The sequence below is a fragment of the Hyperoodon ampullatus genome (assembly GCF_949752795.1).
Source record: "Hyperoodon ampullatus genome assembly, chromosome: 3".
In the NCBI taxonomy this organism is placed as follows: Eukaryota; Metazoa; Chordata; class Mammalia; order Artiodactyla; family Ziphiidae; genus Hyperoodon; species Hyperoodon ampullatus.
The window spans coordinates 169,739,896-169,810,325 of record NC_136916.1 but is presented as its reverse complement, the minus strand read 5'-3'; the positions used below and the strand labels follow the sequence as shown (position 1 = coordinate 169,810,325).

The window sequence follows — 70,430 nt, the reverse complement described above, 5'->3', positions numbered from 1 at the left end:
TGGCTGACGTTTGTCTGCATGCTTGTAAGCACTTTTCATGCGGGGGTTGATTTGATACGACACGTCCATGAGGTCAAACCTGTTAGTGTTTCACAGATGGGGAAACTGAGGGCTAGAGAGTTTGAGTAACTTGCCCAAGGTCTCACCGTTGGGAAATTGCTGAGCTATGAATCCAGGAAGTCGGGACTGTAGAAACATCTGGGAGGTTGAGGTGCTGGGACAACACTTTGGGGGTCCTACAAGCCAAGACACAGAGTGAAGGAGGCGGCCCTTTGGGAGATTCCATCAGCTCCTCTAGGCATCAGGCCTTCATTTATGAAGGTCACGTGACTGACCCTCTCCCGGCTGAAAGCAGGTGCTGGAGCAGCTTCACCAGACCCTCATCTCTCCCCAGGCTCAAACGTCACAGCACCTGATCTCCCAGGAACTTAGGGCCCTAAACCACTTGACCCAGTATAGCCATAGGCAGGGGTTGCTGTGGGCATGGTGGCACCATTCGCTTCCCAGTGAGGATTTTATTTTTGGCCTGAAATGTACCCCCCGCCCATGGACAAGGCTGGGAGACAGACTGCGGCTCCGGAGATATTTCTCCCTGTCAGGCCCTACAGAGACCTACAGAAAGATGGCCACAATACAATTACCAGGGCTTGACACCGGTTATGGACTTACTGCTGCCTGGCTCTTTACCGGGCATCTCTCTTTGAATTCTCAACAATGCTCCCAGGGGGTGTAAGCATCGCTCCGTTTTGCAGATAAGAAAACTCAGGATCGATGAGGTGAAATCACTTGCCAAGGGCACACGGCTCCTACGCGGTAGCAGGGCTGGCTGTGCAATCTGTGGGACCCAGCGTAACAGGAAAATGCTGGACTCCTTAGTCAGAAAGTTAAGAATTTCAAGACAGCAATGACAGAACGTAAAACCAAGTAGGGAATCTTTTGAGCCTGGGCCTTGTACCACTGCATAGGTCCTGCCCTGGGACTTGGACCCAGGTCTAGGGATTCCAGAACCTGTTCTTAAACTCCCACTCCCTTCCAAACCCACTAAGCTGCCCCAGAGCCCTCCTCTCTGCTCTGGTTCGTCCTCTTCCTCCCCCTCCTCTCTCCAGCAAGCTGCAGTGACTAGGGGTGGAGTCATGGGCTTACCTTGGGGCTGAAAGGGACTTTGAAGAGAGGAGACCAAGGCGAGAGAGGCAGGAACTGCCGAGGTTCCACAGCTGGTGAGTGGCCTAGGTCGCAGACCTCCCAGGGCAGCCTCTATCCCCTGGGCTTCGGGAGAGAGAAATCCAAGGCCAAGCTGTCTGTTACAGACAGCTGGGAGTCTGCTTCAAGGGCAGAGCCACAATTAAATGGCAATAGAATCCCCTTTTAAAAAGCATTAACAAGGACTCAGTGGGGCTGGAATTTGACCCCAGGGCTTGAGTCTCACAGTACAGCAGAAGGGAAGGCCGGATCAGGCCTCTGCCCAGAATTCCAGTCCCACCTGCTCTGCAGCCCCAAATGCCCCCCAACAGGAACAAGGCTGGCCTTCTGCACCCATAGGTGATGCCCAGGATGCAGAGAGTGAGGCTGTGGGGCCAGGCAGTTCTACCAGCTGTGTGACCTTAGGAAAAGTACATAACCTCTCTGGGCGTCAGTTTCCTGAAATGCAAAGTAGAGATAATAACAACCTAGGATTAAATGAAATAATCCACATAGAGCACGTAACATTATCTCATTTTAAAAAAATAGCCTGTGTGTGTGTGTACAAAGAAGAAAGTCTAGAAGGATAAGAATAAACTTTTTAGAGCCTTATTTTAGGGGCAGAGTATGAGGGGAAACCTTTCTGTAATTTTAACTCTTTGAGGAAAGCAAGCAGCTCTGCCTGGCACCTGGTCGGTATTTGATTCGTTTTGTTTCCTGTTCCTCCCTCTCGCTTCCTGCAGAAGGTCACAGTGACAGTCATCCCCCAGCACAGGACCCTTTTCTGAGAGTGAGTTCTGACACAGGGAGTGGCTGGAGCAGATGAACCCTGTTGCTGGGATTGGTGCCAACGGCGGCTTCAGGGAAGGGACTGGGAGTGTGTGAAGCCTGTGGGGGGCGAGCAGGTGCAGGCAGACAAGCAGGGCCCAGTGATTCTGCCGGCATCTCGCTAAGACCTGGCGCTGCTTAGATCCCCCGCTCCCACTGAGCTAGACTCTCTATCCCTATCCTCTCCCTCCCACCCCAGCAAAAACCAGAGCAGCCCCAGCCCGGGAAGCTGTGCTGTGGCAGCTCCTGCTCTGAGGTCCTAGACTGGTTCCAGCCCTGGTCCTTGCCCTGCCCCAGAGGAGGTCCCGCATCCCAGAGCTGGGAATCGCCCAAGCAGGTCGTGGGGCCCTCCGAGGCCAGCTCTGGGGCAGCCCTCCTGGGGCCCTCCTGGGAGGGAGGACAGACGCCATGGCCCCAGCGTCCACCAGTGGGAGCCAGGCCTCGCAGTGTCTATGACGGTGATATCTTGGCTCCCTCCACGCCCCACCCCCAACCGCAGCTCAGAGGACCCGCCCTCCTGGGAAGAGGTGTGGGAAACGGGTGCTCTGACCACGGGCAGCCAGGGACATCATTAATTATTTCCTCTTCATCCTAGACCATAACCTTCCCCAGGAAGAATCTTCATGGCAACTTAGGGAAACACTGAAGTATAGGGAACAGAAAGGGTTTAGGGGCCTGGCGGGCCTGGGCTCAGTCATACCTCTTCCATATTCCAGCCGTGTAACGTTGGGCAGGTCACCTCCCTGCTCTGAGCTTCAGTAATGGGGTCGTCTCAGCAAGGCCCACTGGTTCTGCCTTCAAAATCACTCAGATCGGGCTTCCCTGGTGGCGCAGTGGTTGACAGTCCACCTGCCGATGCAGGGGACACGGGTTCGTGCCCCGGTCTGGGAAGATCCCGCATGCCGCGGAGCGGCTGGGCCCGTGAGCCATGGCCGCTGAGCCTGCGTGTCCGGAGCCTGTGCTCCGCAACGGGAGAGACCACAACAGTGAGAGGCCAGCGTACCGCCAAAAAAAAAAAAAAAATCACTCTAATCCATCCACTGGCCCATCCTGGTCCAAACCCCCATCTCTCCAACATGGACCAAGGCAATGGCGTTCCCTGCGGGGCATCCTGCTTCTCTGTCCCCTGCAGGCCATTCTCCCCACTGCGGCCAGAGGGCGCTCCTTCAGGCGCAGATCCACTCTCCCCACTTCCCTGTCTAAAACCAGTGTGAGGCAGATAAATGTTTACCCACCTGCTGCCCATTTCCATGGTGTAAATACTCCCACCATGGCTGATTTCAAGCTACTAACAGTTTAACAACGCGCAAAAATCCGGAAGATTTAACAGATGGTTCTCGTGTGCGGGCGTGAGTTGGCTGCAGCACACCACTGCTTAAAAACCCTCTAATAACTACAAATGAAGCTTAAACCCTGGCTGACCAGGGCCCCAGCGATCTGGCCCCCACCTTGGCCATGCTTCCCACATGTTCTTCCCCTGTGCCACTCAGAGCCTTTGCACCCATGGTTGCCTCTGCCTAGAGCACTTTCTCCCAGTTCTTCACAATACTTTTTCTTCTTTCCTTTCCTATCTCAGCTCAGATGCACCACTCAGAGTGGCCTCCCCTGACCATCCTGAGTCCCCTTGACTCCTGCTTACCTTTGGTCTCCCCTCATTCTCGTTGAGGTCTATTTTGGTTTCATTACTCTGGGTTGTCTCTCTCCCTACTGGAATCTGATCTCCATCAGGGCAAAGACTGGGACTAAATTGTCCCTGCTGGGTCTTAGTGTCTAGAAGAATAGTACCAGACACACAGCAGGCGTTCGATAGTTGTATGGGTACAAGCACAGCTTTGGAGATACACAGCTTTGGGTTTGAGTCGCGGCTCCCCCACCAACCATCTACATAACCATCACTGAGTCACTTAATCTCGTTGGGCTTCAGTTTCCTCATCTGTAAATCGGGGACAGCAGTGCCTACGTGATGGAGCAGTGAGAACCTAAAGATGACATGTGTAGGATGTTCAGTACAGTATCTGTTGTTACCAGGGCCCCAGAAAATGGAAACAGCCTCTTCACTTGCATATATCCAGCCACAGGGACCTCATTCCCTCTCAAGGTAGCCGTGTCCACCTCTGGACCACTCTGACCGCCAGAACGTCTGCCCTTCCTTATACTGAGGCCAAATATGTTTCCTCATCGTGTCCCTCGTTAAGTCCTAGTTCAACTGCTTCCCCACAGGAAGTCTTGTGCCATTATAACCCCGTAGTGAATGTTGAGGACAGATTTATGTCACATTTCAGCATGGCGGTGAAGGCACATGTGACATCCCTCGGCAGCTCTTCTCTAGTCCTGAGCTGTCCGGTCTCGGCAAGTCTCCTGACCTTCCTGAGCCTCAGTTTCTTTCTCTGGGAAATGGGGTTAACATAGTACCTACCTCATACGTAGCTGTGGGGGTTGAATTAGCTGATATACACATACGCTTAGCAGCTGGCACATCGTAAGTGCCCCCCGACACAAAAAAAGCAGCTATTATTGCTATTACTCTGTCTGGTGTTAGTCCACACCCAGATCCAGCATTTGTGCCATTTTCGGGTCCACAGCCATTTCTGGCTAAGGCCAGACCCTCTCTTGAAGCTCAGCAGCCAAGCTGGAAAAAGAGCCAGTTCTGTCTGGGTCACCCACCCCACGTGCACCCCCAGCTGCCAGAGCTGCCCCCTCACAGTGGACCCTTCACAGTGGACTCTCAGCACTTCCCAAACTCTCCTGGGGGATTACCTGACCGTGGGAGGTCACTCCACCACTGAGCTTGGAGGCAAGGCCCCCAAACCCCAGGCCACGAGCTTCCCCAAGCAGGGGCTGAATCCCCAGCCGGGGTGGCTACTGCCAGCTCCCTAGATGCTCCGGGCATCCCGATGTTCCTAAAACTGCTGGTGCTGGTGGGTGAACGGGGCAAAGGAGACCAAGCAGGAGCCGCAGTGAGGAAGGAGCACCAGGGCGGTGTGGAGTTCTGAAGGCCAGGAGGAAGGGGGCAGAGGTGACCCAAGTTCTAACCTGGCTCCAGGGTTCCCCAGGCCCCGGGACTGTGAATACGAGGAGCCATCACACTCGTGATTACATCACCTGTGCAGGTGTAATTAAGGTTCTGCATCAGTGGACTGAGAAGTGGGAGATCGCCAGGTGGGTCTGATGTAATCACAGGAGCCCTGAAAAGGCAGCGCGTCTTCTCCCGCTGGTGGCAGAGGAGCGAGTCTAAGAGACTCCAAGTCCACCTGACACCCTGCCCTCTCTCTCCAAACGTCCTTGTCCTGGATGCCAACCCCCTCGGGGTTCTGCTGTGAGCTCAAAGCTGAGGCTGAGCATTCAGCCACGTCTCTGCCGATGGCCAGGACCTGCTCATGGGAACAGGGACTGGGACTGTTTCTGCCCATGGCCCTGGGGGCATTTTAGGAGCTGATGCCGTGCAACTGGGGAGATATCTGGGCCAGTCTCCTCATCTTTAGACTATGTTCCTGCCCCCAGGGAAGCCTCCCACTGCCCCAGTAGGAGAAAGAAGCAGCCTGTATGAAGCTCCGTCTCGGCAGGGCAGAGTGTACGAGCTTCAAACCCACCTATTCCTCTAGTCAGGGGTGGCTGGAAATGCCCATGACCCGAGGGATGTGTTAGTGTATCAGTCAGGGACCCTGCAGGTGGGATCGCCAGGTTTAGAAAGAAAAACACAGGACACCCAGTTAAATTCGAATTTCAGATAAACCGCAAGGAATTGTTTAGCATAAGTATATCCCACACAATTTGGGGGACATACTTAGACTGAAGGATGATGTATTATGTGTCTGAAAGTCAAGTTTAACTGGATATCTTATATTTTATCTAATACAAGACACAGCAGGCACATGCAAAAGGTTAAATGAAGAGAAGTTGTTGATGCGGGGACAGAGAGGTGGGCAGGGTCAAGGGCACCAAGGCAGACTGAGGTACCCGGAGTCCAGGAGCCATGGGAAGCTGTTACCATCCCAGGGAGGAAGTGACGCTCTGGAGCCTGGTGAGAAGCCGCCTGAAGAGCTGCAGCCATGGAGGATGGAGTCCCTGGGAACCTAGGCCCAAAGCAGAGGAGGAGCTGGAGAAATAAACACCCGCGACGTCTCTCTTGTCCCATCCACCATTGGCTGGACCCAGTCAAAAGCCAGAGGGCAGGGACCTTGGTGATGCTCTGGTCAGCCTGCCGGGCACAGAAGGGCAGAGGAGGGATCTGACAGCCAAGGGGCAGCCAGCACCGTGTGGAAAAGGAAACCAGGGCTTCTTAATGCCCCCTGGGCTCCGTCCCCTTGACGAGACTTACAGAGGACTTTCCAGGAGGCTGGGCGGGAATTGGGCAGAGTCACAGATGCTACACATGGGCCCCCAGTCCTCCAGGAAGAGGCTCCGAGTGCAGGCCAAGCAGATGTGGCCAGATGTCCACAGGGGGCTTTCACCCCTCACAGTGTGGCTCCAACTGGCTCCAAGCTCATTAGGGTCTCTGGCCCTTTGAGTCCAAAACCTCTCCCAAGACTTCTACCAGTTCCAGGGCTTCTGTTCTCCTGCCCCGCAAGGCCCCTGCTCCAGGCTGGCTATCTCCACCCAGACCGGACCCCTCCCCACGTAGGCTCCCTGTCTACAGCACCCACCCTTCAGGAGCCTGACTGACCTTCCTGGGAAATTCAGGCAGGTGGGAGGGCGCCACCCCTCCCCGCTCCGTCACCGCCCCTGGGTGCAGGGCTGGTCCTCCACATCGCCCTCCCCCACTGCCTCCTTCCCGGGTCCGCAATCTTCTCTCTCTGCTGTGCGGAGCTTCTCCCCCTCCTCTGAAGGCCCAGAATGAGGTGGGAGTCACATCCACCCCAAACTTATATCCGAGTATTTCCCAGCAAAGACCCTCTCTCCCTCTGTCTCTCTCCCTCCCTCACTCCCTCCATCCCTCCCCCCACCCGTGTACCTTGCACCAGCCTGTAGAAATGAAAGGACCCTCCCCAGGCTGCTCTTTGCCATGCGAGGATACAACGAAAAGACAGCTAGCTACCTACAAGCCAGGGTCTGCCAGCACATTGATCTTGGTCTTCCCAGCCTCCAGAATTCTGGAACCAGTGGCAACCCTGCCTCAAACATACAGATGACACCAGGCCTTAAGGGATGTCAGTGCAACATAAGAATTTGGGCCACCGACTGAGAAGCAAGCTACCCACCCACCTGGAACGCTGACCTTGGACGGATCCGCGAGAGGAGTAAAGGTCTGTCTTTGGTAGCCCCAAAGGAAACCCGAGCACCTCTCCATCATCTCCCCCACAGGCCAGGCCCTCAGTGTGGCCTGCAGAGCTCTCCCGGTCCAGCGCCTGCCGACTCCTCCAGCCCACGTCTTCCCTTCCCCACACGCTGCACTCTGGCCAGGCCCACCTCCTCTGGCTGCCCAGCTGGCCGCGGGCTCCAAGGCCACGGGCCTTGGCTCATGCTGTGCCCTCTGCCTGCGATGCCCGGCACCCACCTGTGCACCGAGACAACCTTCACCTGCTGGACTCAGGGCGTCCTGCTCCTCCTTTGTTGGAAGGTCTCCCCCCCCACCCCGCTAACCCTCCCCGTCCTCCCTTCCCCTCCCCCTTCCCTCCCCCTCCCCCTCTTCCTGGCCCCTGCTCCCTGACCCCCAGGCTGTGCCTCCCTGGGGCTGGGATGTAGGGTCTCTACATCCCAGCCGCCGACACTGCTTCTGGCTCTTAGCAGGGCTCATGGCATTTCGTTTGTGCCTCGAGGATACAAATAGTGATGGTTACAGTTACTGAGCTTCAAGCAGCCAGTGCCCCAGACCTTCTCATTTAAACCCTGTATCGGCCCCATGAGGAAGGTGCTAGTTATGGCTCCTGACTTACAGGGGAGAACCTGGGGCCCCGAGAAGGCTGAGTAAGCCGTCCAGCAGAGGGAGAGGGGACATTCAGCAGACCACCCAAGCCGCATCTACTCTAATCCTGCACCAGCCACTGTGCAGAACCTGCCCAAAGGGTGGAGGGAAAGGGCATTGCCAATCCAAGAGGGTCCAGTGCAGCCACGTGCAGACGGATGGAGCAAGGCTGGGGGCACTGCGGGAATGAGGCTGCGGAAGGCGGGGATGACCTCTAGGGGGAATGACCGCAGAGGCCTCGGAGATCCCACCAAGACCGCCTGGGCAGCATGCGTCAGACGCAGCCTGTTTTGATTCTCTCCGCATCCATGTGCCCCCTGGGGACGCAGCAGCCCTCACCCCGACGGACACCAGACTGTGTGGGTCAGAAACCAGGCCACTGGGCACCGCAGCCTGGAGCTTATCTTCAGGCCCCAATGGTCCTTATCCCAGGACATGTGGCCCAGCCGACACCTGATCCCATTTGGTCAGGCTAAATAGAGACCTAGAGGCCTGGAGAGAAGGACAAGACTGAGGGGCCAGCTGGCCATCTGGGGCCACCCACAGGCCCTGCATCAACAGGAAGAGGAGCCCAGGGGCTGGCAGTCGTCCCCCACAGCACAGCCCTGACTGCTGGCAGCACCGGTGTGCACCCAGGTCACACGCTTCTCGGCGGCCAGGCCAGGAGCGATGACAGTGCAGTTTGGAGGGGACGCTGGTTGGCGTCAGTGGCACCAGGAAGATCGGGAAGTAAGAGAGGAAGGGAAAGAACAGAGAGAGAGAGAATTTTAAATCCAGCCCCTGTATTAACCGCGTGAACTTGGAAATGTATCTTAAAGCCTCCATCTCCTTATCTGTGAAATGGTGACTGCCACATCCGCCCCTCAGGACAGTGCGAGACTGACCACAAGTGCCCATGCTTTTCAAGCTCTCGGCCACCGCATTCCAGTGTCCGCTCACCCCAGGGCCTCCTGGAGGGTCAGCCTCACTGGGGCGTGTACAAGCCCGTGTGTGCATGGGTGTGGGAGAGAGTGACCTGTGCAAACCCACGTATTGACTGAATTCTGCCCAACAGCTAGTTACTTTGCAATTATGTGTAATGGGAGGTTGAATCCCAGGATTCAGAGACTTGTCCAAAACCACTGTGGTCCCATTTTTAATTTCTGGTTTTGAAATATTTACATAGGCTTGATTTGAATTCCAGCTGACTTACAATTAGAATTTTTATTCTCAAGAGAGCAAAGAGATGTGGGTACCCCAACTTACAGCTGCTCATTCTGGTTTCAGAGGCGCTCAGAGTCGGAGGAGCCTGTGTTCTTAACGGCTCTCAGGGCCGTGCCTTCCTTCTTTTCTCAGGGCTCCAGAGAGGGCAAAGACTTGCACAGGGTCACACAGAACTTTCCAGAAGGGCCAAGACCAGCACCCGAGAGGCCAGGCCTGAGCTCTCCCCAAGGTGCCAGGTGCCTCTCACCACACACATGCACCAAGAGAGACAGATCTATATTTTTAGGAAACAAGAGACATCAACAGTTACTTCATATATTTATAAGACTAGTTCATTTGCTAACTGCCCTGCCAACTGGTAGATTAAATTCACCTCTTTTCTTCACTGAAAGAAGGTAAGCTGTGTGTGTACTGTGTGTCTGATCTAAGTATCAACACCACGCGTGTGTGTGTGTGTGTGTGTGTGTGTGCCTGTGTCTGTTCTGTGTGTCTGTCTGTCTGAATGCACCAGCTACCAGCAGGGACGCCTGGCACTAGCAGGGCTGAGTCCCCCCTTTTCGTGCTTAATGGAGAACCCCAAGCTTCATGGTGATCCCTGAAACTCTTGCTTCTGATTTGCTTGAACTACGGCTTCATTTCCCTCTGCTGGTGACCTTCAGGGCTGTTTATGAGCCCCTTTCAGTGAGCCATCCCTATACCAATCACAAGGTATTTGAAATCCAAACACCTGGCCCTCCTGACGGCAACTATTCCTGAAATCCAAAGCCATCCTTGGGGAGCCTCTCTCACCCCTAGCAGACCTCTTCCTCCCTTTGCACGCCCTCTTCCCACTGCACCACTTCACCGTGCACATTTTGACCATTAATTCTATGTTGGGGAAACTGTCCTGTGCACTGTAGGATGTTTAGCAGCGTCCCTGACCTCTACCCACTAGATGCAGTAGCATCTAGTAGGAAACCCACCTCCCTCTGTTGTGGCTACCAAAATGTTTCCAGGAATTGTCAAATGTCCCCTGGGGGGAAACTGTCCCCAGCTAAGAACCACTGTTTGCAACCAACCACCATCCCCTCTGTCGCTATTAGGAAGTTTAAACTAATAACAACATCTAACATTTATTGACGTAAGTTTTTATTCTAAGGAATGTATACATACAGTAGTTCTCCCTAATCCATGGAGGATACGTTCCAAGGCCCTCAGTGGATGCCTAAAATGATGGATAGCACCAAACCCTCTATATACTGTTTTTTCCTATACATACATACCTATGATAAAGTTTAATTTATAAAGTAGGAACAGTAAGAGATCACCAACAATAACTAATAATAAAATTGAACAATTATAAAAGATTTGTGAGTGTGGTCCCTCTCTCTTTCTCTCTCCAAATACCTATTGTACAAATTCAATGCCTTTTCCATCTTAACTAAGTGCTCATCACACGCTGTGCCTGTAACTTTTGCAGTTTGAAGTTCAACAGCAAAACTAACACAAATTTCTTTATCCTTCTTCACAATTTCACAGATAGAAGATTTATTCTCACCCTAGATCTTATCAACCTCAGCATACGATTATTTTCTTTTCTTATTAATTTGTGAGCTCTCACCTTTTCACTTAAAAGAAGCACTTCGCGGCTTCCCTTTGGCACATCTGAATTGCTGGCATCAGTGTTCTTGCACTTTAGACCCGTTATTAAGTAAAATGGTTACTTGAGCACAAGCACTGTGGTACCGCAACAGTCGATCTGATAATTGAGAGGGTCACTAAGTGACTAATGCCGGGATACGCTGGACAAAGGGATGATTCATGTCCCAGGCAGGATGGAGCAGGATGGTGTGAGATCTCGTCATGCTACTCAGAACCGCTTGCAATTTAAAACATATGAATTGTTTATTTCTGGAATTTTCCATTTAATATTTTCAGACTGCGGTTGACCGAGGGTAACTGAAACCATGGAAAGTGAAACCGAGGGTAAGGTGGGGGCGACTACTATATATAAAATTTAATGCTTGCAACCTTCCTATGAGGCATAGGTACTATCATTTTTTCCCCACTTTATAGATCAGAAAGCCAAAGCTCAGAGAGGTTAAGTAAGTTGTCCAAGGTCACACAGCTAGCAAGTAGTGGAGCTGGCAGATGACTCGAGTCTTAGCCACTTGGCTCTGCAAGGGAGATCTGGGGCAGTCAACTTACAAGCAATTCTGTGCTGGGAGTGGCCCCTGCCTGACCCCCTGGAGTGGGAACAAGGAAGCACAATGACATTGACACCCAAATTGCCTGTGCTTAAGCCTCCAGCTGGTCACTAGGGCCTGTAGTCTATTGCAAACCACCACCTCCCTGCCTTGAAGCATTTCTGGGAGTCTCCAGGGGGTAACAGGCATCGTAAATGTGCCCATGAGGATGTCTGGCCTACTTTCTGGGCCCATCCCCCTCTGATGTGGTGGGATTCCTGCCAATTTGCCCAGCAACTGGGGTTTTAGGGTCCAGGGCAAGATGTGACTATCAACCACTATGGTCACACCGTAAACTTGGAAGGGAGCTGCAGAAAAGCAGAATGGATTTCTGGAAGCTCTGGTTTCTGCCTTGGTGAGCCCCTCTCACTCTCCAGCCTCAAATTCCCTTTTCTCAGAAAAAGGACAATGGAGCAGATGAACCCCAGGACCTTTCTGACATTTCTTTTTTTTTTTTTTTTTTTTTTTTTTGCGGGCCTCTCACTGTTGTGGCCACTCCCGTTGCGGAGCACAGGCTCCGGACGCGCAGGCTCAGCGGCCATGGCTCACGAGCCAAGCTGCTCCATGGCATGTGAGATATTCCCGGACCGGGGCACGAACCCGTGTCCCCTGCATCGGCAGGCGGACTCTCAACCACTGCGCCACCAGGGAAGCCCCATCTGACATTTCTTGATCTTCTGATCTTTCAGTTCTCTGTGGGACAGAGGTTACGTGGGCGGAGGTGTCACCATCACCAAGTGCAGGTGAATTTCCAGGAGGGCCTTGGTTCCTCCATCAGGATGGTAACACGTCCCTCCCGGGACGGCCATGCAGGTGCCCGGACCCCTGCAGGGGCTGCTCAACGGGGGCATCTGCATCCCTTCCCACCCCCAGGATGTCGGGGCGCCTGGTCCACTGCCTGCCTCCTCCTCAGCCCCGCCTCCCACCCAGAACACAGACCCTCCTCGTCGCAGCAAGCCCAGGCCCTTCCTCGGAGTGCCGGATCTGGCTGACATCTCTGCAGTGTCACATGGCCACTTTGGATTCCCCGAGGAGCAAGGCCAAGGTGAAGCAGTTGGCCGCCTTTCAGCTGGCTGCCCTGCAGAGATGCCAAAGGGGTGAGAGCTGCATTTCTGGAGCTGTCTCTTTGCTCCCCGCAAGCTCTGCCTCCAGAGCGGCTGGCCAGGGGCTGAATACAAAAGGCTCCTGCCCTCACCGCTCCACTGCAGTTATGGAGGGATGGCACTGGGCCGGCAAGGAGCTGCTGGATCCAGCAGGAAATGCAGCATCTGACACAGCCTGGCTCACCCCGGGGCAGGAGGGAGGGCCTGCTGCATGCTAGTCTTGGTTGAGAGATGAGATGCCTTTCCCTCTTGCCAAAGGGCAATAGAGAGCTCCCAGACCTGCTTGGAACTTGTTTATGTTCATGGATAATCTGTTCCCAGCAGCTAACAGAGCTAACTCGAGTTCCCAGCAGTGACTCAGGCATGGTGACTCAGGTTGGCCCACAGGGTCAGCAGCCTCCAGGATGGCTCAGTCCAAGGCCCACTCACTGGTCACCTGAGCCTGCCTGACCCATGGGAGATGCCCTCCCCTCCTGCACACACCTTCCCCCTGCAGGTGGCAGGTGGGAAGGAAGAAGTACCATGGATGAGCCTCTCCTGAGTGCTGGGCCCTGGGTGGGCTGTTTGAGCCCTGGGACCTCATTTAACCCCTTAACAGCCATGGGAGAGAAGACTCATCACTCTGCTATTCTCAGACGATGAAACTGAGATTCAGAGAGGTGCAGGGCTGTAGCCAGGTCCCACAGCAAGCGAGGGTTGGGCTGGGATGAGCCGGCGCCAATGCCCATGCTGGAAACAGGACAGGGCGGTGCTAACTGGGATTGCATGTGGGTGGTGTCTCCACGAGGAAGATGATGTCTGCACAGGGCTGACCACACGTGTCCCCACCAGGCCCAGGACCACCCCCTACTGGGACCGCCTCCAAGGGCAAGACACTCCTCGGAGAAAGAGCTTACAGACAGTCGGTCCTGGGGCTACAATGCTTCTGCTGCAGATGCTTCCCTATCCGAGGGCTGAAGCCCAGGAGCCGAGGTCGACGGCCTTACTCTGCGTCTCTGGGCAGGGATAACTCGGCGCTGCCAGCCGAGGATGGCTGGTGATTTGTATGACGGGGGATGAGGTATAGAGCAGGGAAGTGTGAGCCTGGCTGAGGCCGTGACTCTGCCATTTCTTTCTGTCCTGCTGGTCTGTCCTGGCCGCTCTTGTCTGAAGGGTCAGTCATGGATGGTCATGGCTCAGGAAGGCCCCAGCCGGCTGCAAAGAGCTCGTGTCCCACAATGGATCTGTGCCTCAAACCTGCTAACCGTGATGCCAACCCTTACAAGACCCCATTGTTCCTCCCTTGACATGCACGGGGGCTGCTGGAGGGCGCAGGGCCAGGGTCAGGCCAGTCCCCAGGGGCCCCCACACCCTTGGGGTGTCACCTCCTCATCTAGGGTGTCGCTGGGGTGTGGGGCTGACCTGCTCTTCTCTCCCATCTGAGGGGCGGGGTTACACCCTCCCTCTGCTTTCTATGAACAGGCAGACTGCCTTCTCTCCCAGGAGTTCTCCTTGGCCCCAGAGCTGGGAGGTTGACGGGGGTCCAGACTGCTCCAGAGGAAACATACCGTCCGTTGGCCGCACCCCAGAGGGCACAGCGCTCATTGTAAGGAAAGGAAGAGGGGTGGGGGACTTCTCTCTGCCTTCTCCTCGCCCCCTCCTTCCTTTGCACGATGCACCTCCCCCCTCCCAGGACTCGGGCCTTCGTCTGCCCTCCCCCTCCCCCCACCCTGCAGGCTGCCCTCTGTCCTCGTCCTCCCAGAGCTCTGCCCAGGGTGTGGATCTGACCCTTTCCTGTCCCTCTTCATCTCTTGAGACCAAAATAAACTGATATTAAGGGGCAGCCAGGGCTGGGGGCCAGGACACCAAGGCTGCAGGGGTGCTGATTTTAGCAGATGATGTTCCATCACTGGGTCAGAGCTGTCCCAGGACTCGGCACTGAACCACATCCCAGCTCCCACCCGCTTTTTCCCCTTCTCTGGCTCTTCCTCTCCCCTCTCTCTCTTTCGCTCCTTCCTGAAAGAGGTATCGCTGTCATATGGAAAACATGCTGGGCTTGGTCCCTCTCTGGTCCCTACTAGGTTTGGGGCTCTAGGAACTGCCTCCCTCCCCAAAACTTTACTCATTGAATTCAGATTAAAATAAACATGGAGAGAAGCCTGAAAGGGAGAGGTCTGGTGTGTGTTTGTGTGTGTGTCTGTGTGTGTCTGTGTGTGAGAGTATGTGCAGCCAAGAACCAGGATGAGGCTGGTGGACGTGCCACAGCCCTTCCCAGTTTAGATCCAGGAGCTGTGTGGCTTGTGTGTAAGCGCATATAGCAACAGCCATTTAATGAGCACCTACTATGTGCCAGGAACTGTTGTATATACTGATACTCAGCAGTGAACAGAAAGACTATTCCAGATGGGACAGACAGGCAATAAACAAGTGACAAATAAATATATAATAGTTAAGGCGGGGTGATAAGTGCTATGGAGAAAAATGAAGCAGGGTAAGGAGATAGAGAGGGAGGGAGGGGAGGCTCTATGTAGGATCGGGAGAGTACAACCCTCCTGGTGCCATGCGTGAGCCCTGGGAGCTTTCTCTTGGTGGCCCAGCCTTCTTTCTGCTGCCCTGCAGGTTGACCAGTTGTTTGTTTTCTGCCTCTGCATCTGTGCCCCATTTAGTCCTTTCTGTCCCCATAAAAACCTTCCCTGGAGGACTATTCCACAGGACCACCTCTGGGGCCTTGCACAAAGGCTCCAAAGATCACTGGGGCCAGGACTTCTCAGATGCTTGTGTAATTTGTAATCAGGGACACATAAATTAAAACTGCAGTGTGCTACCACTCTTGTCCATCAGAATGGATAATGTGAGAAAAGATGGAAAATGCCAAGTGTTGGTGAGGCTGCGGAGGAACTGGAATTCTTGCACACGGCAGATGGGAAGGTAAGTTGGTACAACAACTTTGGAAAACTGGTAGTGTTCCTGAAACTGAGCCTATGCTGATTTTCTGATCCAGCGATTCCTGTTTTAGGTGTTGACCTGACGGAAATGGGTATGGATATTCACCAAAAGATAGTCTAGAAAGTTCACAGCTATGCTATTCATGATAGCTGAAAACTAGGTACCACCCAAAGGTCCATCAGCAGTAGAGTGAATTAACTGTGATATATTCATAGCATGGAAATCTACCCAGCAACAGGGAGGAACAATCCATAACTACATGAAACAATATAGACAGACTTCACACTATACAGTTCAGTGGAGGAAGACACAGGCGTGACTCCATTCATATGAAGTTCAAACAACTTGAACCACTAGCTGTTAGGAGAGTGGTCACCCTTGGCAGGAGGTGGTGGGTGGTGGTATTGAGATGGATGCAGGGAGCAAAAGGGGTCTTCTGGGGTGCTGGTAATATTCTCTCTTTGACATAGATGCTGGGGTGTCTGGGAGTTGATTGAGCTGTATGCTTATGATAGGTGTGCTTTTCTGTAGGTATATTATTATTTAATGAAAAGTTTTTAAAAATTGGTGTTGTTCAGGCCTTGCCTCGGATGAATGAAATCAGAATATCTGGGGTAGAGGCAGGCGTGGCTAAGTTTAATAGGATTCTAACGTACAGCTAAGGTGGGGAATCACCAGGTTAGCCCAACCTGTTCATTTTGGAGTTGAGTGACCTGTGATGTCAACAGACAGGCCAACCGGTGTTTATCTCAGGGTCTGTGGACCTTTATCTGCAGCATCGAGCCTCCCAGGTGGGATGAGTGAAGGACCGGGGGGAACAGCAAATATTCACCGATTTATAGTCGTAGCCTTGCAGGGCTCCTTGTTCTGCTCCAACGTTTGGATTCCCATTACCTGGGGGATAGAGCTGCGACTAAAAGCATTGGCTTTTGCATCAGGCAGATGTGGTTCAGACTGCTAAACCGTCACTTATAGATTCTGGGATTATGGACAAACTCCCCAGCCTCTCTGAGCCTCAGTTTTCTCATCAGTAAAATGGGGTGACAGTAACCCTTGCTGGAAAAGTTGTGTGAGTACAGCCAGAAGATGTTATCATATACGAGTCAAAGTGTATCTGGCCAGTCCCCTCCCCCTGCTGTCCACCCCCAATGCACTTTCTGTTCCCTGTGATGCTTCACCCACCATTTGGGCTCTTAATTTTCAAAAGATGAGTGCAGGCACAGGCAACAGGATTTGGAGACAGTTTCTCCAGCTTTCTTGACGATAAGTGGTTTGTCTGGGCTGGCAGGGAGAGGCAAGGCAGGGGGTCACCGGAGAAGGGGCCTTGTGTCTGCCCATGGCCCAGCCCTCCCAGGCCAAACCTGAGGTCTGTGACACATCGACAGCCGAGGAAGCTGTGCCCCGTGTCTGGCAGGGATCCCAAGGAAGCAGCAGGACCCCAGGGATGCATTCCAGGGAGTCCACTAGAACTCCTTCCTACTGAGAAAAATCCCCAGATATTAAAGAACCCTAGACAGCCGCCACCTTCTCTTGCACCCCGCCACCATGGCACACAGTCTGGGAGGGGCTGAGTGTGAACTGTCCTTGAAGGGTCGCCAGCCACAGTCGCCTGGGGGGACTGTCCCAGCGGGAGTGATGTGAGTAGCTGGGAGACAGCCTGAGACTAATCATGTCCTCCCGTCCTCAGCCCCGGGTCAGCCCTCCAGAACACTGACCCGACTACGGGGCACCCACCCTGAACTCACTGAGATTTATTTCCAGATGAACTACGCAAAGTGAGCCACGCCAGGGGGTCATAAATCCAATATCCTGAAAGGGGGAAGGGGTCTTTGAAATTGAAATTATTTTCCATTTAGAGGAATAGACCAAGTGACACTTCCAGCCCCCTGACTCTGACACCTGAGATCTGAACGCAGATGCAGGCATATGGGTGCCTGGCATCCTGTGTGCTCAGTGCGTGTGCCTCTGTGTGTGTTGTTTTTTTCCACCCGAGGCTGACATTTTGTGGCACTCCATCAATTCCAGAAACGGGGTATCCTTCCCTGGCCCTGGAGGAAGGGCTCCCTTCTGCTGTGTGCCTCCGTTCAGAGCTTGCCCACGTGCTTATTCGCCCTTTGTAGCTCCAGCCCCACCCCTTGGCCTCCCGCAGCTGGATCCTTGTACCTCCAAATATCAGGCTCTGCCACCTGCTACGCACTCAGTGATTTCTGCAAAGGCCCTTACGCTGAACGCCCTCACCTTCCCTTCCCTCTGGTTCAGCCCATCTTCCTCCCTGCCTCCCTGCCTGCTCTCAGTCTCCCTCCTTCCTCTCCTCTTTCCCAGCCTCCCTGTCTCCTCTCCTTCCTCTTCCTTCTCTTCCCTCCATCCTCTCTTCCCACTTTTCTTCTTTTCTCCCCCTTCTCTTCCCTTCTCATCGCTCCTACACTTCCTTCCTTGCTCGTGTGTCTTTATCTCCCAGCTCCGTGTCTCTTACCCTCTGCATCTCTCTCCTCTCTCGCTCCCTCCTGGGGAGTTCCAGAAACATATCCATATATGGCCTCCATGTCAGGGATCACAAGTGATGACATCACGGGAGGGCCAAAGCTCCGACCGAGATGATCTCTGAAGTGAAGTCCATAATCGAGGCGCCCTGGAGGAATCAGGATCTCGGCTTCCCCAGTGCAATCTTTAAACAGGAAATCTGAGATTCATAACATCTTATAGCTTGGCTTGCCATCATTGGTCATGCGGTAGGCCCAAAATAAACTCCCTGCTTCAAAGGAGAGTGTTTCAGAACTGCCTGGCACAGCAGCCAGGAGCCCAGGGCCAGGGCAGAAGGCAAACTCAGGGAGCATGTTCTGACTTAAGACACTCGCAAGAAAATCTTTTTTATTACCCCCGAATTGTACCCTTGTCTCAGAGCTTAACAGGTAACGCATGCTTTCAACTTTCTTATACAGAAAGATTGCTTGTCTGGCTGGGGCTTACCGCTGCGGTGCCTATGTGTAACTTCTTCAAGTCAAAGTATGTTCTTGCGTCTCCCTCTTTCTCTTATTCTCTTGAGTTATAAAGCAAGCTGGTGACTTTCATTTTGGATTTGGAGGACAAGAATCGGCTGTTTGCACGTACTTGTCCGATCTTCTGGAGGATTCTTGCTCAGAATATCACTCTGCTGTGCACTTCTAAAAATGGAAATGTAAAAGGAGTTATCAATGATGCTATTGTTGGTTCCATAGGCCTTGGGCAATGTCTGTGTCAGACAAATGAATTTCAGAAATGCTTTTAGGTTGAATGAAAGATATTTTCATGCATGGGGGCATCAATTTCATGTGCCATTTATGGAGCACCTATGTGTGTGTAGTATTGTGTGGGGGGGAGTGGTGCAGGTGATAGCAGCCTTGATGCCAAGGGCTGTAGCTGCAATGACGTGGGGTTTAGGAGAGGGAATAGAATCTGCAAACAAAAACTATGACACCACATAAAGAATGAGAAGCGTTGTGTGTGTGTAAACATGAGGACATATTCAAGGAGGTGATGGCCTTTGAAAGGATGGGTGGTTGTCTTCAGGTGGGTGGAGGGAGGGTGGGAGAGGGACCTCCAGGTGGAGGGGCGGCTCGGGCAAAGGCAGACAAGCCGGGGTGAGTCTGGGCTGATGGTGGGAAGCGCAGTGTGGCTATAGCAAAGGGTCAGGAGGTGAGAAGCGGGGCTGATGCTGGGAGGGGAAGCTGGGGGTGGGGATGGGGGATGCAGGTCCCACCAGGCGAGGCAGGAAGATGGAACATTTTCTGATCATTTTTGAGCAGAGGAGGCGTGGGTGGCATCTGACCTCAGGCAGCTCACCAGGAAGCCAGGGGGATGGCCCGGAATGAGGAGGCAGGGAGGCAGTGACCCTTAGGTAAGTGATGAAGACCTGAGTCGGGGCAGAGGCCAAGCCCCCTGCCCAGGACGGAAGAGCTTATGTGTGAGATAGGGACTGAGGGAGCTCACAGGGGCCCAGGCAGATCCTGAGGGGCCAGCCCACCAGCCATAGGCCCTGATCTCTGCCGTCTGAGGCCTGGGGCAGAGCGCAGTGAGGCAGCCAGGGGCAGATGCTCCAGTCACTTCTGAAACAGTTGGATGGGTCCCGACAGCTGGTGGCAGGTCTGTTTACAACACAACCTCCTCCAGGGGCTGGCAGCTGCCTCCACCTGGCACCCTTCTAGTTTGCATCATCCATTCTTGCACAAACAGGCCAGCCCATGATGCCCTCCTCCTCCTCCTTGGGGTGGGGATCCCGTATGATCCACCCCTGGTGACCTTACAATTAATAAGAGTAATCAGTATCTGTGAGTGTTCATTGAGCATTTACCGTGAGCCAGGCACTGAGTCCAGGGCTTGTGGTGGTTGCTCTCTATGACTCTTCTCATGGGCATAAGTTAAAAGTGATGGTTACTCCCATTTCCCGGATGTGGAAACTGAAGTCCCGAGAGGTTAAGGGTCTCGCCTAAAGCCAGACAGCTAGGAGGAGTTGGAGCTGGAACTCAAATCCTGGCCTCTTGGCCAATGGGCCTCCAGTGTCCACAGTCTAAGCCGTGGTCTCTGCAGCCTCCCAGGGGACTGGCACTGAGGTAAACAGACACGTCCTGGCACCTTCGAAGCATCATAAGGTGCTGTATATTGTGGACAGGCTGGATCCAAGACAGTCTTCCCAAAGGAGGCACAAAAATATCTCTGGACCCACCCACTGTCCTTCCACTGCTGAGCTGTAGAGGGTCAGGCTGCCCGGAGTGGGCGGCTGTCACAGGACTTGTTTATATCTTTACTTCTCATCCTCATCACCTTCTTCTGGACTAGTTAATGCCTGGGGGTATCAATGAAGTCGTTAAGAGCTTTGCGGTTGAGGGAAACGTTTCGGGGAGATGGTGGTAAGGTAAAAGTCAGGTGATTCCTAACCTGCCTGAATTTTTTAAAGAAAAGCACACAGAAGAGAGGGGTGGAAAAAGAGAGGAGAAGTACAGAGAGAGAAGAAAAAGATTTAAATAAAGGCAGGAGAGCAAAAAGCAAACAAACAAAAACAGAAAGGAGAACAATCCTAGCTGATTTTGGTGTGATCTCGAATAAAACAATTTCCAGCCAGTCCTGCGTGTGGTTAGGCTGGGTGAGGTGGCGGCTCTGGGAGGACACCTCTGCCCCGCCTGAGACTTCCCCCTCTGAAGCCTGGAGTTAGAGCTTCCAGAACCTTCTGCCACCCAGGGGCCAAGATGAGGGAGAGTCCCTGTCCTCCAGGTACCCAGAATAGGGCTAGGTAAGGCCATACTTGGGCTGCAGAGGGGCGGAGCAGCAGCTGTCAGAGGCTCAGCCCCAGACCCGTGAGCTGGCCCCTCCTCACCCCAGCCCAGGGTGCTGGCACAGATGGCAAAGCAAGGCATTCGCTGAGCCCTGAACAGAGACTGGGGCAGGGGCCTGGAGTCCTGCGCCCAGACTATATGTGCCAAGCGAGCCAGGCTGGCTGCAGCAGGAAAAGGCAGGGAGACGGACCAGGAGGACCTTGGGAAGGTGCTAGCTGTGCCAGGGTCAGCATAGCTAGGGCTCACCTCCAGCCCCTGCAGGGCCAGGGGGTGAGAGACGTGTCCTCCACTTGGGAGGCTGAGCTGAAGGTAACCCACGAGCCTGGGCACTCAATAGCATGGGGCCCAAAGAGATAAAACTTGGCATTCACTGATGCTTTTCTTAGCTGGTGCTCATGGCACCGCCTCAGACTGTGGACCTTTGGGCCTGTGTGGAATTTATGCTTCTCCTCGGAAAACGGAATATTTTCCACCAAAAACAGGAAAGAGGTTTTTTTCCTCTTGTTCTTTCTTCTTCCCTCTCTCCGTCTCACCCTCTTTCTCTCCTCCTGTTTTGGGGTAGCTTCCTCAATGTACAACAATAAGTAAATAATCTTCTAAAACTTGTCATCAGGGTCCTAGACCACTTGTGAGTGATTCATCCAGATTCAGGTTAGCAAGGGGCGCTCAGCTCATTTCAGATAGAGTTTTGGTCTCCCAAACATACAGTGGGCACAGAGGGTCCAGTGGTGTGGTGGTGTGGGAGCAGAAGCAGCTTTGGACAGGTTCAAATCCCTGGCCCTCACCTCCTACCTGGGTCATTTGGGCCTGTCGTGCCCCGTCCCTGGGGCTCAGCTTTCCCTCCTGGGCTATGGGGTCAGCTGTGGTAAGACACCCTTGGTAACCTCCATCAACCCTGGCCCAGCTTCAGAAACCTAACGTCCTAACTCCCGAGAGAAGCCGGGAGCGTGTAACTAGCATCAAAGTTTCTTGGATTAGCAGAGCTGGGAGGGGCTTTTGAGCTTTAGAGTCTGGACAAAAGGCTCAAATCCCGTTAGCTGCCAGGCCCTGGACAACTGGCAGCCAAAGGCTTGTCAGCACTGCCTGTTACAAAGGCCCACCCTGGGGCTTTGACCTGGGCCCCTCTGGGGGCCCCGTGAAGGTGGCCTGGATTCCACTCTCCCTCCCTGCAAGGCCGGCTCGCCCCTTAGCCAGAGTAGAGACTTCCAGAGTAAATAACCCCTGGCCACTGCCCTAAATATTCGGTGTCAGAAGGTCCAATGAAAAGAGGGGCAGGCAGGCTCTCTGCCACTTACAATCTGGGCCTCAGTCTCCTCATCTGGGCAATGGGAAGAATCCTCCCCTGACTCTGGAGGTTTTGAGAAGTCAAATGGTGCAATACACGAAATTGGCCAGGAAACAGTTCAGGGACCCACAGCACCAGCCTTTTTATTTTTATTTTTAAAAATTTTATTGAAGTATAGTTGATATACTGGAGCCAGCGTTTGGGGCCCCACAAAGGAGGCAAAAGAGGAGCTCCTGGAAGCCTCAGGGGTGGCGCCGGTCTCCCCTGTTCCAAGCGGGCCTTGGATCTCGACCACCGCTCCCTCCACAGGCCCCTGGCTTGACTGGCAGGGCACACTACACTCTCGCTTTCCCTGGGAAAGGGCTATTTTTTTCAGGTGTACAGCAAAGTGATTCAGTCATATATATATATGGGTATACAAAATATTATTCCATTATAGGGTATTACAAAATATTGAATTTAGTTCCCTGTGCTATACAGAAGATCTTTGTTGTTTATCTATTTTATACATAGTAGTGTGAGCACCAGCGTTTTTTACGGTTTAGGTTTTAAAGCCATAGGACCCAGGAAGGGGAGATAATGCTTTAATGTTTTACAAGCACGAGCTCTCCAGCTGGAAGTGTTTCCTCAGATTTCCTAGGACCCCTCTGGATCCTGGGGGAACAGCAGATCAGAAAGATAAGCTTTGACGTAAACATACTGGGCATTGCAAGGAGAGGGGTTGAGGACCCTGGGGGCCAAGGAACAGCCCAGGTCAATTCCTCACTTCCTCATACGGCCCCAGGCTTGCCAAGCAGCAGGTATTTAGGACTGCCTTGGGCTAAGGTCATGTGATGTGAGGCCCTGGAATGGATAGATAGATAGGTAGATAGATAGATAATTCATTTAGTTTAACCCAGGCCTTTACTCAAAACTTAAAAAAGAAGTGGAGGCTGTGGGTTACATAGGATGAGGACTAGGTGTGAAGTCAGAAGATGTAGCCTCTGGTCCCTTCCTCATCAGTTTCTTCCTGCTGTGCCTCAGTTTCCTCATCTGTAGAATGGGAGCCATACCCTCATCACAAATCTATCACACAGCTCAAGCTAACAACATACCTAAGAGTGTAAATTAACTGCAAAGGGAGGCATCAGGGCTGTGGTTCTCCCAGTGCTTGTTGCAGTGTCTGAACCATAGTGCTTTGCATAAGAGCTGAATTGCACAGTCCACACTCACACCTAAAACATCCAGGTGGACCCTGCCTGATATACTCATCCCATCCTTACTACGTGCGGCCCTGATCCAGGAACTAAGTGCTCACCAGAAACCCACTATTGTCACTTGTTGGTGGTCACCTCATACTTGACTTCAAACCCAGGATGAGGAGGAGTGGATTGGGCTGTGGGTCCTTCTAAGTTCCTAGGACAGCAGGTCGTGCCAGCAGGAAGGGAGGCAGCAGAGGGAGGGGCCCTGGGGAGCAGTGGGTTTGGAAGTGGTGGGGAGAAGCCATCCTGCATCCAGGCTGAGTTTAGGGAGAGCGTGGAGATCTCCCTCCTTCCCAAGCTCTGACCCCGTTACTGACCCCTGGGCCCACCCAGCGGGTCTCTGCAGCGTCCCTTGGGGCTACCCGGGACAGCCCGGGGGCCGACAGCCACAGCCGACCCTCCTGACCACAGCTGTCAGGGGAAAACAGTTTGCATGGAACTGCCAACTGGGAACAAGTTCCAGGTGACAGCTTCTCAGCAGGAATGGGTCAGAGCAGAGAACTGCAGCATCCTGGGAGCCATGGACTAAGGTTAGCAGATTTTCCTGGGCCACTGGCCACATGCCGAGTGCCCTGTCCCACATTTCTCTCTGTTACCTCGTTTTGTCTGACAGCACCTCTGTAGGCCGGATGCTATTATTATCTCCATTCTACAGAGGGGCAAAACGAGGCAGAGGGGGTGGAGTAATCTGCTCCCCATCACACGGCCAGCTGGTGGCAGAGCGGGGTTTGAACTCAGGCAGTCAGACGCCCTCTACCACGCACAGTGTCTTCTCATAATAGCTGTGCTTCCAAGGTTTGACCTAATCATTCATTCACCTGCCCATCCAACATTTATTAAGTACCTACTGTGTACCTGGCCTTGGGTATGTCCTGGGGTTATGGCACAAATGTGATACAGGCTTGCTCTGTGGAAGTTTCCAGACTCTCTAGGGAGCCAGGCCCACAGTGGGCAGTCAGAGCACTAGAACGTCAGGGGTGCCCTTGGAGGCAGCTCTGGATGCCTCAGCCGTCAGATCAGGGAGGCTTCCTGGTGGAGGAGCTGCATGAACTGTGTCTGGAAGGGTGACTAGCCAGGGGATGAGGCCAGGGAGGAAGGGAAGGCAGATGAGCTGAGGACAGGAAGCCTCTTGTCTGGGCTCTGACTCCTGACTCAAGTCCCCGGCTGAGGGGGAGCTTGATGCCCTGGAGGATGACCGCCAGTCCCTTTCCTGCCCCCAACCTCCCAGCTACACCTCCCAACCCCAGTTTCTGATAAAACATCCAGGAAGCCACTCTTCCCGCCGCAGGCCCCCAAACGGCTACAGAGACCTCACCACAGCTCCCAGGCAGACCCTGGCTGTCAGAGAGCCTGGATTTGTGGAGAGAGGAAGGAACTGGGGGGAAGAAGGACCACTTTTCAAATGCTATTATTTAGTCCTCACTCCAGTCCTGCAAGGGTCCATGTTTCTATGCCCATTTCACAGATGTAAAAACTGAGGCCCAACTTAGAAGAGCACTGACTGTGGATGGACAAGGCACTGTTCTGAGTGCTTTACTGTGTTAACTCAAGGAGCCCCGTCACAGCCACTGTTATCCCCATTTTACAGCTGCCTTGGGAGAGGTGGGGGCTCCCCTGGAGCCAGAATTTGGGGCCCCACAAAGGAGGCAAAAGAGGAGCCCCTGGAAGCCTCAGGGGTGGCTCCAGTCTCCCCTGTTCCAAGCTGGCCTTGGATCAGCCACTCTCGACCACCGCTCCCTCTGCAGGCCCCTGGCTCGACGGGCAGGGCCCACTACACTCTCGCTTTCCCTGGGAAAGGGCTATTTTTTAATCCCAATCAGCCTCCCAGAGGGTCCCTTGAGACCGCTGGCCTCTCTCCAGGACTCAGGCCCAGAAGGTAGCCTAGGCCCCAGGCTGAGGCCTCAGAACTCAAGCTGGACAGCACGAAGATGAGGAGAAACTGAGGGCAAGAGAGGGGCAGGGCATCACCCCGGATCTCACCTCCTCACCCCTGCCCTCACTCTGCCATGACATAGGTACTCTTTTAGGTCCATTTTACAGGTGGAGAAATTGAGAGGTCACAGAGCTAATAACCAGCAAAGCTGTGATTTGAACCCGGCCAAGCTGACCCCACCTGCTGCTTCTTTTCTTTTTTTTTTTTTTTTTTTCATTTTTTTGGCCATGCAGCATGGCCTGCTGGAACTTAGTTCCCCGACCAGGGGTCAAACCTGTGCCCCCTGCAGTGGACACGTGGAGTCTCAACCACTGGACCGCCAGGGAAGTTCCCCATAGGCTGCTTCCTAATTGCCCCCTCATGCTAGGGCTGAGTAGTTCCACCTGCCAGTGTCCCTGGCAGCAGCCCTAGCCTGTAATTGCACAGGCCCAATGATGGGGAAGTAGCCTGGTATCACACACTTCCTTACCAACGGCCAGGCCCAACGCTAGGCCTGTCATGCTTGAACCTCTTAATTCTACTACCACCTCCTTAACAGCAGTACTTACCAGGGTCTCCGTTTTGAACAGGAGGATTCTAAAGATGGGGACTTACTCAAAGCCCCTCAAAGGCTAAGGATCTCAGTGGGAAAATCAAGAGATGTCCGACCCCACAGTGAGGGTAGGGAAGTTCTTCTCCCTCAAGGTCCCTTCAAGGTCAACCCCCATCTGTGGGAACCCACCATGGTCCCCACCGCGCAAGTGCCGGGTTGGGTGAGGATGGCTATATTATCCCTGCCTGATCAGAACCCTTGTGAGTGCCACTTACTTGGATTGGTGTCCCTGGAATTCCCAGAAGGAGCACTGGATTTGAGGTAGGAAGCTTGGGCTCCAAATCCACACTTTCCAGCTGCCTGTCCTCATGCAAACCTTTCCCTTCCCCTTTCTGAATCTTAATTGCCTCATCTATCAAATAGGATCAATCATGTAGGGGCATCAGGTCTTTTTGAAAAGAGAGAGGATGCATAAGAATTAATAAGTTAATTCAACAAAAAACGTTCTTACTTTCGAGGGCTGTTGTTGGGGCAATGCCATGGAATAAGTGACAAAAGGGAAAGTCTCTGGACGCTGTCTGATCCATGGGGGAGGGCCTGGGGAGTCTGGAATTAGCTGCGGGAGATGGCAGTTCCAGGTAACCATCACCTGGCTGTCCTCGCCTCCCTAGGAATCTGGTCAAGGAAAGGGTGCTTGCTGGAGCCGGGTGCTGCCCGGGTACCTCTGAGCTACCCATACCAGGCTGCAGGGCCAATGCTACCTTAGGGTGAGGGGCTGGAGGGGTCCCCTCCCAGCTGCCTGCACTTGACCAGCACATGTATATGGCTCCTTCAACATGGTGAAGTGGGTTGTCTCATTCCCACTTTTACTGATAAAGGAACGGAGACCCAGAAGGGGAAGTGACTTGACCAAGGTCACATTGCTAGTAAGTTGCAGAATTGAAACTAGACCTAGGGTTCTTGACACTCGAATCTGAGATCCTTCCATTCCTGCTTGGTTTGCTATTCCCCCATGACCAATGCTAAGCTCTATACATATGGTGGACCTGTTGAAGTGACCATAAGGGACTCCCAGGGACAGAGAGTTTGGTGTTCACTAGCACAGAGCTAACCAAACATCTCAACGAGTTGTAGAAGCTTTAGAACTGCAAGAACCCTTGGAAACTTTCTAGCCAAAACCCTCTTTCTGCAATGAGAAAACTGAGGCCCAGAGAGGGACAGGGATGTGGCTGAGGTCACACAGCACTTTAGCATCAACTTGGAGACTATAACCCAGGTCCCTGACTCTTAGTCCAGTGCTGTTCCCCCTCGTCCCTGGTCTGGAGCAGATGCCCTCAGGTGAGGGCACCACGACGCTGGGCAGGCACTGGGCATCGGCACTTCCGGTCAGGGTAGCACCACATGAACTGAGCCTCTGCCTTGTGCCAGGTGGGGGTAGAGCCACACTCCAGCCCTGGAGAAGCCAAGGCAGGGACCTCAGGCACAGGGAAGCAAAGAAGGGGTGGGGAGCAGGGCCTGGGTCAGCTGGGGGTGGGGACCGCCTGGCTGCACAGTGCCCCCTTCCAGGATGGAAGGGATGGAGGGCAGGGTCTAGTCCATCCCCCACTTAACAGATGGAAAAACTGAGAGCCTGAGAGAGAAAGAGAGATGCTCGTGGCTGAGCTGGGACGTAAACCCCCCAGTCTCTTGATTGCCAGTCTTGGGCTCTTTACACCATAAACAAAACTGAGGCTGTCGGTGCTGCAAAAAAATAATAATGCTAATAATAATAATTAATAATAGTACCCCAAATATTAGGCACAAAGTGATTTTGAGGTCAGAATGCCCCTTTTCCCTCCCTTAGTGTGGAGCACAGAGCAGCTACCTGACAGTTGATGTGGAGCTGTGGTTCTCAGCACTGGCTACTTACTAAAATTGTCAAGGAAGCCTTGAACATTGCAGTGCTTGGCTGCCAGCCCTGGAGGCTTTGAGCTCATGGTCTCGGGTGGGACTAGAGCCTTGGCATGTTTTCAAGACTCTCGGTCAGGCCTAAGAACCATGCTTTAAGATGATTTTTGACTGCATCTAACAAAAAATCCACCTGACATTGGCTTAAACCATAAGGATCTTCAGTCTTTACCAAATAAGCAGGCCAGGATGGGCAGACCCAGCCCTGGTTCAGCAGCTCGACAATATAATGAAGGACTCAGAAGACCTGTCGTTCACTCCGTCAAACTCACTGTCTCATGGTTACAAGATAGCTGCCACCACTCCAAGCAGCAAGTCCTCCAGCACAAAGCAGGGGTGTGGGCGAGGAGTCATTTTCTTCACTGCTTTCTCTTTTATTAGGAAAAGGAAAGTCCTTCCTGGGAGACCCCAGCAGAATTTCCTTTATGTCTCTTTGGACAAAACCAGGCTATATGCCTACCCCTAAATTAGTCACTGGCCAAGGGGGTGAGATTGTCCCAATTGTCTTGGAACAGTCATGCTTCATCCATGGGAGAGGGCACAGTGCTGCCTGAACAAAGCCAGGTTCTGCTGTCAGAGAAATTGGGGGAAATGGCTGTTGGGTGGGCAATCAAGAGGGTCTGCCGTGCCCTATGATAGTGGAGACATACAGCCACCCGCACAGTAAACTTGAACCAGGCATTCTCCCCTCGTAAGGCATTGGCCTTGGGAAGACACCCAGGGTCAAGTCCACACATGAACTACTGACCACAGCCCGGAGGGAGAAGTTCTAGCAGCAGAATGCTCCTTGGAAGAAACTGGGTAGGCTTCCTGGAAGAGGAGGCACTTGCTCTGGGCCTGGAGGAATGAGAAGGAGTTCTTAAAATGCAGGAAGAAAGGAGATGTGTCCAGCAAAGCTCAAGCAAGGGCACTGGGGTAGGAACCACGGTTGGGTTGGGGGAGAGGTGTGCCCTCTCCTTACTTGGAAAGTCAGGGATGCAGAGGAAGAGGGAGAAGGGAGAGTGGGGACTGGGTTTTGAAGAGGTGGGAGGCCAAGGCAAGGCGTGCAGTCCTTATTCTGTTAGGCCGAGGAAGGACTTGGTGAGGTCTGTGGTGTGGGGCTGGGAGACCACCATGAAGGCCATTGCTGAGGCCGAGCAGGAGGAAGTCAAGGCCTGAACCAGGCAGAATCGGTGGGGAGAAGCAGGTGGAGGGTAGTGACAGCAGGAAGGCTGAGGCAGGGCACAGGACCGTCGTCCCCAGATGCCCTCGTGCCGCTCACCTGCTGCCTGCGGAGCTGCAGCCTCATCTAGCTGTGTTTGGAAAACCCACATTTGTTTGATAATAACAGCTCTCATTTGCTAGTGCCTTACAGAGCAGTAGGTGTTACTCTTAGGGCTGTGACAGGCATTAGATGGAAGAATATCTACCAAGGGTTCAGCCCATGTCAGATCCCACCCCTCGCTCCGCTCCCACCCCAGATGGGTGCCCCCCACCCCCTGCTTGTGCTTTATGGCTGGTCCTCCTGCCAGGTGGTGGTTCCCAGTCACCCGTGGAGCACTTCGAAGAAGCGGGATGCTCAGGCCACATTCCCAGAGATTCTGGCTTAATGGGTCTGAGATGGGGCCCAAACACCAATCCTGTTTAGAACCAGTTTTATATTCTTTTAAGTAGATGTGTTACTGTGGTATAATGTACAGAAATGTACAGATCATACCTGAACGGCTCCAGGGATTCTTTCAAAGGGAACCAACCAACCCTGTAACCACTTAGATCAAGAAATACAGCATGGGGCTTCCCTGGTGGCGCAGTGGTTGGGAGTCCGCCTGCTGATGCAGGGGACACGGGCTCGTGCCCCGGTCCGGGAAGATCCCACATGCCGTGGAGCGGCTGGGCCCGTGAGCCATGGCCGCTGAGCCTGCGCGTCTGGAGCCTGTGCTCCGCAACGGGAGAGGCCACAACAGTGAGAGGCCCGCGTACCGCAAAAAAAAAAAAAAAAAAGAAATACAGCGTGACTGGCCCCCCTCATGTTCCCTCCCACTTAGTAACCCTCAAAGGTAACCACTCTCCCGACTTCTATCACCATAAGTTAGTTTTGCGTGTTCTTGAACTTTATACAGATCAAATCGTGTATGTATGTTCTTTATTATCTGACTTCTTTTGCTCACTCAGGTTTCTGAGATGCATCTTGTGATTGCGTGTAGTGACAGTTTGACTATTTCAATGGTGCATACTATCCATCACATGCATATACCACAGTGCAGTAATCCATTCAAATGCTGATACACATTTGGGGAGTTTCCACTGGGGTTTATTTATTTATTAATTTATTTGCGGTACGCGGGCCTCTCACTGTTGTGGCCTCTCCCGTTGCGGAGCACAGGCTCCAGACGCGCAGGCTCGGTGGCCATGGCTCACGGGCCCAGCCGCTCCGCAGCATGTGGGATCTTCCCAGATCGGGGCACGAACCCATGTCCTCTGCATCGACAGGCGGACTCTCAACCACTGTGCCACCAGGGAAGCCCCATTGGGGTTTATTTTGAATAACGCTGTTATGAATTATTCTCAAACTTGTCTTTTGGTGAACATATGTACACCTGTCTTGGGCATAGAGACTGGAGTGGGATTTTGGGGTCACATGACATGTATATGCTCAGCATTAGCAAATGCCATCCCATTTTGACACTTCTGCCACGAGTGGGGAGCATTCCGGTTGCTCCACTTCCTCTCCAACACTTGCCACTTCCCATCTTTTTCACTTGAGCCATTCTGGTGGGTGTATAGTGGTATTGCATTGGGGTCTTAATCTGAATTCTTCCCAAACACTTAGGAAGTTAAGCACCCTTAGGTTTGGTGGTTGGCCTTTTACATGCCCTCTCTGTGAAGTGCCTGGCCTAGTCTTTTGGGTATTGGTCAACTAGAGCCACAAGAATTCTATATGACAAAGCACCCCCAACAAGCATTTATTCTTGTGCTCTGGCACTGCAGGTCGATAAGCTGATCCAGGCCAGTCCAGGCTGGGCTACTCCGCTTGGGCTACTCAGCTTCAGGCTGCAGGCCCACTGGAGAGAGCTCCTCTGTGCAGGTTGGGCTACGGCTGCCCCAGGTGGGTTCACTCTGGGGCCCAGCTAAAGGGCAATGTCTCCAAGGGGGAGTCCTGGCGATGGCAGAAGAGCAAGTGCCGCTTCACACGCGCATGTCAAGTGGCTGCTTTATCATGTCCACTAACATTCATTGGCCAGAGCAAGTTACGAGGCCAAGCCCAATCTCAGTGGGGAAGGAAGGGGCAACATTCTGCCTCCAGGGGAAACGGGAGGGTGAATGTTTGCCGAGCAAGCTGGATTACAGCACTGGTATTTTGGATATTTTTTAAAAAGATCTCATGTGACTCTAATCTTCAGTCAGGGCTCAGAATCACCGACCTACAGCCACACTGCATGTCAGCCAATCAAAAGGAAAATCAGGCTAAGCTGATTTTACTTCATTTCCTAAAAGCAGTTGACTCAACCAAAGTCCATTTCTCCTGAAGGCAATTTTTGTAAGAAGACAGTCCCTGGAATTACATGGCAAATGATTTTAACAATCGGTTTTAACTAGATCATGTGATTCATCTCTAATAATCTCAACTCTAGCACAAGGCAGAGAAATGCGTGGATAGGGTGTTGTTGGATGATTGGAAGGAAGGAATGTGGGCACCGTTGTGTAATCTCCTGGAGGGCAGGGATTCTGTCTCTTGGGACCGTGTTGTTGTATCACCAGTGCTTAGAAGAGTGTCAGACATAGAAGAGGTGCTCAGTAAATAATCTCTCAGTTAATGACGCATGCACACGTGTATAGATAGGCTGTCTGGAATGGAAAAATGAATGGTGGATGAGTGGATGGTTGGTTGAATATATAGATGTATAGATGGATGGATGGATAAATGGATGGGTGGTGGATAGACAGATACATCTGAGGGTGAATAATGGAGAGATGGGTGGATGGTTGGATGATTGGCTAGACAGATGAGTGATGGATAGGAGCATGGATGTTGGATGGATGATTAGATGGTTGGACAGATGGATGGCTAAGTGAACAGATGGGAGGGTGAGTGGATACATGAGTGGGTGGGTGGACAGCTGGATGTGTGGGACGATGAATAATTGGACAGATGGTTGGCTGGTTGGACGGATAGGTAGATAGGCTGGTGGAGTGATGAATAGATGAGTGGGTGGATGGATGTGTAGATGAGTGGGTGGTTGGGTGGATCATATGACAAAATGAATGGATGAAAAATGATTGTGTGATTGCCACAAGAAAGCACAGCCTTCCCTGTGTGTAAACATAGCTACCTTGCAAAACTCTTAGTGACCAGGGTGGCTTGGATCTCCTCACAGACTTTTCTGATTTGATGCTTGCTCCACCCCACTGAGTGTCTTCTGGAGGCCAAGGTGGGAGGTGGAAGAGGATGGCCACGGAGATCAGAGCTCGGGGCAGACAGCGTGCCATTGGACAAGAGGAGTACAACCTGTATAGCAGCATGAGCGAGGATGAGCTGGTCCAGATGGCCATTGAGCAGAGCCTGGCTGACAAGACTCGGGGCCCAACCACCACTGAGGCCGCTGTGTCCACACGTGTCAACCGCGAACCTGCGCATTTCTACCCGTGGACCAGGTGAGCAAGGGGAGGCCAGGTGGGGCGTCCATCAGGCACAGATCACAAACACTGTTAATCCAAGACCAAGTTATCCTGGTCTCTAAGATGCATTTTCACACTGTAATGACTTACATGTGTTATCTAAACTTACTGAGCTCTGAAGGTGCCAAGTGCCACCTTGGGTGCTGTACACACTTTGCCTCATTTTATCCTCTTAAGGACCTTCTAGGAGGCTCTATGTTATATTCCCATTTTACAGATGAGGAAACTGAAGCTCAGGGCTGAGTAACTAGTCCAAGGTCACACAGCTAGCAGACAGTGGTGCAGAGATTGGAGCTATCTGATTCCAGAGCCCATGGCTTGGCATTGTACCACTGGCTTTATGTTTGGATGCAAAGGAACTGATGTTCTGAATCTGGCCAGGGCTTCCAACCCTTTCTATGCCATCTCCCTGGCAAAACATGTCTGAGAAGCAATGACATCTACCCAGCAAAACCATACTGCCTCCTGTTCCAGCTCCCCATCTCAGCACGACCTCATCATCCCATTAGCAGGACCATCTACAGCAGTACCATGTCACAGCAGTAGAAATATGACACGGGCCACAACTGCAGTTCCACAGATGCAATTTTGAATTGTGTGACCTTGGGCAAGTTACTTAACCCCTCTGAACCTCAAACAATAATAGTAATAACAGCAGCAACAATAAACAGACTTTTTCCGAAGTCCAGAGCCAGTCGACACGGATGAAGGTCGGTGACGGTACATCTTGGCCCTGTGCCCTGATGAAACCTACCAGGGTGTTCCCCAAGTGACTTTGGCCCTTCCAAGGCTGGACCACTTCTGCCAGGAAGGCTGGGCAAAGGCCTGGGATGCCCATCACTCAGGAGCCCCCTCCCTAAAGGGGAAGGCAGGCAACCTCCTAGGGCAGCTGGAAGGAATATGAAGGCTCCAGGTTACTGAGTTGACCACAAGGACACCCCGTCCTGAGACCCAATCTGAAAAACAGAAGCCCAGGGCCAAAGACTCATGGTGGCTGATGCTCTAGAGACCCTGGTTCCTGTTTTGGCCAGTTCAGCCTTAGTCAGACCACAGTTTCCTCTTCCTCAGAGGGCTCAGATAGAGAAAAGAGCAAGTTCCCTCCAACCTGGCCTGCAGCACAAGCTGTACGTCCTGGGGCCTCTACAGCCTTCTCCCCAGTGTGGGAACCCCCTCCAGGAGTCCTGTAGACACTTGAAAACATTAGAACTGGGCCCTGACCTCCTCCTTCCTCTAGTGGTAAGGAAGTGGAGGCCCCATGTGGGGTGTAAACATTGATCCTGAGAAAGAAAGCTCTCACGCAGCAGGGAAAGGACTTATCCAAGGCCATGCGGACCTCACCCAAGACCCAGGCACAGTCATGCAGGGCAGGAGGGTTCAACCTGCATCTCCTCACTCTTGACGTGACCTGAAACCTCCTAGGCTCTGTTCTGCCCTTTCATCTCTGAAAGGAGGCTGGGTTGGGCCCTGCTAGGGAAGCGAATCCCTTTCATGTGATTGTTAATCAAATTCTCTTCCTCCACATGCCCAGCCCACAGGCGTTCACTTGACCCTGACAAAAGCCACGCAAGGTGGATGTTTCTGTGCCCATTTTACGTATGACAAAACACGCACCCAGCAGGGCCAGGAACTGAACCAAGGTCTGTCCCACCCTGAAGTTCAGACACTTGACCAGCTCTGTTGATTCTGCAAAAGCCTCTCCCTCCTCCACCTTGGAGAGACTTCTCCCCACAGAGATTCAGGGTCCCCCAAACGAGAGACACACGGATTTGTGCTCACACTCAGACATGGTGTTACAGTAAGTATGGGGCCCAATAGAGCCCTTGTCCACTTTTATCCCCAAATATCATAGAGTTCATCTAAGTAGACCCACAGCAGGTTTAGAAAGCGGACATCACATATGTCCCCAGAGGCTCCACTTGGCCAGCTCCGCCTCATTTTTTTTTTTTTTTTTTTTTTTTTTGCTGTACACGGGCCTCTCACTGTTGTGGCCTCTCCTGTTGCGGAGCGCAGGCTCCGGACGCACAGGCTCAGCGGCCATGGCTCCCGGGCCCAGCCGCTCCGTGGCATGCGGGATCCTCCCAGACCGGGGCACGAACCCGTGTCCCCTGCATCGGCAGGCGGACTCTCAACCACTGCGCCACCAGGGAAGCCCCGCTCCGCCTCATTTGTGACCAGCCTCCCAGGTCAAGCAAGTTGCTCTCTTACTTTCCTGGCTGTTTCTTTCACTGCCCTGACTACAACAGTTTCTATGTATTTATTTCTGCCACTAACCGGTGAACTCCTTGAAGGCAGGGGCCTCAGCCGTCTTCCTTCCTGTGAGGCCTCGTGTCTAGCACACAGGGCCTGACCCGTGGCAACACCTCATAGCTCTCTGTGAATGGATGAATGGGTGAACGAGTGAGGAGGCGGCAGACTGGAGTGGAAACAGAAGTGGGTTGGGAGGTTCGGCTCCTTCTTCTGTCACCTACTGGCTGTGTGTCCTTAGGCAAGTTACCTGACTTTTCTGAGCCCCAGCAGCCTTATGCCTAAAATGGCAATAACCAAAACTTGCCCAGGCCTACTTTGCAGTATTCTTATGAAAAGCTAATCAGATGAGGTGGGTGCTCTCCCACATCCTGCAGCCTGAACAACTTCTCCCCACTTCCTCCCTGAGGACCCTGAGTGCCCATCTCAAGGCTGCCTCTGTATCGTGGACAAGCTTTTGTGTCACCCTAGGAAGGCATTGCCCGGCCTCCTGAGAGCGTCCCCAGTGACACTGTGTGACCTCCTTGGGGACAGGGAACAGATATTACTCACTTTTGTCTCCTCAGTACCTGGCAAAGAGCCTGGATCACTGTAGATGCCCAATGAATGTTTTTAGGCAAATCAATGCATTTTTTAAAAAATATTTATTTATTTGGCTGTGCCGGGTCTTAGTTGCTGTGTGCGGGATCTAGTTCCCTGACCAGGGATCGAAGCCGGGCCCCCTGCATTGGGAGCGCGGAGTCTTAACTGCTGGACCACCAGGGAAGTCCCTGCATTTTGAATCCAATAAAATTCTCCAGAAATATAATTTATTGTCATCAGCTTGTGACCAAAATGGCAAACGTGGACGTAAAGGTCAAGCGGGTCTTTGGGATCCTAGAAATGAAAGTCAGCTCAGCATCCCAGAGAAAATATAATATTCCCTTTTAAAGTCATTTTCCAATTTGTTCCTCTCCCACCACAAGGTAAGGGGTGAAGTTTGAACATGTATGAGGATCATTTTCCAAGCCTTGGCCCGCTGAGGGCCCCCTGAAAGGCAGACCAACGTCCCATCCAGTGGAGAAGTAGGGTTCGTGCACTCATGAAACAGGGAGCCCAAGGGTACCAAAATAGCAGTCCGAGTGGGTCCAGGAAGCTGAGTCTTCCAGTCTTTAAACTTCTGCATTTTATTTAAGGTTAAATTTCTAAGAAGAAAAAGGAAGAAAGCATGAAGCAGGAACTTGCTTGGGCTGACGTGTGCACAGCTGCAAACAATTCAAATAAGCCACCTACACTTACTGTACACTTACCATGTGCCAGGTGCCTTCCCTGCACCTGGATGTGTATCAGGCCTGTTTCCTGTTCTCCTTAAGCTTTCAGTCTAATGAGGGCAAAGGCCCAGAGGTACATAATCATCCAACAGGATGGATGCAGCAAAGAGCCTTGCTTCAGTGTCAGAGGGACACAGGAAGGGTTGATCTACTTCTTAGTCAAGGAGGTGGGCTTTGCAGGATTAATAGGAGTTTGCCAAACAGGCTAGAGGAAGCAAACCTCTTTGAGCCTCAGTTTCCTCATCTGCAAAAGGGAGCCAATTTCATCTCCTTCACAAAGTGGACTAGAGGAAGAAATGAGATGACCTGTGCCGTGTGCCTATCATAAGACTTGGTACAAAGCAAGTTCTCAGTGAATCTTAGCCCTGGATGGGAAGGCAGAAGTTGCTGCAGCTTGGAATCCATGTTCTCTACATGTGAGTCCTCTCTGGCCAGCCCAGAAAGGATGCATTGGCCAGTGGGTGAGGAGGAAACAGAACTCTCATGGGGGGAATGGACGTGGAGGGGGCAATCCTGTGTGAGCTCTTCCTCTCTCCAGCCAAGAGGGCAGGGGGCTGGTTCTCCAGGAATTTGAGGTCTTGGCATACAACCACACAGCACCAAGATTACCATACGGGACACTATCCCTACAAAGGCTTTTGTTTGCTTGTTTTGTTTCATTCATTTAAATTTATCAAGCGCCTACGGTGCCAGGCCCTGTACTCATGACACCTGTGCTCCACATAGGGTTCCTGTGAGGACCAGATGGGAGGACAGGTATAGGATGCTGCTCGGTGGCAGGCATGGGAGGACTCTTGTATCTGTCAGCTCCCTCTGCTATTAAGACGCCTGCTTGCCACCCGCATTCAGCCAGGTCCAGGCCAGTGTAACAGCCTTCCTGGGGCTGGCCTGGGCTTCTCATTAACTCAGACAGGGCCCACTGAGAAGTCAGGGGGCCTTGTCATCACAGCCCTGGTCCCCACTCTCACCGAGCCTGACCTGTGTCTGAAGCCGGGACCAGCTGGACTCCAGGACGGGGCTGTTGGGAGCTGGTGATGGTGACATACTACCGACCCCGACCTGCCCGCCCACACAAAGGACGTGGGGCCCTACCTGGGCCCCTTCCAGGGCATGACCTTTGCCCACATCCTGCCAGATTCCTCTCACCTCTGATGACTCAGCCCTAGTGGTTTTCTCTGCTGGGAATTTCCCTGCTCTGCACCTGTGGTCAAATGGGGCCTGTAGCCTTGATCAGAAAGAGCCCGGAACGCGGTCAGCGGCCTGGCTCCCCTCCCGGCTCTGAGCACTCATGCTGCTTGCCCCGAAAGCCTAGTTAACACGCTCGATTTCAGGGCGCCCAGGGCGAGTCCCCCTGCCTCTCTCCCAGCCCCTCCCTTGCGGCTCCGTGGTGGTATGTGTCCTCGCGCCCCGACCCCCAACCCCGTGAGCCTCTGAACACCTGAGGATCAACGAAAAGAAGTATGCCATTGACCTGCACCCCCAGGCCCTAGCACAGGCCGTGCAAGCAGCAGGAGCTGGGAAATTCTTGTTGAATGTTCCTCCTCTGCACGTGGGACCAATCCAGGGGGCGGGGAGGATAGAAAGGAGGCAAAGCCATGCCCCATCGTGAGGGAATGTCACCGTCGCCATCTCGCTGCCATCCCCACCAGCCTCACCATTCCATTGTTGCTGTTATTATTATACCATCAGAGATATGTCCTAATTTTAGGGTGGTGGGTAGGTTTTCATCAATGAGTTTTACCTGGCTAAAAACATTCTGACAACAAAAAGTGATGGGAGGCCACACATGGATCCATGATGAGAGTGACCGGGTCCCCAGGACCATGTAGAGATAGAGGCCCAGGGCTTTGTCATGACCACAGGGCTGGGGACTGCTCAGGTGGGCCTGGCCTCAGGCTGCTTCCATCTTGCCCAGCATCCTCTGCTTTTCAGGCCTGGGAGCAAGTGCAGATAATGACACTGAAACAGCAGCTCTCGGGGCTGGGGAAAAGGGGCCCTGGCAGGGCCAGTCTCTGCACCCCCGTCCCCAGGATGTGGTCTGAGATCTGTATGGCATCCTGAGTTTCCACATGAGTTCATTGCAGTGAAGGCTCCACGGCAACCACAGCAGCAGGGAAACCCCTGGTCTGTTCCTCCCTCCTCGTTCTGCAAACGAGGAAACTGAGACACAGAGAGGGGTGGGGGCTTGTTCCCAGTTTCAGGGCCTGTCGGCGTGGCGGCCTGAGAGCCAGAGAAGGGACAAAGGGGCGGGAGACACCAAGCCTCTGGAGGAGGGAGCACGTGTCGGAGCTCCGCGGCAGACAGGAGTCGACTCTGCAGCTGCGTGTGGCCCTGGGGCCGTTTCCTGCCTCTCGGAGCCTCAGTCTCCGAGTCTAGGAAAGGCAGTGGCATTGGCACCCGCTCTAGCATTCATGGCATCATGCTCGGCCTCGCTGCTCAGGAGCAGGTCGGGGAGAAGGAAGGTGGGAGGTGATGGCCGTGGCGCAGCAGGTGAAGGGGGCTGGCATCCTTCCCGTCTCTCTCTGCTCCCTCCTTTTCCCTGTGCCCCGGCCTGGCTGAGGGTGTCCACAAAATCTGCAGGGCCTCAGGGTCACAGTTCCAGCACCTCCGTGGCCCACGGGATGCTGGTCACCTGTAGCAACATCCTTCCCAATCCCGCAGGGGACCCCGCAGAGGGGCGCAGGAGACCAGGCTGGGTCCGCTGGGGTGTCTGTTGCACCAGGGTCCCCAACCCGCTGGAAAAGAGGCCAGCATGTCCTGTTCCCATCCCAGCTCCAACCAATCCAGATCTGTGCAGTGGCCACCACCCCTCCTTTCACCCCTCCCGTCCTCACAACAGCCCAGTGGGGTGGGAAAACTGAGACTCAGAGAGACGAAATAATGATGCAATGAATGGTGGACACGTGTGGGGCCCTGTGCCTGGCCCTCTGGTAAGCACTTTACACCATTCACGCACTCAGGCCTCACCAGACTAAGTCCCAGAGAAGATGCACCTGTTCGAGGTCACACAGCCAGGGAGTGCCAGAGCCTGGATTTGAACCCGTGTCACTCTGACTCCAAGCCCCGACTCCGATGAACTTCTTCGTGCATCCTTTTGCTCTACCCTTTGTACTGCTTGTTCCCGACCCCGGGAGAGCAGGACCCTCTAACGAGGAGCCAGTGAGGTGAGGGTGGGAGCACAGACCTGGCTTGGCGCCCCAGCTTTGCTCTCCTAGCCCCCCACCCCGGTGAATCTCTTGTCCATCCCTGTGGGGACCCAGCCTGGCCCGCCCTGGGACTGAGCCCCTTTCATCCTGGGACCTGCTGTTGACTCCTCCTCACATCCTCCTGGGTGAAGAATGTCACCTTGCTTCATATCTGCCTCCTGCGTGGTTGGCTGGGGAGGGGGACCTTCGGGGGTGGGGTGAGGTTAACCTCATTGTTGTCTTATATGGTCATTTAAATCTCCCAGGGCTTCCTCCAAGGGCCAAAAATAATCTGGAGACACAGCAGCTGTGTCCAGCGCACAGGGAGGACCCGGCCATCTGCTTTGGTTCAGAGCCCTGTGTCTGTCTGTCAGTCTCTCCCCCTCGCTCTCCCTCCATCCTCGTTCCTGTCTCCGCCATGACCTGCTTCTCATATGCAGAGTATTTTTCCCTCTTTCACTCCTGCCCTGCACCCTCCAGGTCCGCTGTGTCTCCTGAGAGCACCCCGACCTCAGCCCCCAAGGGCCTGTTCCAGGAGGTTATGCAGAAATACAACCGCAGCAAGTCCTTCCAGCTGGCGTAAGTCCCCCCGCCACCCACCGCGCGGCCCCCAGACCATCCAAGCTCATTCTCCTCCAAACTGGGGTTGGGGTGCAGGGATGGGAAGCAGTCCCACAGCCCCCAGGAAGAGGGGTACTCTGGAGGGACTCCCAGGAGCACCCCTCCCAGGTGTGTCCCCCTGAGACCCGGCAGCTCCTGCCGAGCTGGGCTCGGTGGTCGCAGGCTCCATCGTCCAGGAACTGCCAGCCAGGCTGAGCTTCTGATTAACCCCTCAGTTCCCCCAGAATGGGCCCTGCGTGCTGGAGTAGCCCCGTAGGGCTCTGAACCTGGGGACTCAGCGAGAGGGGGACTGGGGAGACGGCCCTAGTACTCCAGGGGCTCAGAGCTGAGGCCGATGAGCCAGCCCCCCATTCTGTCTCACTTTCCCGCATACCGTCACCGTGGGTCTATCTGAGCACACCCACGACGCCCACACCCACAAGTTTGTAGTTGCTTTGTTGCCTTTATTTATTAAGTGCCAGGTGCTAAAACCAAAAGATAATCCGAGCTGCAGGAAGGGCTCTGTTTGCCTGGCACCAGGGTGCTGGGCTAGGGGAGTCCTTGGAAAATAGCTCTGTGCTGTTTCCTTCTCTGCTCGACCCTAGAAGCAGCTAAAAGCAAAAAAGCGGTCCCATCACTGGAGCCCCTATTTCCTTGATCAGTTACATTGCGGGGAGGAGACAATTGGCCCATGTTTTGTTTCTTCTTCCCAGCCCTTTTCAAGCCCTGCCAGCCCTCTCTTCCTTGGTGCTGCAGGTAGGATTTTGACAGTCTGGAAAAGCGAGACCCACGTTCTGGTCTCAGTGCTGCTGCCACTTCCTGTGAGACTGCCCGTGAGTTGCTGGCCCTCTCTGAGTCTCCCTTCTCCGTAGAGAAGGTTGGAGAGGACAGGGTGGCCTCCAGGGTCCTGTCCAGCTCCTCGGTCTCTGAAGGTCTGATACCCGCAGCAGTTCCCCCCAGCCCTGGGGCGGGCACTTTGGCTGAGCTCATACAGAAGCTGGCGGTGTGTGTGTCTGAGCGCTCCAGGGTCCTTGCACCACAGCTGGACGAGGCCCAAGCTGAGCGGTGGGTCCTGAGAATGGTCTCATGACACCGCACACCCGCCAAAGCCACAAGAACAGCCAGCCCTCTTCCCTTCCACTTCAGCCGGGTCCCACAGGAGACCTTCCAGGAGAGACAGGACACCTACCCCACTGGGGCTTTTCCTGACACCAACCGGGGCTGCTCTGGCCGCTCGTAAGCGGAGCTCATCAAGGTGGCAGTGATGGCGTTGATGGGGCTTCAGGGCTTATCTGGTCAGTTACCCATCATCCTTGCTGGGTCTGTCCTTAACCGGCATCTGTGCTCTGAAGCTATTAATAACCAGAGAGGCTGAGCGTCAGGAGGAAGTGCCGCTCACGCTGGAGCGGGGAGCAGCTGAGAGGGTAAAGGGGCTGGCCCTGGAGACACTCTGGGCCTATCGTGGCCACTGACAGGGATGACGGCCCTGGGACAAGGCCTACCTCTGGTCTCACCTCCTCCATCAGGGAAATGGGACCACTTATGCAGCCCCTTCCCCAAGGGTGGACCCACAGCAGTCTGGCCTCCTCACTGACTCTCCAAGGATGGGGGAAGCCAGCTCAGTGCATGAATGAATGAATGAATGGATGGATGAACGAACGAACGAACGAAGTGTCTTGGATGAGCCAAGCTAAGAAGTTATCTTTCACATTAGCCCTGAAATCTTTCTGACATTCAGAAGTTTTAAATTGTGAAGGTGTCAAACATATTAATCCTTCAGGTACTTAAATCTTTCAGCAGCTGAAAGTTCTAGAGGTGAGAATAAGGGTCCGGAGAAAGGAAAGGGGTTGGGAAGACCCCAGAGAGGTGCTCACTGTACGGACTCCCCCTCTGAAGGGTCTGCGCCTTTGTCTCAGTGCAAACAGGCCCCGAAGGTGGAGGTGCTTGGTAAACTCTGGAGCGCTATGCTCAGGGAAGGAGTTTAATTATCACTAAAGCCTCCTGTGGAGTCAGTTATCCATCCCTTTGGGGGGCCGACACTGGAAGCCCGAATCCTCCTGGTAGAAATGGTCTTGGTATAGCAGATGCAGCCACTGAAAGCTGCAGGGACAGAGGGGTCCCCTAATTCTCTTTTGGCCACCAAGGAGCTGTTTAAAAGGGACCCTTGGTTTCCATCTGTGGAAGTGAATGAGCTGGCCATGTTTCTAGTAGAGTTTCTCAATGTGGTACCCAACTTGGAGATAAAGGTATGGAAACACTCCAGGCCCAGGGATGCTCACAGGGGGACGGAACACTGGCAAAGCCCGATCCAGAGCCCTCACATTTATCTTCATAGGCCAGTGTGTCCTCCAAATGCTCAAAGGAGGCCATTGCAAAGACTGTTTTGAAAGAGATATAAATACAATCCCCAAAGAAACAAGCAAAACTCTAACAGGGAAGAGGCTGTCTTTTTGGAAATAGAAGAGATGAAGGAGTGAAATAATTGTCGGGGTTCTTAAATTCTGAATCCTTCCTTCCTCTCTCCCTCCCTTCCTTTCATATTCGCTCTCTCTTTCTTTCAAGCCACAAGTATTTATTAAGTACCTATTATGGACCAGCCACTGCGCTGGGCCGTGGGAACCAAATCATAAGGGATAAAAGAAAGAAAGACACGGGCCCTGTGGTCTTGGAGCTCATAGTCCAGTGGGGGAGACAGACAGTGGGCAAACAATCAAAGACACGTAAAAGCCAGTGCTTAGCTGAGGGCTTAGGACCGGAGGCAGGGAGAAGCTGACCCGGACAGGCAGGCTGAGGAAGCCGTGATGGGGCTGAGTCGGAGAGGCCAAGGTCAGGGCCGAGGTCAGGGCAGAGTTCCCAGGGCATGCCCATGTGGGTTAGGAAAAATTATTCTCCTTATTGAGAGGACACGGCTGCAGGGGCTGAGCACCTGTCCCAGAGCAGCAGGGCCAAGCAGGACTGTGCGATCCCACAGTCAGCCCCACTCCTGGTCACCAGCAGGCCCTACTTTACTTCTGGGAGAAAGGCCACCTGGACCTGCCTCTGCCTGCCCCAGTCCTGAGGAATGACCTGCCCCTTGCTCTTACAGGCCTGTGGACCCTGTGCTAAAGGCCATCAAGGAAGGTGATGCAGAGGCCTTGAAGGCGATGATCAAGGCGGGGAAGAACCTTGCAGAGCCCAACAAGGAGGGCTGGCTGCCGCTGCACGAGGCGGCCTACTACGGCCAGCTGAGCTGCCTGAAGGCGCTGCATCAAGGTGAGGCGGTGGGCTCTGTGCGCAGCCACAGGTGGGAACGGGACACACGGGCAAGGGCACTTTCCTTGCGGAGTTTTGCCTCACCACAACCATGGTGAAGGGGGCAAGGCAAAGTTACCACCCCGCTTGCAGAGTTAAAGTCATCAAGTTGGAAGCAAGGAGTGCTTCCCTGCCCATCCCACCAGCGCTGCCCGGCCCATCCCGCCACCTCTCCAGGCCTCCCAGGACAGGAGGGCCTAATTCTTAGAAAAGGAATGAGGGAAGGCTGACTTGTGGGAGAGCCACTGCCAGCTTGTTCGAGAATGTTCCAGGGGCTGATTTGGTGTGGAAAATACCGCAGCTGTGCCTGTACCCTGCCAAGGCCGTCTCCAGCAGCTGTGAGACCCTGGGCAAATCATGCCTCCTCTCTGAGCCTCAGCTCTCCCCCAGGCCAGATATGGATGGGTAACACCTGCAGGCAGGAGTTACCTCTGCTCTCGAGAAGCCCGGACCCCAGGCAGCCCACCACACTCCAGGGCAGAAGCGACTACATAAGACGGACTTCTGGCAGTGGCTGGCGGGAGTGTAAGGGAAGGACAGGGTCATTCGGAGAAGGAGGGGGTTCGACCAGGGAAGGCTTCCCAGAGGAGGTGGCGTCTGAGCTAGATTAATATGACCGGGAAGCTGAAACAGCCCTGTGAAAGTGACTGAATCCAAGGCCAAGGGGATGAAGGCAGTGTGGATGGTCAATTCAGGTGGAGGCCACTCACATCTGTCCCTGGAACTGGGAGGAAATTGGGACCACCCCTGTGCTGGAGGGGGAGGTGGGTATCTTCCTCCTTTTGAATTTCCTGGTCTATCCTCCCCAGCATACCCGGCAGTCACTGACCAGCGCACCCTGCAGGAGGAAACGGCCCTTTACCTGGCGACATGCAGGGGACACCTGGACTGCCTCCAATTCCTGCTCCAGGCTGGGGCTGAGCCCGACATCTCCAACAAGGCCCGAGAGACACCACTCTACAAAGGTGAGCCCACTGGGGTGGGCTTCCCCGAGGGAGTGTCCAGAAACTAGGTGGGCAATGGGGAGGATTGCTTGCAAAGTGTACAACTCCCCAAGGGGGTCTACTTTGATGGTGCAGCCTCGTTCAGATGTATAACTTACATAGTTGAACCATTCATTTGTGCACATTTCCCAAATCCTCCCATGGGCCAGGCACGCTGAGAGCCCTGAGATGAAAAGATACTGTCTGTGCCCATGTGCTCTCCCCACCCGGTGGGCGTCGATTTGCAGATGATGTAATAGTCAGCTACTGGCGTTGAAGAGCTTGGCACAAGGCACCCGGGAACATTGGGGAGGGGCCCTGATGTGGAAGAGGGCATCGCAGGAGGGGGTCCCAGAGAGGAGCCTGAATGGGAGGGATTTACCAGCTGGACAAGCAAGGGGAACAGCATAGGCAAAAGCAAAGAGGCGTGAGAGGGAATCTGTACCTCCAGGATGTTTGAGAAAAGGAAACATTCCTGGCTTACTCAATACATCATCCAAGGACATTCACTGGCTGCCCTGGCAGTACCCAGGGTCAAAATCTGAATACTCATGACAGTTGGTATTTATTGAGTGCTTACTACGTACCAGGCTCTGATCTTTTTTCTAACCCTCATATCCATCCACGTACGAGGTAGGCAATGCTAGTATCCCATTTTACAGATGAGGCCCTAAGGCACAGAGAACTGACATGAGGCAGCCAGGATCACACAGCCAGCAAGGGCAGATCTGGGATCTAAACTCCGCGAGCTGGATGCCAGCACCACACTCTGAACTACTCCACGATTAAGTGTTTTAGTTCATGCCTATACGCTGAAGCAATCAGCTTCGGGTCTTGCAAAAATGATAGGACCTTTACACTTTGAAAAACTACAGAAATCTCCAATTTCCCCTGTGTCTGGTAGCCAGCACCTGGAACATTCCATAGGCAGCAGGAACCAGGTCCACTGCAGACCTGTGGTGGAAGTGTCTTCCCTAGAACTCATGTCCCCTGGGCACTGGAGCCATCACCTGGAGCCTCAGCTGACCCAGACAGAGTGCCCAATATGCTGGGTGACTCACAGCTGAAGCCTGGGCCTTGGTCCTGCATGAGCCCCACTGTGTGCCAAGCTCCACCCTAGAGCCTTCGTGTGCTACCTCACTCCCCCCTCCCATGGCATCCTCTCGGGAAGGTTCCGTTATCTGTGCTTTACAGGTGAGGAAACCAAGCCTGGGGTCCTGTTTGAAACACTACACAGGCAGCCCCCCTTCCTTCTCACCACCCCCTCCGACTGACTCAGAGAAGCTTCCAGGGATGGTTAATTTGGACAAGTGCTCAGCCTCCCGGGTAATAGCTCTGCCAGCGTTAAGGCTGCATTTAGGGCCTAGAGCAAGGTGAGGCTTATAAGGGAGGTTTGAGCAGGCTCAGAAGATAAATTTTAGCCCAAATTAAGTGAGTAGCTTTTGAGGAAGTGTTTTGAGCAGGACTATGGCACTGCCCTCCTCCTCCCCTTCTGGCCTCGTGGAGGACCGAAGCAGGTAACACTGGAAAGGGAGATGAGGTAGGGGCATTCCAGAACCTTCCAGGGGACAGAGACTCCAGAACTGACTACCTGGATTTGAATCCCAGTTCTGCCACTTACTACCTGTGTGACCTTGGGCAAGTCACTTAACTTCTCTGTGCCTCACTTTTCTCATCCGTGAAAGGGAATAACACTACATCCTTTAAGGGTGGTTGGGAGAACTAAATTAGTTAATTATGCGAAGTGCTTAGAATAGAGTGCCTGGCACATAACCAGTGCCAGATACATTTCAGCAAATATTAATTCTGATTAGTATTACTATTACTTTTAGTTGTATATCCTAGGTTTATGCAGAGACTGAAACTTAGTACAGATCCAGTAGATATTTGATGAGTGAATCCACTTATGGCTGATGAGTGAACGGGTAGGTGGACAAACGAATGAATGGAGTCTTGGCTGGCCAGGTCCTGCCGGGGCCCTGCTGACCATCTTGCTTCTCCCTGGGCACAGCCTGTGAGCGCAAGAACGTGGAGGCGGTGAGGATTCTGGTGCAGTACAACGCGGACACGAACCACCGCTGTAACCGAGGCTGGACGGCTCTGCACGAGTCTGTTGCTCGCAATGACCTGGAGGTCATGGAGATCCTGGTGAGCAGAGGTGCTAAGGTGGAAGCCAAGAATGCCTATGGCATCACCCCCTTGTTCGTGGCCGCCCAGAGTGGGCAGCTGGAGGCACTGAGGTTCCTGGCCAAACACGGTGAGTGCTAGGGTCCCTGGGTCATGGAGTTCCCAAGGGGCACAGCTGGGAAGGACCTCAGAGACCAACTCTAAGGGAAGGCAAGTTTAGGAGTCCTCTATGGATATACTCTGACGGAGTGATGCTATCTTCCGGGAGTACTGTGTTGAGAAGGATTCTGAGGCTGTTTCTAGGCTCAGCCGGAAATGTGTTGAGCTCCACCAGTGATCCCTGCAATTAGGTACAAACTTGGAGTGAATTGGCACACCTGCCGTATATTAGCCATCTCTAACCTAGCCCAACAACCTCATTTTACAAATGAGGAATCTGAGGCCCAGAAAGAGGAAGGGACTTATCTATCTATAATCACGTAGCAAATTAGTGACAGAACTAGCCAGAATATTAGTCTCCCGACACCCTAACCACTTCTCCTTCTATCATGGCCAGAAGGAACTTCAGACAACATTTAGGTCACCTCCTCACTTTATAGGTGATGAAACCAAGGACCAGAATGGGAAAATGATTTGTCCAAGGTCTCACGGAAAATGAGAACTGGGATTTGAACCCTGGTCTTTGCACTCTTTGCCTCTGAAAAATCTTTGTTCACTTAAGGGGACAAAATAAGATAATATTGCCTGAAATATCGTGTCCCAGTAACAGAAGACTCCAAGACTTTGGCAGACATTCTTTTGGTTAAAGAGTATTATATTCTGATCTACCCCAAGAACACTTTTGATTTCCTTTCTCCCTCCATGGGAAGTGACCCTTGCACTTGAGCAACAGGGAACCCAGAGGTAAGCCAGACGCTGGGGCTGAGTTGGAATAATTTGTTGAGGTCCTGCTGTGTGCCAGGCACTGCACTAAGCATGAACACAAGAAGCCAGTGGGGTTTCCTCCACAGCCCTAAGAGGTAGGGAGTGTCCTCATGCCATTTTGTAGATGAGAAGACCGAGGCTCACAGAGGTTAAATGATTGGTCACAGTCAGAGCCTGGATTCCAACTGCGTCCATCTGACTCCAAACTGCATGCTCTTCGCACCCCACCACCCCGCCCCAGGCCTCGAGAATTTCCATCCTGGGACTTGGCCTGGATAAGCATCCACCTACTCAGCACATGCCCGAGCAGTTGGGAAAACAGACCCAGGGCACTTCCTTGCCACTGGGGACATATCTGGGCTGATCAGCCTGAGGACAAAGGGGCACAGGCAGGGTCCTAGGAGCCAGGAAAGGAGGCTGGGCAAAGGGCAGGGTGCTCAGCGGGCAGGCAAGGGGAACTGGCTAACGCTAAACATCTGCCCAGCTCTCCTGCTGACACCCTGAGTCAGGGTCTGTTTCCACTGTGGGCTGAGTCCATTTGCAAATACAAATATTTTTCTTGTGTGAGCAGGCGGCTTTGCCGGCGGCCGGCGGGGTCCAGGCTTCCAGGGAGCCTGACTCTGAGAGCTTGACAGTGTCAGAGCCGCTGTCCAACCCTCCCTCGGGGTGGAGGCAGAACAAACCTCTGAGCCCCGGCACCTCCATCCTGGAGAACTCACATTTGCTGAGCAGTCCCTCTGTGCCAGCCACCTGGAGGGGAGGTTGTCTTAGTTCACTCGGGTAGCTATCACAGAATACCACGGACTGGGTGGCTTACAGACAACCAAGGTTTATTTCTCACAGTTTTGGAGTCTGGGAAGTCCAAGATCAAGGTGCCGGTGGATTCAGTGTCCCATGAGAGCCTGTCCCAACTTCCTAGGCAGCCTCTGTGTCCTCACATGGTGGAGGGGCGAGGGAGTTCTCTGTGGTCTCTTTTATAAGGGCACTAATCCCATTCATGAGGGCTCCACCCTCATGACCTAATCACCCCCCAAAGGCTCCCCCTTCTAACAGCATCACACTGGGGATTACGTTTCGTAAGAGTTTTCAGGGGACATGAGTGCTTCAGTCTATAGCGGATATTTGCTTACATTGCCTTATTTACTCCTTGCAGTTGAGTAGGTACTATTATTCCTGGTCAACAGATGAGAAAACTGAGGCTCCTAAAGGCTGCCCAAGGCCACAGAGCTTGTAAAGCATGAAACAGAAACTTCAGCTGGTTCTTATCTGGCATGAAAGCCTGTGCTCTTTCCGCTAGACCAGAAGTCAGTCATCAAAAATTTTAAATTACAAGAAAGTTTGTGATAAGCTGAATGCCCAGAGAGAGGGGACCTGCGGTTAACAGATGCTCTTGATTTCAGCCCTTACTGACATTTCACTACTATCTCAGTTCTATTTCCTTCCGGAGTAGGGAGGGACTGGGAACAGGCTGCACCGCTCTTTGCAGAGAAACCCCTGCATTCTCTCCATCACCACCAGGAGACGGAGAAGGCTTAGGGGATTGGGCTCATGGGAGACTGTCACCAGGCTGGATTCCTCCCTCCTGCAGCACGGTGTAGTGTTTCCTTCAGAGGAGACAAGAAGTAATTCCTCTCTTATTCCTTGAAATGGAAGGCAGAGAAGAGCAAATCCCAATGAATAAAATTATTAGGGGTTTTCTTTACGAGGAGGCTCTGTGCCCTCCTAGAGCTGTGAGGGCTTTCCTCAGGGCAGGATCTGGATCCTTTTAGGTGGAATGAGTGTTGAGAGCATGGTCTCTGCCATCTGACCATCTGCCAAGGCTTCTGCCATCGGATCATCTGGGTTCAAGTTTTGGCTCTTCCCTTAGGAGCTGGGGGTTCTGGGGCCAGTTGCAGAGGTTCTCTGTGCTTCATCCTCCTTGTCTGTGACATGGAGATAAAGTTGTTACTGATTGCATGGGGTTACAATATGTTGTGGACTCAAAGAGATAGCATAGGTAAAGCACAGTGTCTGGCACAGAGCAAGTGCTCAGTAAATCCCAGCATCGTCGTGGCAGCTCAGGATGGCAGACAGCGGGTCTCAATGTAGCAGAAAGGAGCTGGCGGTCCTCCGGGTGATCCAATGTATCACAGTGGTTAGGGCAGCAGCGGCCAGCCCGAGGTGGGCGTAACATCAAGGACAGTGACCGCCCTGATCACTCACCCATCCGCCTCTCCTTTGCCAGGTGCTGACATCAACACACAGGCCAGCGACCATGCATCTGCCCTCTACGAGGCCTGCAAGAACGAGCACGAGAAGGTGGTGGAGTTCCTGCTGTCGCAGGGTGCCGACGCCAACAAGGCCAACAAGGATGGCATACTCCCGCTGCACATCGCTTCCAAGAAGGGCAACTACAGGTCAGCCCAGGCCCCGCCCCTGCACCCGAGGCTCCTCCCCTGCCCCGCCCATTCCTCTGAATGCCCCGCCCATGGGGGTAGGGAGGCCCAGGAGAGGTCAGAGCCCAGGCCACGTTTGAGGTGGAAAAGAGGAAGACCCCTCAGCAGTCAGCAAGCTAGAGTGAACGCTTACAACACCAGGAACAATAATAATAGCCAACACCTATGTGGCACTTTCCAGCACTTTACATTAGAAATGTGCTTAATCCTAACAACTGTACTTTTCATAATTCTTTTAACAGATCTACTGAGGTAGACACGATTATCTTCATTTTTTCTCAAATGAGGAAGCTAAGACAGAGAGGTTGAGCGACTTGCCCAAGGTCACTCAGCTTGCAAATGACAGGAACTCACCTGTTCCAAACGTCACATCTACTGGATTCCACACAGGAAGCCAGATATGAGTCTGGACTAGTGGATATTTCTGTTGGGGATGCAAAGATAACCTCTTAGGCAGTTAGCAGGCATACAGGGGATACCTACGATAATACAAATAGTACCATTGATACTAGCTAGTTTTTCTTAAGCACTTACTATGTGCTAGGTACTTTGAGTGAGATGAGAGAAGCTTAAGTTTTCAGGGAGCAATCTGGTGGGATGGAAGATGTGTGCACACACACACACACATACACACAAATTCATGACAAACGAAAGAGCATGAAGAGCTGAGGTCCATGGTGGTCTTAGAGACTAGCATGGGCTGGAAGCAGAGGTGTGCTAGAGCTGGCTTGTACAGCTCCTGTGAGCTGATTGATCACATCGGTAGTCTGAGATTGGCCATGGTGAGAGTATTTACACCATGGAAATTAATGATTGTTAGAAATCAGAGGCCCCTCCTCCCCCCGGAGAGCAGGTTGTTAAACCTCCACCTGCACCACCACTAGCTGGAGGGTCAGGGAAGACTCGCCTAGAAGGTGGAACTCTAGCTGCCCGTGGAGGATGCACAGGGCCCAGTAATTTCCATTCGACCAGTTTCCCCAAACTTTGAGCATTCACAGACATTCTTCCTGATTTTAGATATCTGTACCCTCGCTTCTTAGTATCTTCCTTTCAAGACATTATTATTTTAAATGAATTCATTTTCAAAAGGGAATGTTTATCACACTATTAAATTGTTAAAATTATCAATTTACAATTAATGAAAAAAACTTCTCACCTAAAATCCCATCTCGTGTACCCCAGACGACACACTTTGGGAAATGCAGCCCTGTCCTCAGCAGGGAGAAGATCTTGCATGCTGGAGAGTGTGGGTGGCCTCCACTAAGGCAGAGGGAAATGGGGATGAGAGTGACATCCTGGAGAATGGAGTGGAGACACAGGAGACAGAGCTGACCTTCAGGGGCCCCAGGCCCTGCTCTGTAGGTATCCGCACAAATGACCAACCAAGGATGCCCTCCCCGCTCCATGCCCCATACATGCACAGAGGAGGCCCCGCCTTCTCTGGACCAAGTAGCAGGCCGTGAGGCAGACATATCTGGGTTTGAATGCCTCCCGAGGCCTTGGGGAGGTTGCTTAACCTTTCTGAGCCTCAATTCCCTCTTGTGTAAAATGGGAGGTAGGTTGCACTGCCTCGGGGGCTGTTGCGGGGACTAGTGAAATGGATATACGTGGCTATAGAATGGAGATAAAGCCCTCAGCAGAGTACCTGTCACACAGTAGGTGCTCACTGGGTCTGCATTCTCTCTTACGTAGGGAGGGTACATTCCATAATTTTTCAGCGAAGCCAGCGAAGGGATGAAAGCAACTTAAGTCAGACATAGGTGGTGGGCAAGATAGCATCTTGTTCTTCAGCTCCAGAAAGATCCAGCATCAGTCAACAAACATGGATTATCTTAACCTGACTCCAGAGAGATCCCGAGGGAAAGAGACAGAAGGGTTGACCCTTGAAATCTCCTGGTACACTGGCTCCCCATACTTGCCTGTACAGCACAGTCACTCTGGGCTATTTTTTAAATGGCACATCCCAGACACACGAAACCAGAATCTCCAGGAGAGAGGGAGCCCAAGTCTCTATCACTGAAAAGCTCTGAGTCAACCAGATACAGCCCAGCCAGACCTCTGGGGAGGACCATTGATCTAATCCAAGCCTGATTTTGCAGAGGAGAGACCTGAGGACAGAGATGGGAAGTGGCTTGCCAGAGCGTGGCAGAGCTGGGACTGTCACTTGGCATCCTCCAGTCACACCCAATGCCTTCAGGTGGAACTAGATGTCAGCAGTCTGGCCCCAGCTGGTGGGGAGTTTGAAGGAGCACTGGGTGTGGCTAAGGATGGCCAGGGAGAAAGGCTGGGCCTCTCTGGAACCACCAACGTGAATGGCTTATGCTCTCCCAGAGTCTCCTGCTTTGGACTCGTGCTGACTCCCAAAGCCATTTCCCTGGTTATTCACCCTCCATTCTCAGACCCCAGTTCCCTCTGGACCCCAAGACTGAGAGGGGCCAGGCCACCTTTTGAGGGCTGCCCTACAAAGGGGTAAAGCCGATTCCCAGCAGCTCCTGCCACCTGGCAGCACCCGCGGCCAGGCAAGCCCCCAGTGCTGCACTCACTCCCTGGGCATGTGGCATGTGGCCCTCTCCACGCTGTCCTCCCTTGGCTGCTTGGGGATTTGATGTGAATTTCCCTGGGCCTTCCGCACTCAGCCACCTGCCAGGACGCCCTGCCTGTCCTAGCATGGAAAGTGGCTCCAGCATCTGGCCTCGGTGTTCGCCAGATGGTGCCTTCAGCAATTTTAACTGGAGGGCGTGACATTTGGGCGTGACATTTGGCTGAGAAAGGAGCCCCCAAGACCCCAAAGTCTTAGGCACCTTCAAGACACACTTCTTCTTTCTTTCTCTCTTTTTTTATTTATCATTTTTTATTTTTGGCTGCATTGGGTCTTCATTGCTGCACACGGGCTTTCTCTAGTTGTGGCGAGCAGGGGCTACTCTTTGTTGTGGTGGCTTCTCTTGTTGTGGAACACGGGCTCTAGGCACACGGGGTCAGTAGTTGTGGCACACAGGCTCAGTAGTTGTGGTGCACGGGCTTAGTTGCTCTGCGGCATGTGGGATCTTCCCGGACCAGGGCTCGAACCTGTGTCCCCTGCATTGGCAGGCGCATTCTTAACCACTACGCCACCAGGGAAGCCCCAAGACACACTTTTTCTTATTTTTCTTTTCCAGTTTAGTAAAGACACCTTATGGGATTAAAACTCAGCACCAAAGATAAACTTATTAAGAAATTGTATTAGACAAGAGCATATGGCACAAGATCCCTTTAAACTGAATTTAGAATAGCACTGAAACCAGTGGTTCGCAACCTTGGCTACACACTGGAACCCTGGGGAACTCTTAAAACCCTGAGGCCTCGGCACCACCCTCAGAGATATCATTGTAAGTAATCTGGGTTGGGGCTAGGGCTGCAGGATTTCTAAAAGCCCTCAGGTGATTTTACCAGGCATCCCAGGGGAGAACCAATATGTAGTTTGTGGCTGACATATAATACTGACTTGTATTTTGGGCCTTCCCTAATTTTTAAATATTCTTTCTCTTTTACTTCTTATTTATATTACCTTTGCAAGCCACTTAAAACTCTTTCTGGGAAAGGCAGAATAGAGAACATTTAATACATTAAATTAAAATGCATTTTTCAACACATTCATAGGCAAGTTAGCATGCCCGTTAATTAAAAGGGAAACTGAGGCTCAGAGCTCAAGGCCTCCCAGAAAATAAGAGGACAGGCCCCTTTATCTAACCCCATCCATTCCAGGAAACTGGTTTACTGCTTGTGTCTTCTGGAGGAAAATGAAGGTTTGCAGCAAAGTTTCTCAAGGCGTGATGTATAGATCATCCACCTCAGATTCCGGGACCCCTCCCCAGACCTGCTGCATTGGGCCCTGAATGACAGGGCCCAGGAATCTGCATTGTCAGCATTCCCTCAGGGATTCTGAGATGCACAGGGATTGCAAGTACACAGTTTGCATCCTCAGCAAGCTCCATTTTCTCTCCGAGGACCCAGAGACCCCTAGGCTTGCTTGTTCATCCAACAGGTGGCACAGAGTGGCAGTGGGCCTGTTCTTCCTCCTTTGTGGAGGACCTGGTCCTTTGCTGCAGCTCCCAGGGGAAGAGCTGCAGACTTTCCCCCAGAGGGATCCCTCGTGGGCAGGAATCCCACTGTGCCCTTGGGAGCACCCTCAGGCAGATTCTCCACTGAGGGCTCAGAAAAGAGGTAATCCTCTCTCAACACACACAAACACACAGGCACACACACACACACACACACTGCCAGGTTGACACTGCGCTACCAGTGGTATTGGGAGGAGAGCCATTTGTGGGCGGCTGGTTCCCTTGTGAAAGTCAAGTCCATGGTCAAATTTATACTGAATGCTGGCAGAGGTCACACCACCATGACCCGGTGATCCAGGAGGCTGAGCTGGTGGGTGCAGCCTCCGTGCTGGGGAAAGGAGAAGAGAGGGACAGGAAACTGGGCCTCCCAGACGCCAAAGTTTCTGCCAGGCAATGGGTACATTTGTTCTCTTCTTAAGGTGCATTTTGAGTACCTGTGGTCCCAGGACCTGTCCACGGGAGAAGTGGGAATGTCCCAGTCTGTCTTGTGGGGTCTCCTCCTCATCCTCCTGCCCTCCTCCCACCAACCGGGCTGTGGGAGAGAAGTGATGACATGCAGTGGGGCGACCAACACTCCCCAGGCCTAGGGGGACTGGGGCATCATGGAAAGTCCTGGCCTTGGGCATTCTGACACCTGCATTCTGCCCTGGCTTTGCCATCCACCTCCAGTCCAACCTCCACCTCCCACCCCACACCCGGGTCTCAGTTTCACCCTCTGTAAAATGGGAGGCTGGACACACTGATCTCCAGACCCCACCCAGCATTACATTTACTCTCAGTTTGGCCAAGTCCTCCAGAAGCGTACACCAATTAGATAATTTCACTGTGTTATTTTCTGGGACTCTAGGCAACGTCCAGTCACGTTCCCACATTTCTGCCCTTTTCCCTTGGTTCGGCAGGGGACCAGTGGAGACCAGCTGTGACCTGCCAGAGATACCAGCCCATCTGGCCAGTGGCCCCAGGCAGCCCCTTTCACTGTTTTTCCCGTGCTTGGGCTTGTTACGGCTGTTAGGGAGCATTTGTTGGTGATGGCTGTGGTCCAGGGTGAGGCCCCGGCCCCGCCTTTGACCAGCACCTCAACAGAGCGAGGTCAGGCCTCCTGAGCCTGCACAAACAGAAATTAGGAGGCAATTAGCCCCCCTGGGTGTGTGAATTTCCTTTTGAGGTTTGAGAGGCAGATTTTAAGCAAACACAGCGTCACTAACCATAATAATACTTTCCACTGAGATCCTAACGGGAGGTCCCTGGCATCACATTTCTAAGAAGCCAGAAGCCCCAGGAGCCCAAGTGCCAGGAGGCAAAGAGGTGTGGGAATGGGCCTGGTGGCACCTGCTTGCCCTATGGCCACTTCCTTGGAGCCCACACAAGGTCACCTGTCAGCCTGGATTGTGTGGATTAGGGTCTGTAATCACGTCAGTGGCAAGAGCTTGGCAGGTGGCAGGGGTCTAGGGGAAGACAGCAAATACAAGGGGTCAGGATTCCTGGGGTCAAGCCCCAGAACTGCTTTATGGCCCTTGATCAGTCACTTCATCCCTCTGAGCCCCGTCTGTTACAAAGAAGTCCACAGACCCACTCTGGCTACCTCCACAGCCTGCAGTGAAGGTAAAATGGAGGCAGGCAAGTAATGTGTTGTGAAGAATGTAAAACCCTGTGACATAGCAGCTGTGTCCTGACTGCCACACAAGAAGCAGAGGAGTGGGTAAGAGTGTGGTCCTCACTCTAGGGGGAATCAGACTAGCTGGGTTCAAATCCTGGCTCCATCACCTACTGGCTGTGTATCCCTGGGCTTCTCTTTCCTCATCTGTAAATGAGGTTAATGTTAGTACACATCTCATAGGGCTGCTGGGAGGATATAACAGATTAGTGTAGGTTAAGTGCTGAGAATAGCGCCTGATTTCAGCAGAAGAGAGCAGAGTCAGGCCTGGCAGCAATATCCAGCCTCAGCCGCAGCTGATCAACCCTCTCCAAGCCACAGGCAGGGCAGAGAGCCTGGGAGAGGCTGGAGTCAGCCTTCAGCGGAAGGGGCTTTGAGACTCCCAGGACCGGGGAGGCGACCTCATGGTCACTGAGGGCTAACTGGGGTCTGGGGCAGGAGTGGCTGGGGCCAGACAGATTTGTCCCCTCCTGTCCCCCAGGACCTGGTGGCTCCACCAAGGCCTCAGGGCAGCAAGACAGAGATGCAGGACAGCTCAGCCCTGGAGTCAGAGGAGGGTACGAATCCTGGTTTGTGTCTCCCGATGTATGGCCTGGGCAAGCCCCCTAACCGCTCTGAGCGCTGAGTTTTCTCATCTGGAAAAAAGGGAATGACGAGACATACTTTATGGGGTGTTGTAAAGATTAAACCGAATAGTGCTGGTAAAGCCTTTGGATGTCTCCTGGCACATAGTGAGCCCTTGGATACGGCTGTCCCTGCCCGCCCACGCCTACCCATACCCCCAGCCTACCTAGGCAGGGCAGGGTCTAGCTCCATGCTTCACGATGTGGCTCTACTGCCTCCTGAAGATAGCAGCCCGGACATTCATTAGGTTTGGGGGCCTTCTAATCAATTCCTTCAGGTAATTGAGCTGGGAATGGGCAACACTCCTTAGCCTGAAATAAGTCGGCAAGAGATTCTTGAAACCACAGGCCAGTCTGGCTGAGGTTTTTAAGGACTCAGACTTTGGAGGTTAAGGGTTGTGGGTTTGAAGCCCAGCTCCACTCATTACTGGCTCTGTGATTTTGAGAAGGTGGTGGAAGCTCTCTAAGCAAGTTTCCTTATCTGTAAAGCAGACCCAGTCTCCCCCAAGTGGTAATTGTGAGAACGGCTGTCTCCGCGGCGCCCCCTGCTGGTGGACCCGTGCCTCCTCACTCAGTGGTTGCGAGGGGTCGAGCCTGGCCCCTCCGCTCCCCCCGGGGGCGGGTCCGGCCCAGACGTGCGGGCCGCCCCGTGACCCGCGCGTGCCCGCCCCGCCCGCAGGATCGTGCAGATGCTGCTGCCGGTGACCAGCCGCACGCGCGTGCGCCGTAGCGGCATCAGCCCGCTGCACCTGGCCGCCGAGCGCAACAACGACGAGGTGCTCGAGGCTCTGCTGAGCGCGCGCTTCGACGTGAACGCGCCCCTGGCGCCCGAGCGCGCGCGCCTCTACGAGGACCGACGCACCTCGGCGCTGTACTTCGCGGTGGTCAACAACAACGTGTACGCCACCGAGCTGCTGCTGCTCGCCGGCGCCGACCCCAACCGCGACGTCATCAACCCCCTGCTGGTGGCCATCCGCCACGGCTGCCTGCGCACCATTCAGCTGCTGCTGGACCACGGCGCCAACATCGACGCCTACATCGCCACGCACCCCACCGCCTTCCCCGCCACCATCATGTTCGCCATGAAGTGCCTGTCGCTGCTCAAGTTCCTCATGGACCTCGGCTGCAACGGCGAGCCCTGCTTCTCGTGCCTGTACGGCAACGGCCCGCACCCACCCGCCCCGTCGCCCTCCAGCAGGTTCAACGACGCGCCCCGCTCGAACAAGGCGCCAGGCGTGGTCCAGGTAGGAAGGCGCGTCTGGGGGAGTGCGGCCAGGGCCAGTGGGGGCTGGGGGGGACTAGTGGTTCACTCGCTCCCGAGGCTTTGTGCACCGGAGGCGGGGTGGAATACACTAGGGAGGCAGCAGAAGATGGTGGTTAGCAGGATTTGGAGTCAGTGTGGACTCATGGTCAGTGCACTTTGGAGGGAGTGTAAGCTAGTATTTAGCGCTCTTCGGAGGCAGCGGAACCCGGTGTCAGCATGCTTTAGAGGCAGCAGAACTTAGTGGTTCACGTGAGCGATTAAGTCCTTTCTTTGGTCTGCTGTTTTGGGGGAAGGAACAGTGGAGCAGGGGGTTGGTGAGGAACTCTGCAAAACTGAGGGGTTCATCGCCCCCAGCAAACCTACACCTGGAATATGAGGTTGATTGACCAGGATCGGGGTGGAGGTGAGAGCAGGCTGGTACAAGGTCAGGTGAGGTGCAGAAAGTCAGTGACCCCAGCGGCAAGACCTGTCCGTGGTGATGACTTGAATAAGACAGAACGTAAAATGAAAAGGAAATTAGAAACACCCTCCTCTTGGAGATATTAACAATGGCTAATGGCCATCACTTATGGGCTATCCTCTGTGTGCAGAGAAGTTTATGTTTATATTACCTTAATTCTCGTAAAAAAAAACCCTTGAAGTTGGTGTCATATACCCATTTTCTAGACAGGGAAGTTGAGGCTTAGGGAGGTGACGTGACTTGCCCAAGTTGCCCACCTCCCGCTTTTGGCAGCAGTAGGCCTGTGTTGATGAGAGAGGGGTGTGTGTGGATGTGGAGAACTGGATTCTGCCCTGGGCGTGCCCAGTGTCTGTCCTCAGACATGTCCCCTGCCCTCACTGGCCGCAGGTTCCCACCACCTGTAGGATGAGCTTGCTGAGGCAGTGCCCTTGGTCCTGGGTGTCCCAGCACTGGTGTGTGTTCCCTTTCAGTTCTGCGAGATCCTGTCTGCCCCGGAGGTGAGCCGCTGGGCAGGGCCCATCATCGACGTCCTCCTGGACTACGTGGGCAACGTGCAGCTCTGCTCCCGGCTGAAGGAGCACATTGACAGCTTCGAGGACTGGGCTGTCATCAAGGAGAAAGCAGGTAGGGGCTGTCACTGCTGCGGCCGGCAGCTTACCCTGCCTGACTCAGGCCCGGGACTCGGGGCCTGTGACTGTTACTGACATTTGATGAGCACCTTCTCGTGCCAGGCTCTGTGCTGCGTGTCACATGCAGTGTCTCCGTGATTCCTCGTTTTGTAAGTGAGGAGCCTGACCCTCAGACTGTCACTTGGTGAGCGTCTCACCACTAGTTAGTGGCAGAGCTGGGCTTCAAACCCAGGTTTGATCGACTCCAACATCCCGCCACTAAATCTCTCTAGGATGCTTTAAACAAAAACTCCAGCTCCCCGCGGGGTATCAGGACCTTTAGAGTAAGTCGCCCAGGATTATGGGCCACTGGGAAGCCGTGTGGTGGGGTGGAGGAGGGAGTTTTGGGCTAGGGCATCTCAAACTGCGAAGTGCACACGAAACAGCTGAGCATCTTGTTTAAAAATGGCAGAGTCTGACTCAGAAGGTCTGGGGCGGGGCCTAAAAGTCTGCATTTCAACATGCTCCCAGGTGGTACCAGTGCTTCCAGGTCACCGGTCTAGGGGCCAGGCCCCCGGAGCTCTGGAGCCAGGGGCTTGCTGGGTGACCGTGGGCAGGACTCCCCTCTGGACCTCAGTATCCCTGTCTGAACAGAGCAGGTTGGCAGGCTCAATGTCCAGCCCCATCCAGCTCTGCCAGCTTGGGGTGTTTGCAGGGCCGGGTGTGCGCCTGGCACCGTGAGGTGGGCTTTGGCCACGGTCCAGCAGCTGTGTGCAGTGTAGATGGAGCAGCCTGGCTGAGTCAGGCCAAGAATTCCTATAAGTAATGATGGGCAGGTGAGGCGTCAGAGCCAGCTGAACTGGGTGCTGCAGCTGCTACTGAGGAGATGCCTGCCCCGAGGCAATCCAGCTGCCCCAGGGCTTTCTCTGGCTCTAGGGGGCACAGTCCTGTCTCTGACCCAGTGTTTGTCAATCACATAGCACAGAGGCTGACCCACAGGAAGTTATTATTATCCCACCATTGCTGCTGTCCCCAGGTGAAAACGCTGCCTCATCACCTGTCCAGTTGTCCCACAGCCCAGTGCCCCAACTCTGACTTGCCAGGTTCCTCCTTGATCCCTGTGCCCCTTTGAACCCAAACTTGCCGTAGGATTTTCCATTTGCACAAATGCCTGGGAGCTCTTGAATTGAGGCCCTTAATAAAGTTACTGGGCTGGCGACAGCGGGGAGGAGGAGGGGGTGGAGGACGGGGGGAGGGTGGGATGGACTTGCCCACTCACTGGGAACTCTAGATGCTCAATAAACAAACGTTCCTTGAATTAATGAATAATTGGTTGCCATCATGGTGACTGGCCACTAGAGGCCACTAGAGAATAGAGCGGTCCTTGCTTAGATGTCGTCCCACCTCTCACTGTCCCCTCCTCAAGCCCTGCCTGGGAAGGGTAATTTACAACTGAACTGTGTCCCTGGGAGAAAAATATGCTGAACCCTTTAGTGTGCTACAGACATTTATTAACAGGAAGAACAAATCGTTCTTAACCAATACCTCTTCTGGTTACTTTAAAGCCCACCCTCCATCTGCGAAACACTTTTCCACGTGTGTTTTCATTTAATGCTGTGACGTTGACATCAGAGACTCCAGAGCCAGCCAGGATACCAGCCCTGGTGGCCCTGTGTCCTTTGCCTACCAGTGGCCTTTTGCCTTCCCACAAGCTCAGACTTCACTCAGCTGAGAGCGGGACTGAGCATCCCAGAGGGCGGGACTGAGCATCCCAGAGGGCAACCTCTGTCCTGAGATCAGAGGGCAGCAGAAGTGTCAGCAGTGCCGTGATGGGGCAGCTAGTGAGACAGCCCTGCAGCTGGATGGCCTCCCCCCTCCCCCCACACTCCTGCTGCACCCTGATCTTCCCTGAGTGGCGGTGGCCTCTTTGGCTTCGCACTGCTACTTCCCCTGCCTGGAATGCCCTGCCTCCCTCCCTCCCTCACCTGGCAGATTCCTACCCACCCATCAGGACCCTGCTCAGATGCGCCATCTGGTGTGGAAGCCTTTCCCCAAAGCTCCTGAGTGGGTACCCCTGCATCTCTGGCCCAAGCACGGGGCCAGCCACAGTGAAGGGGTCAGCATGTGTTTGTTGAATGAATGAATGAATGGCATTCTTTGATTCAGCAAATACCTACCCTGTTCCCAGGGCTGAAATTAATTACTAGATGCATCAGGCCCTGCTCTTACCTCTCTCTCCCGCTCCCCCCGCCCCCCAGCTGAGAAAACTCCACTGAATGAGGTATCCCGGGGGCCTCCTGGAGGAGGCAGCCCGGTGGGATTCTGGGACCTGCTGGAAGCTGCCCAGTCCCTGCCCCTTGACCCTGACTTCTCTGCACCCCCCAGAGCCCAGAGCTGAATTCCATGCATGGGGGCACTTAAGAGGTCGTATTTGCTAAGGCTGTGGGGAGGGGCGGGCTCTGGGCTGATGTGTAGAGGAAGGAGCACAGGACAAAGGAAATGCCAGTTCTGGTCCCAGGTGTGATCCTCGCTAAGCCCTCACCTGTAAAATGGGTTTGGTACTACTTCCCTGGGCTGTGCAGACGAATGAGGGGTGACGTCTTTTCAGTTGGCAGGGGCCGGGGTTATGGAGCATGGGGGTAGTCCAGGCACCCGCTCTCTTAGCCAGCCATGTGGGTTGGCTACTTCCCACAAGCCAGGGGTCACAGATGCAAACCCTCTGCCGGTTGCAAACGGCGAATCAGCATCTCTCTCTCCTTTTTCCAGAACCTCCAAGACCCCTGGCTCACCTTTGCCGGCTGCAAGTTCGAAAAGCCATTGGGAAATACCGTATAAAACTGTTGGACACGTTGCCACTCCCAGGCAGGCTGATTAGATACCTGAAATATGAGAACACCCAGTAACCGGGGCACGTGGAGAAGGAGTGGCTCCTCAGACTGTTTCACTGAGTGTCAGGACCGCAGTGGCCCCAAATCCAAGGGGACCTGGTGACAGACGAGGCTGTGGGCTGCCTCCATCTCAGCTGGGGTAGCGCCGTGATCTCACCGGTCTCTGGGCCAGAGCTTTGCCCAGAGCAGAGGACGACGGAATGTGTCAAGTAGGAGAAGAACCATGTTTGTTTTCAAATGGACGAGGAGATCCCCGACCATCTCTGCCATCGGGGATGGCAGAAGGCTCCATTCCTGGGGCCAGGAGATGGGACCAGGGCAGAATTTGGGGTGGTCTGGGGAAGGCAGGGGCCAGCAGGGAAGCCCGGGCGCTCCCTCTGGGCTGTGGCTGGAGGGCTTTCGGGGGCGAGTCTGTCTTTCCCAGACAGCCTTGCTGCAGAGTGTCCCTGTGCCCCTCCCCCTTTGCTCTGTGAAACTCTCCACTTGACTCTGAGCTCTCTCCCCAAAGGTGTGGCCCAGGGGAGTGGGGTGGGGAGACCTCGGTCCCAGAGGGCTTCCTTAGGTACAATAAATGTTGCACAGATGGTGCCCTGCCTGGTGAAGTCCCTTTTTCCAGACCCCCCCCTCTGGGGCCTCAAGTCCTTAGCCCAGCTCCTGGCAGGAGTGCGGGAGGAGCAGGTGCTGGGACAGGGCACATGGACCCCCTGATAGTGTCACTTCGGTTTGGCCTTCTGAAAGGCCCAAGAGAATGTGTCCTTCATCCACCAGAAGAGACCTGACAGCCCCAGGAGAGGGGGCAGCTTCCTGCCCTGTGGTTGGAGCAGCCAAGGTTGGCTTTTCTCTCCTGGTTCAGTTGTCCTGGAAACTGGAGCTTCGTCACAAACAGGGTCTCAGATCCTACAAGTCTCCCGACACCTGGGCTTGTCCTATACACGTGTTCCCTGGCACTGTCTTCACTTCGTACCCATTTTGCTACAAAAGCTGAGATACTGGGGAAAACCATTCAAATACCGGCTCCTGTGAGCAAACGCCGGAGGGATGGACATCGTCAGCCCTTGCAAAGGCACCACACTTGAGAGACAGGAAGCCTTGTGCCCCCCGTTGCATCCTTCCGTCCTCATGTGGGGGCGGGAGGAGTCCGGCAGGAGCTGCACGCCCTTTTGGGGTGGTGCAGGTGAGAGGGCTGAGGTCTGGCTCAGCTATTGTGCTTTCTCGCCATCTGAGTCCTGCTCACGCTCGCCGAGATTGCCTTGTTTCCGTGGAAGTCCCAGTGACTCATAGGCGCTGCCTTCCCTGACTGGTTAAAGCCACTCAGGTGACACCAGAGCAGGTGACCTTCCTCAGAGTCTGCTCCGGCCCCGCCCCAGGAGAGGCTTAAGCGATGTCAGCCGTAGTTTCTGGCTTTTGGCAGACAAGCAGCTGGGCAGGTTGGGGGAGCACCGGTTCCAGGCCTGGCTCTGCTCTTGGCTCACTCCTCTGGGGCCTCAGGTTGCCATCCTTGTGGCCCCTGGTGGCCTTGCTGGCTCTGACACGCTGGCTTGCCGTGGAACCAGTAAGTCGCAGTGTCTTCCTGAAGAGGACGAGTCTGCCAAGTGACACCTTCCAGCCAGGGGTCAGAGGGGACTAGGCCACATCTTGCTCACTCCCTCCTGGTACAGGAGGGAAAACAGGCCCAGAGAGGGGAAGGGACTTGCCTGGGTACACACAGCAAATCCCCGGGATTCCAGCCCAGCAGTGCTTGGCTAGAGTCCCATGCTGTCTTGCTTCAGAGATCCTGAGGAAATATCGAAGGAAACCTGCATCCTCCCAGACTGGGGATGTTCAAGCCCAGGGTCCCAGGGGAAGGGGCCAAGGAGGGCTCAGTGCATAGCCAGGGGAAAGCCCTGACTGAAGAAGGCCTTTGCTGACCTGGGAGCCAGAGCGGGTGGCAGTCAATAACGGGACAGAGCAGAAAGATGTTGTTTGGGGGCATTTGGGGTGGGGCTGGGTACCAGGCAAAGCTCGGAAAACTACAGCACTGCTCAGGTCACCTTGTGTCCTAGAGGGTCCTAACAGGCAGGGGCCACGGGCATTGGGCAGGATGGGGACGCTGGTCTGAGGGAGGTCTCCCCTGGAGGAGGTGAGTCTTGAGGAGGTGGTGGGAGATGTGGAAAGGGAGAGCTCAGCCCCTGGATTCAGCATCAGCACCGTTTATTTGTAGGATGTGGGGCCCGGCTTGGGAGACACAGGAGTCACCTTGGGTTCTTAGAATATTGATGTACGTCCATACCAGTCAGTCACAGCCACTGGTCAGGGCCCCTCCCCTCCAGCGCCTTGCCCAGCCCCCCACCTCCAAATCACCCAGCAGCTAAAGCGTAAATGCCCTGCTTCCCCCTGGGGGGTTGGTTCTGAGTGGTCAGTGCTCACACTGTGCCAGTGGTTCCGTTTTCTGACCATCTCTGCTGTCAAGAGGACTGTACAGACACCACTCCTGCGCTTACCCAGCCCCTGGGAAGACTTCAGCCTCAGAGGTGTCTAGACAGCATCACCAAACAGTAAACGTCCTGAAAGTGTCTCCATTTCATGAGCAGGGGCACGTTTGACCCAGTGCTGGAGATCTGAGCCTGTGAGCAGGAGATGAGTTCCTGGGTTTCAGGTTGAAACAACACCATTCACTTCTTGGTTAGGGAAGCAGCTGCTGCTGCTACTGTGGCTGTTTTTTGCTTGTTTGTTTTTAATACTGATGTTTTCCAAGTTGTGTTTTTCCCCAACTTGCTTCGACGTGGAAAATCATGGTGTCGGGTGCTTCTGTTGAGTGGCACCTTAGTAAATGTTTCTGCTTCCAGACAAGGCTCCCAGAATTTGAATTAAGGCACTGCCAGGTATCCCCTGGGAAAGGTTGAGCCCCAGAGGAGCTGTGGGGACCCAGGCCTGGTGTACTCAAGCAGCACCCCAAGAAAACATGCCTCCCAGAGCTGGGCTCCTTCTCTGAAGGAGTGCGGGTGGCTGGATGACCCGGGCACCCGTTCCCGTGGGTTGCCCACTCTATAAACAACACTGAAATGTCAGTGTGGAAGGACCTACAGACACCGTCAGATAACTAGGAGAGGTGACTTTGGGTTGGTGCAGCTTTTCATCCTTTGTGAAGTACTAGAGTGCCCGGCACTCACAGCATCCCCACAGCTACGCACGTGGCAGGTCTATTTTCAATCACGGTTTTTGGATGAGGACGTTCTGGCACAGAGAGGGTAAGTAACTTGCCCAAGGTCACACAGCTAGCTGGTGGCAGGGCCCAGATTAGAGCTTTTAACACCCTGCTGTACAATGTGGAGGGGCTGAGCCTCATCACAGTGGGTCCTGCAGGGCCTTTGTAATGATGTGCAGGTGGGGAGAGAAGGGGACATGCCTATTCCAGGCCCCCTCTCTGTTCTTTAAAACCGGAGCAGCCTGAGGCAAGGGCTCTGGCTGAGGATTCCCTACCCCATGAGCCAGATAATAACTCAGGACAACCCTGCCTGCATCATGTGGCCTCATGGCTCTGAAGTCCTCTGAGACCATCAGGCATAAACCATCAGAAACCCACCGGCTTCCCAGTGAAGCTGCCCCTCCACGTGGATGCCCCTCTCCAGGGGAACCCTGGAGTAAAAACAGGCAGGGTAGCAAGGGCCCTTAGCAATCACTAATCCTGGGGCCTTGTGTTGGGAAGGATTCTGAGGCCACATCCGGGCCCCAACAGAGAGAGTATGTGACCAGTTGATGATACTTGCCTTGGACTCAGAAGTGGTGGGTGCATCTGTTTGCTATCTTTGATCTAGTCCCTGCTTCACAGAGGAGGAAACTGAGGCACAGAGCGGGCATTAACTTGTTCAACAGTCTGCTGTTGATTTGGGAGCCATAGTCCCCAACCAGGCTGGTCCCCTGCACCTGTCCTGGTCGTGAGAACTGTGTTTTGATGAAATGAGCCGCTCGGCGCCCATGGAAGCCCCTACGCTCTCAGCCACGGAGCCATGCCACACACAGCAGCGCAGATCCTGGGCCAGCGTGCGGTGCGGGCCAGAGCAATGCCCCACCGACTGAGGTCTGCACAGGCATGCGGGTGATCCCTCGGGCTCTGGCTCTGCCGGCCCCCCACCTCCCAAGGCTGCTGGTTTGGGCACTACTGGGGTCAAACCGAGGGCCACTCCCCACCACCAGTCCCCCCTCTGTGCATTGTCACAGGCAGAGGTCCTCATCATTCCATTGACAGGGCACCTAGGGTGTGCCAGGGGCTGCATCAGGCCTGGGGAAGAGAGCCATTGGCAGGTAACCTAGGAATGTGAATGAGCTAGACATGATGATGATGATGATGATGATGATTTTGCCCATGGACAGAGAACCAAAGACTATGTTGAAAAAAGGAGCAATTTGGTCAAACAACCAGTTGTTTTGTCCACAAGGGGCTCTGCTCCTGCTTGGCCTTGGCCCAGTCTCTGCCCTGAGGCTGTGATTGGAGTGGAAGGTACTGCAGAGGAAACCATTCTCTTCCCACCCCTCATCCTGCAGGTGGGGCAGAGAGGCCCCAAGAGGAAGGCTCCAGCCCCACATCCCACGGCAGAGCCAGGAGCACAGGTCCCCCTGCCCTGGTCCCAGCCTCCCTATTCTCTAGAGCAGTTTGGACCCTCTGGGTAGCCACACCTTCCCCGCTCTGTTCTCTGGCGTGGGGAATCAGAGCATCCTTTCCCGTGAACTGTCTCCACCCTCCTTCCTTGGAATTGAGCGGTTGGGCCCCAGTGCCCATCCCCAGACATCACGGAGGTCTCTGGGCCACTCCAGGCTTCCCCCACAGCCTCTGTAAGCCTCTGGCCCTCCATCTGGGCCAGCCAGCATGTCCTAGGCCTGGGAACCATTCAACTTCATGGACCCAAGATGTGAAAACTGCAAAAGAAATGTTTTTATTCTTTTAGCCTTCTTAATATTTACAAAGAACAAGAAGAACAGAACTGAGATTGGCTTACACAGTGGGTGGCAGATGCACAGGTGCGTAACTCTGGCTTTTGGAACGGCCGGCAGGCCAGAGCAACGCCCCGCCGACTGAGGTCTGCACAGGCCTGCGGGTGATCTGTCGGGCTCTGGCCCGGTTGGAGAGGGGCTGGCCGAGCCCAGCTCCACCGCTCCCAAGGCTGCAAGGGCTGGCTGGGCAACTGCCTGAGAAGCCCCTGCCTCGATCCTGCCCTCCCCCTCCCCCCCACACACAAAGGGAAGGCTCTCAAGAGGCTACACCACTGCCCAGCCCACTGCTCACCAGGAGAGCTCCCAGGGTCTCCAACACCCCTGCAGGCCAGCGGTGGAGACCAAGGCCCTCTCAGCCCAGCTAGAGGTAGCCAAAGACGTTGAAGATGGGCGGGGGCATGGCCGGCTTGGTGGGGATAGGCTTCAGAACCACGGGTCTGTACACTTTCTGCCCGGGGCCTTCCACATCCTTGCAGAAGTGGGCCAGCTCGCCGGGGGAAGCCGAGCTTTTCCGCCAGAGGCCCAGGCTGGGGAGCGGGCTCTGAGGCAAGGCCCCTGGAGGGCCTGGGTAGACGGGCTGTCCATGGTACTGGAAGGGGCAGCAGCTCCAGGCATTGACACGGCCCACCAGGGAGACCCCAGGCATCTTGAGTGGCTCCTTTTCAGCGGGTGCCCTTGGGGATGCGGGCACTGGGGCTGTCTCGGGCCCCAGAGGCTCCAAGCCCTTGCAGTGTTTCTTACCCTCATAGGGAGGTCCCTCCCTGGGGCCCAGTCCCCCCTCCAACCCCACGGGGTAGCTTTGGGTGGGCCGTGGCTCTTCCCAGAAGGAAGCGGGTAGCTGTCTTTTCCTCATGGGCACCTGGCCAGGCCTGGCAGCTTCTGGATCCGGCCCGTGTAAGGTCTGCTCCTTAGAGAGACATTCCTCCCTGTAGGGGTTCCCCAACGCCTTCTCCTTGCAGCACCCACCCCCGCTGGGGCTGGAACTGTGGCCAGAATCGAGGGGCAGCCTCCCAGGCCGGTCCTCGGACCCCCTTTTCAGGTGAGGCTCGGCCCCTCTGCCGGGGAGGCCCCGCGGGAGCCGGGCATACTTCTGGGAGAAGCGCTTGAGCTGCTTCTGCAGGTACTTGCGGTGGTCCACCGAGCGGCGGCAGGGTGCGGACTTGTCCAGGGCCGCCTTGATGTCGCTGGATGCCAGATTCACAAAGTTCAGCAGCATCTTCACGTCGCTGTCGGATGCCATCACCAGGGAACCGCCGCACGGGGCTTTCCATGAAGAGGGCGGCTCTGCAGGCGGCTGGCGGCTCCAGGGAAGGGCACGGGGTCACCTGGAGGGACACAGCAGCCGCTGGAGTCTCTTTGCGCGATCACACTCAGCCCTCCCCAGAGGCCACATGGCTGCAGACGGTGCGCCTCACCACAACACCCCTCAGCCCTAGACAGAGTCCTGGGCCGTGGGATGCTCATTCAAGCCTCTAAGCATTCCCAGAGCATCTGTGATGCACAAACACATCTCGTCTTCTTGGGTCTGTTGCCCTGCACACGCAGCCTAGGCTCAGAGAGGTCGGGCGACTTGCCCTAGGCGACCCAGCCACAAGTGGCATTGCTGGGGCTGGAGCTCACTGTGTCTCCCACATACCACGCCGCCGGCATGCACAACCTGCCAGCAAGGTTTTCCTTTTCTGAGCCGAGGCAACCGCTCCACTTTAAGGCAAGGCCAAGCCCCCTGTCTCCCCGGCGGTGCCCTCCTCCTCCCACTCCCGCCCCCAGCCCTACTAGCATCCACCCCCCTCCTCAGTCCCCACGCTCCACCCACAGTTCTCACGCAGGACAGGCAGGACCCCTGTCTGGCACTCAAGCCGAGGCCTGCCTGGCGGGCTGATCTCAGGCTGTGGGCAGCAGGGACTCCCCCGTAGAAGCATCTGCAGCAATTTCATGCCTCCTCGGCCACCACCCGCAGCACCTCGCCCCTCCCCCAGGCCCCAGCCTGCCCCACGTCCCCACCCAGTGGGGCCTGAGACGCCTGGACCTCCACACTGACCGAGGGTGCGGGGCCCCGGGCCCCGCCAAGGTGGCCCGGCAGGTTCCCCGCCGCAGACCTGGGCCAGGCCCGGCGCGGCCGGCGAGCTCCGTGGTCCGGCTGCAGGCAGTTGTGCAGCCCTCGAGCGGGCTGAATGGAGGACGAGTCCCCGGAGCTGGGGGGCCCCTCAGGCCAATCAGGAGCGCCTCTCCAGATACAAAGCATCCCAATCAGGCGGCAGCGCCCCGTTCCCACATTCTTTGCCGTCACAAATTGTCACCATGGGGACCATCACAAAAAAGACAGCTCCCAAATGCAATCATTTCCCGGTAAATTTCTACTCTTCAGCCCACTCTCCTTCTCGGCCTCCACGCCCCTCCTCCCCTTGACCTCGGTTCCCTGTTTTCTCGAGGGGGCGGTGTGTGTGTGTGTGTGAGTGTGCGCGCGCGCGTGCACGCACGAGCGCGTGTATGTACGTGTGTGTATGCGCGCGCGCACGTTTAAAAAGTCCAAGATTGAGGAGGGGCTGTGCCCAGAAGAGATGGGCTGGCAAAGCTCCCCCAGACTCCAGGCCTACAGCTGCCATGCTCCAGTGCAGACAGACAATCGGATGGGGTGAGCCGGGGCGGGCTGCTTCCCCCGCTGTCCCCGGGTGTTGAGTGGCTCTCTCTGCTGTCTCTGCCTCTTTCCCTCTCTCCCCTGTCCTCTCTCTCTCCCCACCCCCTTCCCAAGGCATCGGGCGCTGGCAGGCCTGCGAGGGCGGGCAGCACACTGATGTTGGAGAGGTAGCCAGGGAAGGACTCTCTAACGAGGTGCTGGGATATCCATGGGAAGGGAGCTGGAGCTCTCAGGAATCTTGTCTTTATGTTTGCTTCCTCAATTGAGCTGCACAAAGCCTGAATTGCCCATTCAGCGCGGCCGGACAAAAGGTTGGCGTTGCACGGTCCCCTAGCATTTGTAGTCAAACAGTTAGGGACTTAAATCGAGTCGTCATGATGGAGAAAGAGGTGGACAAAGCCCATAGAATTGCCATCAGCAAACATTTTCCTGTGTCATATTAGCCAGTCTCCATGGCTCCCCCTGGCCTGGGGACAATGGCACAAGTTTGCACACTTGGCTACTGTCACCGTGCCAACGCTGGCGGGGCCCGCAAGCAGGGCCGCTCTGAGCAAGCAAGGGAGCCTAGAGCCAGCCTCTGGCCCTGCCCACTGACTGCCCAGAGGGAAGGTGAGGCTGCAGGCGGAGGGAAGCTGCCTGGGAAATGCTGATGGGCGAGGCCTCCATGCCAGCCAGCTGGGTGGGCCCCCACCGTCCCACACTCTGCCTCTTCCTTCCTCTCCTCCTTTCCTTCCTCTTCCTTTCTTCTCCCCCCTTCCTCTGCCACCTTCTCCTCCTGTCCCTAGCCAGCTGACACCAACCCACACCTTGACATCACAACCTATAATGCCAAGGACTCCTCTCCAAGGGTCCACTCCCCCAGACTGGGAGCACTGGCAGTGCAGGAGGACTCACCCAAGAGTGGTGGTCCCACCCCCTCCTGCTGGCCAATAGGCAGCCACTGCCAGCACGAGGTGCCTGCCCACAGCACTGGGCTCCAAGCCGCCTCCTCTCTGGCCTGAGAGTCTCTACAGGCAGAATGACGGGTTCGGAGGAGAATTCACTTTAGGCATTTACGAGCCAGTGCACTGTTCTCTATGCCCTCTTCCCCTGCTGCTGAGATGAAGGTGACCTTGGGCCAGAGCATCCTGGATTATTGGCCCATATCTGCAGCAGCGTCTGTGTGGCTGAGGGCTAAACCACGGTCATTTTAAACCCCTGAGATTTAGGGGTTATTTGTTTCTGCAGCATAACCCAGCCCACCCTGACTGGTAGAAGCAAGAAACATCCTTTCTGCTCCAAAATGCCTTGCATACACACGGCTGGAGAAAACACTCTAATGCCTGAGGTCACCAGGTTAGGCTCTGGAACTGCTCTCATCACGGCTCCCCACTGCCTGCTGCCTAGTGGAGGCTGGGTCAGCCAGCCTGATGTGCGTTCCGGTTCCTCCATAACCCAGCACCGGCCCAGGAGACACCTTCTCCATTACCCTCTGCTGGGACACTGGCCCCATTCCTGCCTGGCCTCCTGCACACTCTGTGTCTGCTCCTGCCTGCCCCTCTCTCTGGAACGCCTTCTCCCTTCTAAGAGCATCGAGACGCTCTCGGGCCACTCTGCTCGGATCTCAGCTTCCTTTTAGACTCCAGGGCACCTGCGGTCAATCCAACCCACCTGATGCTGCCTGCCGGTGACAGCATCCCCTTGCTTTTCAGCCAGTAATGGACCCTCGTCCCCAACAGGTCCCTGAGCTCCGTGGGAGTTGAGTCTGCATCTTTAAAAATCTCCAGAGCTTGGGCTCCCCTGGTGGCACAGTGGTTGAGAGTCCGCCTGCTGATGCAGGGGACACAGGTTCGTGCCCCGGTCTGGGAAGATCCCACATGCCGCGGAGCG

The 70,430-nt window shown here is 54.3% G+C and overlaps 2 protein-coding genes across 2 annotated transcripts; one reads left to right on the top strand and one right to left on the bottom strand.

Annotated features, from left to right (window-relative positions):
• Positions 1–32,035: 32,035 nt before the first annotated feature.
• On the top strand, positions 32,036–60,973 carry ASB2 (ankyrin repeat and SOCS box containing 2; the record flags this gene model as incomplete). Its single annotated transcript, XM_079699528.1, has 9 exons — positions 32,036–32,241; positions 39,485–39,583; positions 42,690–42,856; positions 43,705–43,860; positions 45,890–46,135; positions 49,154–49,325; positions 56,418–56,982; positions 57,933–58,086; positions 60,837–60,973. 9 exons carry the CDS (start codon positions 32,036–32,038, stop codon positions 60,971–60,973), a joined length of 1,902 nt encoding a protein of 633 aa, XP_079555654.1.
• Positions 60,974–66,287: 5,314 nt separating this feature from the next.
• Positions 66,288–67,237, bottom strand: FAM181A (family with sequence similarity 181 member A; the record flags this gene model as incomplete). The annotated part of the gene is made up of 1 exon (XM_079699421.1): positions 66,288–67,237. The coding sequence occupies exon 1, from the start codon at positions 67,164–67,166 to the stop codon at positions 66,288–66,290; it is 879 nt and encodes a 292-aa protein (XP_079555547.1). The 5' UTR covers positions 67,167–67,237.
• Between the last annotated feature and the right edge of the window lie 3,193 nt (positions 67,238–70,430).